The sequence below is a fragment of the Triticum dicoccoides genome, chromosome 6B (assembly GCF_002162155.2).
Source record: "Triticum dicoccoides isolate Atlit2015 ecotype Zavitan chromosome 6B, WEW_v2.0, whole genome shotgun sequence".
Classification (NCBI taxonomy): domain Eukaryota; kingdom Viridiplantae; phylum Streptophyta; class Magnoliopsida; order Poales; family Poaceae; genus Triticum; species Triticum dicoccoides.
In genome coordinates, this window is record NC_041391.1 from 383,563,023 (window position 1) to 383,635,111 (window position 72,089).

General features: G+C 46.2%; 1 protein-coding gene across 37 annotated transcripts; it reads left to right on the forward strand.

Annotated features, from left to right (window-relative positions):
• Positions 1–30,435: 30,435 nt before the first annotated feature.
• On the forward strand, positions 30,436–38,427 carry LOC119320068. 37 transcript variants are annotated; one of them, XR_005154777.1, is made up of 13 exons: positions 30,436–31,049; positions 31,200–31,234; positions 31,345–31,406; positions 32,052–32,197; positions 32,283–32,379; positions 32,485–33,288; positions 33,499–33,610; positions 33,745–33,818; positions 34,282–34,371; positions 34,522–34,618; positions 36,076–36,210; positions 36,488–36,643; positions 36,876–37,202. XR_005154777.1 is itself a non-coding variant. In XM_037594204.1 (5 exons), the coding sequence occupies exons 2-5, from the start codon at positions 36,140–36,142 to the stop codon at positions 37,209–37,211; spliced, it is 429 nt and encodes a 142-aa protein (XP_037450101.1). In that variant the 5' UTR covers positions 34,625–35,285; positions 36,076–36,139; the 3' UTR covers positions 37,212–37,236. The 37 variants fall into 37 exon arrangements, 1 of the variants encoding a protein (XP_037450101.1); XR_005154783.1 differs by having other exon boundaries at positions 32,485–32,800; XR_005154778.1 differs by having other exon boundaries at positions 32,485–32,544; positions 33,215–33,288; positions 33,479–33,818.
• Positions 38,428–72,089: the final 33,662 nt, after the last annotated feature.

A 72,089-nucleotide genomic window follows, 5' to 3' on the forward strand; every position in this document is an offset into this window, starting at 1 on the left:
AAGTTTCCCCAGCGGAATCTCTCTGACGGAGAGAAAAAGTGCTCCTGCCCAGGTTCCGCCTTGAGACGGCGGCTCTTCATCCCGAAACCTTCCTTCTGATTTTTCTAGGACAAATGGCATATTATAGGAGAATATGGGCCCATGAGGCCTACCAGGGGCGCGCCCCCAGGCTTGTGGCTGCCTGGTGGGTCCCTCTCTAGCATTTCTTTTGCCAATAATTTTATTATATTCCAAAATAATTTTCCGTCAATTTTCAGTTAATTTGGAGATGTTCAGAAAAAGTCCCTCCGATGTAGCCCTTTCTGGTCCAGAATTCCAGCTGCCGGCAATTTTCCTCTTCATGTTAAACTTGCAAAATAACAGAGAAAAGGCATACGAATTGTATCATAAAGTGGAATAACAGTCCATAATGCAATAAATATCAACATAAAAACATGATGCAAAATGGGCATATCAGTCACTTCTTATCGTACAATGAACTTTGGGGTTGCTCAAATGTCATCTGTAACACAGTGATCATAACGGCAACTTACAGGTTCATCAAAAAGTTTGACAGGGGACTAGATATCTTGAGAGTAGAATTTGCTCCCCCGACGATGGAGAGCTATTCCTAGGGACCTCTCTATGTGACGACATCCATCATCCACTGGCCAGACACAGGTAACTATGTCATAGGGATGCCGGAACATGTCAACAACAAAGAAGAACAAAGCTAGCAACAAGGAGACCAGTATAGTGAGCATATGTATGACTCAATAGGATACCGACCTATCTCACCTCGGGTTTTGTAAAGTATCACGAGGTAAAGCAAACAACACATTATAACCAAAGGTTCGCTTGAATGCCATTTGTGTAATCATAGCCCATCGAAATGGATGTCTATGATTCTGCTATCGATCATTGAACAAAGAAGTTTTGTTCATGTCTATGTTTTACCGATCCTATAGGTTCACACGCTTAAGGTAATGACGATATTTTGAGTGTTAATATGATGGAATTAATGAGGAAATATTTCTGAAATAGTTTTGTTAATATTTGAAATAGCTTCGAGAGGAACCGGAAGGGTTTTGGGGTCACCCAAAGGGTTTTGGAGTTTATCAGGCAATACGGGGTATTGCCAATGAATAATACATATATGTGGAAAATGTTTTTTGAGATGTTAAATCAATAATAAAAGGCTCTACTAATAGTTAGGAGGCTTTTATATTTAATTTATTATCAATTGGCCTTAAAAGGCCAAGTGGTGAGGCTACTTGGGCCACTTGGGCACAATAGGTGGAGGCGCCCCCTTCCTCCTTCTTGAAGGAAGCAAGAAGCTGAATTAAGGGGATTCTTCCCTCCTTGGCCGGAAAAAGGGGAGGTTTTCCTTCCCTTTGTGGCGCCCCTCTCCCCGCCCTCCAACCTGTATATACTTGAGGACTTTGGCCCTTTGTACAGACAAGTTTTGGAGCCTCCTCTAGTCCTCTCTACATCTAGTTCTAGTTCTAGTTGATCTAATTAGAGCTAGATCTAGATCCTCTAATCCTCATAATTAGAAGCCCAATGTGGTTCTAATATCCTCTAATTCTTTGGTGATGATTAGCTCCAAACGGTGAAGCGCTGCGAGATTGTGAAGACCGTACGCTTGCAACTCGTACAGAGGCCGTGCTTTCCGTCTTCCATTTGAGGGACTGTTCGTAGGCGGTTCTCGGTTTTGTTCATCTACAATTTGAGATACTTCAAGTATGATTCCAACTCATCTTATTCTACTGCAACGCGGAGTCGGTAACTATTTGATCCAAACTGTTCATCGCATCTTCATAGTGTTCCTGGGTGATTGCAGGGCGATTTTTGTTTTGTTCTCTACTACGTTTACCAACTGTGGATCTTCAGCGGATCTATGAGTACATGCGGGTTTTGATCTAGATCACATGTGGATGTGAGCGTTTGATGTTATTTCTATGCTTCCCTCGGGTGTTGCTTCAGTTTAGTTCGTTGACAACATGATGTAGCTTTGCACAAAGTTCTGACAATCGATCAGCTCTGTCTCTCCGCGAATAGTTCTTTGGGCTTCATCATAGTGAACTGTCGAAAACATGAGAGGGCAATCAAGGTGAACAATCTTCTAGGGGGTCATGTGTATTGGGTTTAGTGTGGGGCTAGATATTTTTAGCTAAGTCTCTTCCCTCACACCCCCCAAAAGTTAATCTAGCAACAAGAATTATCACCTTGGTGGACGTAGGTAGCTTGTGTTATCCAGAAACCCAAGAAGCCACATAATTAAAATTTGCCAAACTGACTAGAGGACGTCTAACTTGGTTTTGCAGGTTGCATGTGATGTGGTATAGCCTTCGTCATGATAATGAATTTATGTATGAGATTGTTATATGTTGTAACGTTAAGTGACCTACGCGTCATAGTATGGCATGATGGCTTTGTCACTTTAATGTAATAGATATAGAGACAGTCTACATGTTACAAATGGTGACAAGCTTGCATGAAGGACCCCGATGTGAAGCAGAAGTACTAGGAGCATGGAGAAGGTGCTGAAATTTTTTGTGCCATGGCAACTTTTCTGAAATTGGTGCCACGACAACGTTTTTGAAACGGTCGCCACGACAATGTTTTTCGAAATTGCTACCAAAACAACATTTTTGAAATGGCTGCCATGACAATGATTTTTCTGCAGCCACAACAATGTTTTAATTGAAGATTCAAGAAGACCATGAGGACATTGCTGGCCCGCAGGGCCATATCATGCTTTTATGAATTACCTGAGATGTTTGTCCCTTTGTTGTTTCCACCCTTTGATTGCGCAATAGTTAATTCCTATGGTGATCTCTCACAGTAAATATCAAGTTAAAAGTGCTCTTCCCAGTGTTGCAACCGTCTATAACATGTGGCCTTTCGGAGTACGTCATGTCCACATGAGTACAAACACATCATGAAGTGTAAGACGAGCGAGGTCAGACCGAGCAAGAAGATAACACTCAGTTGTCTTCAAGTTCTGGTAGAATCGTTCTGAGCTCGGTGCACAAAGCATCGAAAGATGAACAAGAGTCATATGGTGATATGATTGAAAAAAGATTGTCTACCGATCAAAATTCATGTCACTAGTGATGTCCACATCAATGACAATGAATGAGATCAGGATCTTGAATCAATCATTTCAATTATGAGATATATTGATTTGAGTGGGAGCATGATTCTGTATTAATTTAGTTAATCACTAGTGCAAATTAATTTTGAACAATATCTATGTAGTTTGCATTATAGTTGTATAATTATGGCTCACACTTCCACCTTTGGTGTTGAAATTGATTAGCTATTATTTATTTGGTTAAATCTTTACGATTGATAGGATGATCCTCTAAATTTCCAAGAAGGATTTTTGTCCTAATACATGCTTACAATACTCCCTTGCTGATGCTATGGATGATGAGACTCGCGTCTTTCGACCCAAAACTCCAGAATTCTATTACTGTTTGCTTGCTTCCGAGAAACCCGAACTTCAAAATGTTTGGGATAGTTATGTGATATTCTTGAAACTGAAAATTGTTTTCAGAAACAAACAAATGTTGAAAGATAAGTGATATCTAAAGAAGTGTCTTGTTTGCAAGTTCTAATGAAGTGTTCAACTATGTTTAAGACTAGAATGCATTAGGTCTGAAAGAACACCGGTCATATGTTAATGGTGAGAACTTAAAGAGAAAGAAAATTCCGAAGGATGTAGTAAGACTTACATGCCTAGAGAATTTTGGGGCTCACGCCACTCTTAAATCTGGATGATTAATTATTCTGTTGTGTAGGAGAAATATTGGAAGTCAAACTATGAGAAGTATAAAGGCAAAAAGAAAAGGAGACTGGAACAACTCATGTATGAATGTTATATAAGTTATAAGATGTAGGGAAAGTCGGTCACGTAAAGTGTAATTCTTGAGAGTTATGATTAAATTGTTAAACACTAATTCTTCAGGACTGGGGTTAAAAGTTGATCACAAGGATACCGACTCGATTGCATGTTGTTGCGAATTTATGCAAGAACTTCTATGACCTAATGACCAACAAATAGTGAGGTTAAAATATTTGATGGAAACTTTTATAAGTTATGATACTTTCGTCAAGATATCACCTCTATATTTATTCTCATAATTAATTTTAGAGTTTTTTACATTCTAGCCCATTGCATAGAAGTTGCAAGGAGGTTGTTCATGAGAGAACAATACTTGTTCAATATTATGAACAAAAGGCCATACTCCTATTGTGAATACGATGTAAATTTTGAATATTGATGATAAAATTCAACATTCATAACAGTGACGCTAAATGTCGCAAGACTTAAAGAATACCACATATGTGTGGCACTGCATTTAGTCACATTGGAGAAACCCGCATGGAGAAATTACATAGTGATGGATCCCGAAGTCATCTAAGACTTGCGACTTTCGTCCAAATAGTGAGGTAAACTAAAATACCATTCACAGGTCATAAAGAATGAACAACAAAATTGGTATGATGCATATTGATGTGTGTAGTCTAATAAATGTTTTTACAAGAAGTGGATTTATCTATCTTCAAGGATGACTCAAGTAGATGTTTATATTTACTTAATGAGACATAAATCTGTATTCTTTGAAATGTTTCAGAAGATTCTCACAATGAAGTATAAATTATTGTGATAAGGAAAAAAATATGTTTCTATAATTGGATTGCATAAAGGAATATTTGAGTCGGAAGTTTAGCAATTGTCTAATGACATTAAAACAATTTGTTGATATAGTTTTTAATGTGCTGGTTTAGAGACCGTGGCTTTTACACTGAAAAAGAGCGCCATCAAAACTGTTGAAATGACGCTAATAAGATATGCTATGGTAAGCAAAATCATTTTGCCTTTTCTTAACATCTAGGAATATAAGACAAATTAAAGTGTTTTACAAGTTTATGTCCCAAGTAAGATAAGTGCTGTTTTGTTGGTTATTCCAAACAATTGGGTATTCGTCTATCACTATGCCAAGGCAAAGTGTTTTGCCATAGAGTGAGGTAAATTTTGAAGAAAATGTTTTCTGCAAAATAGTGAGTGGGAGGGCAGTGCAACTTGATGAGATTATATGATATTCGCAATCAGGTCAAAGAAAAGAAATGCTAGAATTGGTTCTAGACTTTCATATTGTGACTGATGTAGAAGCCTCTACATGAGATGTAAAGGCCTCAGTCGAGCTTGCAACTGAACTATATAGGTTAAGAAAACTCGTGCAAACCATCATGATGTGCAGCCGAGATATTGTTAAGTACACAGAGAAGCGTTGATGGACCCTAACTCTGGAATTGGCTATAAACCAAAATAATCTGAGGTAGTATCCATATACATAATTCAAGGTTAGAACTTCATGAAACCTCGAGAGGATTTAGGATCTAAAGTATAGTAATGGAGCTAAAAACTGATAATGATAAAAAAAATTATATTGCTTGACTTGTTACAAATAGTTTATGACAAAATCAAGGAATTGATTTTGAGGACATTGTCTCATCATAAAATTGCTTAGAATTAGTTCGGGTTAAACTAGCAATTACTACATATTTCAACTACGAGATATAATAGTTGGATGCCAGAAGGATTTCCATCCAGGGTTGCATATATGATACAATCCAAAGGAAATCGATAGCATGCTAGTAAATGTGCAAACTTCAAGAGATGCTATAATGGATTGAAGCAAGCATAGTGGAGTTGGAATCTTCGTTCTGACGAAATGATCAAATAATTTAATTTCATCGAGGAAAGCGAAGATGCTTATATTCACAAGAAAGTAAGTGGGAGCATGACAATATTTTTGAATACCATGTGTGCACGACACATTATTGATTGGAAATTATATAAAATTCTTGTCACGAAATAGGAATTTATTGAAACTAGTTTTCAGTATACTTAGGCAATATAACCTTGGTATTGGGCATAATTATGTATGAATATAATAGTACCTAATCGGGCTTAGCCAAAGTACATATTGACAAGATACTAGAAGTAGTTCAGTATGAAAAACGTTAAGATGAGTTTCTTGTCAAAAGTCACATGGAAGGAGTTTTAAGAAAGAATCAATATCCTAAATCACTTGTCGATGTTCTGAGAATGGGGGTACCCAGACCTGCCTTCCTACGGCCCATGGCATGGCTCCTTCGATGGCCTAGTACGTCCCATCGGTAAGGCCTCCAAGACAAGACCCTCGTGAGGGCCCCTAGCCTCGCGAGGAGAACGGCTCTAAGACCTCCAAAGGGGCGGCCTCCCCAGGTGGCCTCCCGAGGAGCGGAGATTTCTATGCAGGTACCCAGCCTGACGATGCTGCGATGACGTGAGTCGTGACAACCATGGCCAGGCGGGCGCCAGCGGGCGCAGAGGAGACAGTTTCCCTTTCGGTGCTAAGGGAGCAAGGACGAGTGCTTGTTCTCGAGGAATCCCCCAAAGGTTTCCATCACATTGCAACAAGACCAAGACCACGAGCTCGGCCAGACGGATGTCATTGCCGAGCCCACCACTGCGTCACGATCGGAAGCTTTGCAAGCAAAGATCACCTTTCGTCAAGATTAGATGTACTTCTTCTCCCCTTTCAAATTGGCCAATGTAGGATCCCTTCCCGCCTAAGTTTTGAGGGAGGAGGACTAAGGCCACTATAAATATAGGTTAGCGGCCACCATAGAGTGGGATCGGATCCTTTCCACCCTCACCACCATAGCCCTTGCAAGGTTGTTCATCCACTGTACTTGTTCATCCTCAGCCCCTTGTGAGGCCAATTCACCACAAAGAAAGAGTAGGGTTTTACACCGCAAGGTGGCCCAAACCTAGGTAAACTGTTGTGTTCCTCTTCTTCCCCGCTTGAGCACGTACACGATGAGGCTAGGCTATAGGGCGACGAGTGTGAGACTTGAGAGGTTGAGATCTTCGCACACGCCCCAAAGTTCAAACCTTCTTGGGTCTGTAGAGCCTTGAATCATAAATTTTCACGCCAGGTAGGGCGTGTCGAAGTTTCGCCTCTTCATCGACCATGCCTCGTCCCCGCTCCGCTACCCCAATGGAGGGCGCCACCTTGCAGGCATGGCCGCCCGAGGCATACGGGAGCATTGCAGGTTGCCCAACATTCACCCCCGGCATGCGCCAGGTGCAGCGGCCTGTGAAGTTCAGGCCGGCGCTGCCCCCGCGGTACGATGGCACCGCAGACCCCAAAGAGTTCCTCCGGTCGTACGCACATGCCATCAAGGTGGCGGGCGGTCACAACAAGGCCATGGCGAATGGGCCCCCTGGCCCTCGTGGAGGCCCCTCGGTCTTGGCTCTGCGGCCTCCCGCGCGCCTCGATCTCCTCTTGGGAAGAGCTCTACGACCAGTTCATTGCACGATCCGTGGCTCTCGCGCCCCACGCAGTCGCGTGCATCATCGACGGGTCGTAGGCGCCTGCTTCCAGCCGCCACATCAAGCTGTTTCTTCATTGAGAAAGTGCTGCCCGACCACAACACGAGGCCGGCGGGGCCGCACCGGGCCTGAGGCCGACATCACCTTCGATTCCAAAGATCATCCCAAGACTATGGCGGGTGTGGGTGCCCTCCCCATACTATGCATGCCCACCATCAGCAACGTTGCGATAACCAAGATCCTCATCGACAGTGGCGCTGACCTGAACGTCCTCTCCGTGGAAACCTTGGCCCTGCTCTAGGTGTCGTACGACCAGCTCACTCCCACCAAGCCTTTCTCGGGGGTGGTCAAGGGATTGGCCACCCCCTGGGGGCAGATACGCATCCCTGTCACCTTCGGCATGCCCAACAACTACCACACCGAGCTGATCGACTTCGACGTGGCCCACATCGGCCTCCTGTACGATGCCATCCTGGGGTATCTGGCCCTCGCCAAGTTCATGGCGGTGACCCATCCGGGCTAAAATGTCATCAAGATGCTGGGCAGCGGTGGCATTGTCATGGTGGTTGGTGATACGAAAGACGCGGTACGGGCCCTCAAGCTTGCCTACAGGACTGCGGCAGCTTCATTTCCTTCCAGCAGCTAATGCACATCGCACTTGGGCCACAACTGGGAAGGAATGAGGAGGCATACGTCGATGACAGCATGGTCAAGTCACAGGAGGCAAGGACCCTGATCAAAGACCTGGACGAGACATTCGCCAACCTGCACAACATAAACCTAAAGCTCAACCCGGAGAAGTGTGTGTTCGGGGTTCCATTCGGCAAGCTGCTCAGTTTCCTGGTGTCGCACAGAGGGATCAATGCCAACCTCGAGAAGGTCAAGGCAATAGAGAGGATGAGCCTGCCTCAGACCCTCAAGGAGATGCAGAAGCTTGCGGGGTGCGTGACATCCTTAGGACACTTCATCTCCAAGCTTGGCGAGCGCGCCCTACCTTCAAGCTGATGAAGGGGAAGAGCCCCTTCGAGTGGATCCCGGAAGCTCAAGCGGCCTTTGAAGACCTCAAGCGATACCTCACGAGCCCACCTGTCATGGTGGCGCCTCGTTCGTGTGAGCCCCTGGTGCTTTACTTGGTGGCCACTCCCCACTTAGCCAGTGCATCACTCGTGGTTGTCCAGGAAGTGCACGTCGACACAAGTGTGAAGCAAGGTGGCCCACAAGAAGTCCCGCAACCTTCCCCACCTCAGGATGGCGCTCCTGATGATCCCATTGCTTCATCGACCTATGGGCCTCCTGAGTCACTCGCGCCTCCCGCAGAGCACGGCGTCCTCAATGCCCCGCCCCTCGTCGATCATCTGGTGTACTTCTTCAGCACGGTGTTGTAGGATGCACATGCTCTACCCTATGTAGCAGAAGCTCTTGCTCGCACTCCTCGTCACCTCAAGGAAGCTGCGCTACTATTTCCAAGGCCACCCCATCAAGCTCGTCTCGGCATAGCCCCTGGAGAAGGTGTATGCAGCCCCAATGCCGCGAGGTGGGTTGCGGAGTGGAACATTGAGGTGCAGGCCTTCCAGCTGGAGTTCAGCACGACCAGGGTCATCAAGGGAGTGAACCTGGCTGGTTTTGTGGCAGAGTGGACCGACGGTCCCGACCGGGGGCTGGATGAGGGCTAGTCCCTCACGCCTGGCGACGAAGCACCCAACAGCTGGGTCATGCACTTTGACAGTGCCATCGCAATGCAGGGCAAGGGGGCTGGAGTCATGCTCATCTCACCAACCGAGGACAAGCTCTACTATGTCATGCAATTTTACTTCCAGCGTAGCGAGAAGGTCTCCGACAACATTGCAGAGTACGAGGGCTTGATTGCTGGCCTCTGGGATGTGACCGCCCTGGGGATCAAGCGCCTCACTATCAAGGGCGACTCCCAAATCCTCGTCAACTTCTCCAACAAGGAGCACAAACCAAAGGACGAGGGCATGGAGGCTTACCTAGAAGCGGTACGTAAAATTGAAAAGCGCTTGCTGGGCTTGGAATTGCAACACGTCCCGCACAACACGAACAAGGAAGCAGATGACATTGCCAAGAGGGCGTCCCGCCGTGAGCCTCAGAATCCTGGCATCTTCGAGGAGAGGCTCTTCAAGCCGTCAGCGGCACCCTCAACCGCGGGCCTGGTGCTGCTCAGGGAGGAGCCGCCGCCGGTCCCTACCTCGGGATCCCCGGCTTGTGGTCTGACCTCGGGAGCCCGCCTACTCCTGGCATTGGTGTCGGCGTTCTGGGAACGGGGGTACCCAGACTTGCCTGCCTGCGGCCTGCGGCGTGGCTCAAGGAGTGGCCCAGTACGACCCATCTTTGTTAACACATGCTCAAGACCCTCGCGAGGGGCCAAGCCTCGCGGGGCGGACGACAGGAGGCTTCCTCAGGCACGGCCTCATCAGGCTGGCTCACGAGGAGGCGGAGAGATCAAGGCGGGGTACCTCACGAGGTGCCCGTGACACAAGCCATGACGACCAAGGCGCAGGCGGGCGCCAGGCGGGCGCCGGCCTGCGCAGAGTCCTTGTTTCCCCTTTGGTGCAAAGGGGGCAAGCGCAGGCGAGGCTATCAAGCAAAGGCAACCATTTCGGTGCAACAATACCAAGACCAGCAGGACGGCAGAACGGAGGTCATCGTGGAGCCCAAGCCAGCGTCATCGTCAGGGTCCTTTGGCAGGCGAGGACCAACTTTAGTCAGGATAAGTGTACTAGATGTTCCCCTTCAAAATGGCCAATTGTTGGCGCCCTTCCCGCTCAATATTTGGGAAGAGGCCCGAGGCCTTCGCCTATAAATAGGACTAGCCACCCACATGGAGAGGCATCGAAAGAGCAAGGATAGAAAGACACAGAGAGAGAGAGAGGCGACTGGACCCCTAGCAGTTCACCGTCTCAACCAAGAACAGACCCTCGCAAGGCTGTTCTTCCTTTGTACTGTTCCTCATCAGCACCAGAGGCAATCCACTCACCACAAACTGGAGTAGGGTATTACACCACAATGGTGGCCTGAACCAGTATAAATCTTGTGTCCCTAGTGTTGTTCTTTGTGTAGTTTAGATCCTAGCGAGGTGGTGAGACACGGGTAGGCTGAGGGTGTGATCTCCACGTGCACCCCAGTGTTCAAACCTCAAGGGTTTGCCGGAACCCGAAATCCGACATTTCGCGCGCCAGGTAGGGGTGTGCTGGAATCTGCCTTCCATCGCCTCGTGTTTTCACCGCCCGTCCCATCCATGTCAGACGCACGTCGCGCCCGTGCCGAGCGCGGGGCCGCTCTCGCCGCTCCCGTCGCCCAGACGGCCCCCGTCGGCGGGTGTCCCCGTCGTTCCCTGTCGCCTACCGTCAACGCCGCCACCGGCCCGGCGGAGAACGAGCAGCAGGCGTCATCCCTGCATCCATCGGTGCAGCGAGAAGGCCGCACCGCCACTCCGTTGCCGACTCCAGCCGGCTCCTCGTCCCACGCCCGTCGCGCTCCTGCGGACGTGCACACCGCGGTGCTCCTGACACGGGAGCTCCTGCACTACCGTCCCATCGACGACCTCTACGACGAGTGGCTCGCCCGCATCACCGAGCTCGTCAGCACCGCTGGGGGCTCCCCTACACCATCCCTCTCATTGCACCGCGCACCGCCCTACGCGGGCGACGAAGCTCAGGGGCGCCTCAGCCGCCTCCACCTCAAGAAGGCGCATTGGCTCCAAGGCGCATGGCCCCTGGGTGGAACCCACTCCGTCCGGCGCCAGCATAGCAAGAGAAGAGCCGCCAAGAGATTCCTCGTCCTCATGAAGCCGCCCGTATGCTCTCCGTACCGGCTCGACACGAGCCCGCGCCTGCGCCAGCGCATCAAGACCCCGCGCTGCACCTGGCCGCAGCGCACAGAGACCTGCAAGATCAAGCTCTCCGTTACCAAAGGGCTCCCGCGGCCACTGCACGCTGTCGTGCCTTCTCCGCCGAGCTGCGCAGCGTGGCCTGGCCGGGCAAGTTCAAGCCAGACCTGCCCCCGCGCTATGATGGCACAGCTGACCCTACTGAGTTCCTCCAGCTCTACAAGCTGGGCATCGAAGCCGCCAACGGAGACGAGAAGGTCATGGCGAACTGGTTCCCCATGGCGCTCAAGGACGGCGCTCGGACCTAACTCCTGAACCTGGCTCCTGGCACGATATCCTCCTGGGACGAGATGCGCACCCGATTCATCGCCAACTTCCAAGGCACTCGCGACCGGCCCCCGGCCATGAGCGACTTGCGCCGCATCAAGCAGCAGCCGGGGGAGACCCTGCAGAAGTTCATCCAGCGCTTCAATAGCGCTCGCCTTAAGGTCCCCAAGGTGTCTGAGGAGGCCATCATCTCAGCCTTCTCTGATGGCATGCGTGACGTCAAGATGAAGGAGGAGCTCGCGATCCATGAAGACTTGTGCACCTCCCTGGAGCTGTTCAATCTGGCGACCAAGTGCGCAAGGGCTGAGGAAGGGCGCCTGTCTCTCCTTGAACTGCCAGCCGCTGACCCAGAAGAAAAGAAGCCCAAGACCAAGGACGTGAAGCGCAAGGGGGCTGCCGTGCTTGCAGCAGAGCCAGACACCAAGCGAGGCAGGGATCAGCCCAAGTCATCCAAGGGCAGCCGGTACTACGTGTACCACGACCTCCACACCCACAACACCAACGAATGCCAAGAGCTCAAAGCCGTGCGAGACATGCGTGCCGGCCGACGCCTCGAGCGCAGCGACAGGGGCTATGGCCAAGGAGGAGGAAGAGGTGGAGGACGATGGGAAGACCGTGGCCCTCGCCAAGGGTGGTGTGACCGACCTCGCGAGGATCGCTGGCAGGACCAGCCTCGTGAGGGAGGTTGGAGGAATCCACCTCGCGAGGGGGGTTGGAGAGATCAGCCTCGCGAGGATCGCCCACAAGGCAATGCGGGCCTCCCTCCTCTGCCACCACAGCCAAGGAGGAATGAAGACCATCACCAGGACGAAGGGGCTGGAGGCTTCCAGGAGCCGCGCACAATCGCTTGCATCTTGGGCGGCGCACAAGCCCCGGCCTCTCAACGCATCTTCAAGCAGTTCGCCCACGAAGTGAATGCAGTCCTCCCCAAGCTTGAGGCCACACGCCCCCTCAGGTGGTCATCGTGCGCTATCACGTTCAGCTCAGTGGATCAGCTCAAATGCGCGGACACAGCAGGAGTCCTCCCGATGCTGTGCTCCCCGATCATCAGCAATGTACAAGTCACCAGGACCCTCATCAATGGCGGAGCAGGGCTTAATGTCCTATCCGTTGAAACGTTCAACAATCTCCAAGTGCCATACAATCAGCTGCAGCCAACCAAGCCCTTCTCGGGAGTCACCGATGGTTCCACGGTTCCGATCGGGCAGGTCCGCCTTCCTGTTACCTTCGGGAACCGCAACAACTACCGCACGGAGCTCATTGACTTCGACGTCGCTCACATCCGCCTGCCGTACAACGCCATCCTCGGGTACCCAGCCCTGGCCAAGTTCATGGCCGTGACCCATCACGGCTAAAATGTCCTCAAGATGCCAGGAAGCGGCGGAGTCATCACTGTGCCTTGTGAAGAGAGAGACGATGTGTGTTCCCTGGAACGTGCCTTCCAAGCCATATTAATTGAAGACCCAGATCACAGGAACGGGAGGCCTCCCAAGGCTGCTCCTAAGAAGAAGAAGACATCGCCTGGCCCGACCCCTCGGGAGGCTGGCCCCTCAGGGTCAGCGCCCGTTCAGGGGGCACCTCCATTTGTTGCATAGGGAGGCGCGCCCGGCGCCCTCCTCGAGCAAGGCTCAGGGGCTCTCTCCTAGAGGGCCATCGACTTTGCGAAGATTACGAGGGAGGCGCTCGGGCACCACTTGGAGGCGTGCTTCAACGCACGTTTCCCTCAGGAGGAAGCAACGCAAGCAGGGCCAAATCCTTAGGAATTCATCAGCGAGATCATTCAGGAGTTGCAGGAGTCAAGAGTCATGAGTGGCAGTCGCCGCTTGCCCGCCGTAGCTCCCCATCCAGGCGAGGATAGTGGGTTGCGCGTCTGCATTGACATACCAGGGCTCAACCGAGCCGCCTCTCAGGAGCGCCTCTGGCCCTCACGCGTGGGGCGCTGTGAAGGCCCACCTCACAGCTATGTTCGCATGCTCCACGGCCTGCCGAACGCGGTTGCGGTGCATCAGTGCCTCATGAGGAGCATCTTGGAGGCTCAGGCGGTCAGGCACTTCGCAGTCCTGGCGGAGATGGTCCGCGAGGAGCCGCCAGCGCACCCGGAGCCTCCCGAGGCCCATGGGCCTGCGGGCTCGCGAATATCGTCCCCCGCAGCGCATGTCGTCCGCTACTTCAGCATCCCTCCATCTTCAGCATCATCAGGTGACATCCTTCGAGTTTCATTTTCAGCTGGGAGCGCCCCCCCAGGGCTGCATCATTCCCAGGCCGCATGGGTCCGTCCCTGCGGCGTGTATTCCCTTTAGTTCTTGTTTTCATCTTGCTTTATCGGGGGCGCCCCTCTGGCAGCATTATCCCCAAAGTCGCTCAGGCCCGACCCAGCGGTGATCGTTTCTTTCTGCGTCTATCTAAATGGATTTGCTTCTTCATGGCTAACGTGCTTGACCTAATCGCCCGCTCGATTGACAACAACTGATGGAGCTGCTCCCTCATGGCACAACGCTTGCGCATGGGTCCGTCCCTGCAACATCGACAAACCTGGACGGTTGAGCTCTGGCCGCGGCAACCCCGCAGGGTGCCACCTCACCAAGCCTTCAGTGCCTCGTCACCCTCCTAGAGCAACCAACAGCAGGCCGGCAATTGTAACGGCAAACCCTCATTTTTCTCATGATGAACTCGCAGGATCGTTTTAAGGAGCAGCGTCCGGCGCGGCCTCCGCAACGTCTCCTTCGCCCTTGTCCACGCGAACCGCTTGCACGTTAAAGGGGGGGTACCTGAGCGTCGCGATTCATGGGCTCTTACTGGCTCTCCAGCCCTCACCCTCTGGCCTTGTCCACAGCATCGCGACCTGGCATACCAGCGACGGCTGAGCCCTGCTCGAGGGCCGGGACCTGAGGACGTAGAGCACGAAGGGGAGCAAATACAAGAGGGAAGAGGCACGTAGGGGACCTCGCGAGGAAACTCCTCGGCTACCAACGCACGGGCCCGGCGCCGCGCCAGGGAATAGTTTCCGACCCCAGAGATAAGTCTCACCCTCCGGAATCACTAGTTGTCACAGCGAGCGATGGCGTCGCACTCCTTTCTCACCGAGCGATGGCTGCTTGAGCGTTAAAGGGGACCTCCTGAGCATTGCGACTCAGGGGCTCTTACTCGACCCCGGGCCGCTCACCTCCTGGCCTTGACCACGGCATCGCGACCTGGCATACCAGCGACAACTGAAGCCTGCCTTGGGACCGGGAACTGTCAGCACAGAGCGTCAAGCCCTCGCGAGGTTCGAAAGGAGGAACTAAGCTAAGATGGGACGAGCACCCCTCACCACTTCATGATAAGGATCATATTAACAAATGGAACTACAAGCATCTTACAAACCCCCACGGGGTGTGTCCTTCGATTCCTCGGAGGGAACAAAAGGAGCAAATCCTAAAGAGTGCTAACTACGCGTGCCTCCGCAAGAGACGCCATCATCAACAGTGGGTCGTCAGCCACCGGCGCCAACCCCATACAGATTAGTGGCGACGGCGGCCCGACGAGCCCGCCCTGCTCCAGGAGCGATGCAAGCTCGAGGGCTCGTAGCTGTCGTCGCTCGTCTCCGGGGTCGAGAGGATCTCGGCGGAGTCGCTTGATCCTCCGACACCTCCGCTACCTGAGGAGCTGCTGGGGAAGAGGTTGGCGAGCCTAGTCCTTGCTGCAGCAGGATCCCGGCCGCCTTTCTTAGGGCAGCACTCCAGCCGGCGTCCTTCCGTGTCGAAGACCTTGAAGAACATCAGGGAGGCGCCATCATACTCGAGGTGGATTGCGAGGGCGCCACCCATCCTGCCGACCCGGGCGATCTCACCCCAGCCTCAAGTCAGGTAGACCCTGCCCGGAGCGACGACCTCAACCTCCACTTCGGTCACAGGGGCACTACAGCCAGCATGCTGTAGCCAAAGCTCGATAGGCCCCCTCGGCGGGATCTCGAAGGCGAAGGAAGGAGGAAGGAAAATCCAAGACCGAGGAGGCGTGGCGGTGTGGAGCACGAGCTCGCGAGCAGAGCCCATGGCATGGACCCCAGGAGGAACGACGCGCACCGCCGTGATCCGCCGGCGGCGACGGCGCCTCTGGCGATGCTGCTCGGCGCCAGCACCTTCAGGGCCCTCGATCCGGGCGTACAAGGGCAGTGGAAATCCCGGCGGCGGCCGCTCGAACCACGGCCTCGACACCTCCTGCCAAGCACCTCCTTCCCCGTGGCAAGAGACGAGCCGTTTCTTTGGAGCAAGCGGGACAGGACTCTCTTGGGGGGCCTTCCCCTTCTCTTCGGCAGAAAACCGACGGATCGGTGCCATTGGCGAAGGGAGGAGCAAGGACGAAGGGGAAGACGAAGAGTAGCGGGAAGAGATGGATTGGAAGGGCTCACACCGTTCCGTACATACAGCCGAGGGAGGCCAACCGTCGACCTCCACGATCACAGGTAATCATAACCCATTTTTCATGCAGAAACTTGGCAAATCGTGCAGATGCCGAGGCGTCGTGGGGGAGCCGGGACGCCCACATCCAATCAACCGCCACATGGCGCCCAAGGCCGCAGGCTATTAAGGCCCGTGGCGCTTCGCACTTGCCTCTTCGCTTCTCTGCTAAGCCAAGTCCAAGCGCGCCTTGGGCACGGGGGCTACTGTCGGTGTTCTGGGAACGGGGGTACCCAGACTTGCCTGTCTGCGGCCAGCGGCGTGGCTCAAGGAGTGGCCCAGTACGGCCCATATTCGTCAACACATGCTCAAGACCCTCGCGAGGGGCCAAGCCTCGTGGGGCGGACGACAGGAGGCTTCCTCAGGCACGGCCTCGTCAGGCTGGCTCACGAGGAGGCGGAGAGATCAAGGCGGGGTACCTCACAAGGTGCCCGTGATGCAAGCCATGATGACCAAGGCGCAAGCGGGCGCCAGGAGGGCGTCGGCCTGCGCAGAGTCCTTGTTTCCCCTTTGGTGCAAAGGGGGCAAGCGCAGGCGAGGGTATCAAGCAAAGGCAACCATTTCGGTGCAACAAGACAAAGACCAGCAGGACGGCAGAACGGAGGTCATCGTGGAGCCCAAGCCGGCGTCATCGTCAGGGTCCTTTGGCAGGCGAGGACCAACTTTAGTCAGGATAAGTGTACTAGATGTTCTCCTTCAAAATGGCCAATTGTTGGCGCCCTTCCCGCTCAATATTTGGGAAGAGGCCCGGGGCCTTCGCCTATAAATAGGACTAGTCACCCACATGGAGAGGCATCAAAAGAGCAAGGATAGAAAGACACACAGAGAGAGGGAGAGGCGACTAGACCCCTAGCAGTTCACCGTCTCAACCAAGAACAGACCCTCACGGGGCTGTTCTTCCTTTGTACTGTTCCTCATCAACCCCAGAGGCAATCCACACACCACAAACTGGAGTAGGGTATTACACCACAATGGTGGCCTGAACCAGTATAAATCTTGTGTCCCTAGTGTTGTTCTTCATGTAGTTTAGATCTTAGCGAGGCGGTGAGACACGGGTAGGCTGAGGGTGTGATCTCCGCGCGCACCCAAGTGTTCGAACCTCAAGGGTCTGCCGGAAACCGAAATACGACAAATGGAACCTCAGGCAGGTTGCTGGACCGAGGAGCTCAGGGCGTACCTGCTCCGCGACACCTTATACCGGAGAAGGAGGAAGATGTCGAGCATGTGGTCTGCCAAGCCACTGCTTATTGCTTGCAAGACAGGGAGCTGTACCAGTGACGCCCCAAAGATATCTCACTATGGTGCATATCCGAAGAGCAGGGGCGCAAGTTGCTGGCCGATATCCACGATGGGGATTGCGGGACCACTCCTCATCACGCACCCTTGTGGGCAAGGTGTTCCGCAGCGGGTTCTACTGGCCTGCGACGCTCAACAACGACATCGAGCTGGTGCGATCGGCAAGGCCTGCTAGTTCCACGCCAAGTAGATCCATCAGCCTGCGCAAGGTCTCTAGACCATCCCGCTCTCGTGGTTGTTCGCGGTCTGGGGGCTGGATAACTTGGTCCTATTCCCTCGAGCAGCCAGTGGATACTGCTACCTCTACATCGCCATCGACAAATTCACCAAATGGGCAGAGGTGGAGCCCGTGCGCACCATCCCCGCTGGCTTAGCCGTCAAGTTCATCAAGGGCCTGGTGAGCCATTATGGTGTCCCCAACCGTATCATTATTGACAATGGCTCCCAATTCACAAGCAACCTCTTCAGGACGTATTGCGCTAACCTTGGAACGTAGATATGCTACGTTTTGGTGGCGCACCCACAGAGAGACGGCCAGGCAGAGTGTACCAACGCGGAGGTCCTGAGGGGCCTCAAGGCAAGGAGCTTGAATAAGAAGCTCGAGGCCTGCATCATGGGTTTGCTCGGTGAGCTTTTACTCCATATTGTGGTCTATCCGCACCACCGTGACTAAGCCCACCAGTGAGACCCCATTCTTCCTCGTCTACAGAGCTGAGGCGGTCCTCCCGCAAAAGGTCAACCATTGCTCCCCGCAGGTCCTGGCATTCGAGGAGGCGCGTCAGGTCGCCTCGCGGGAAACGAATCTCATGCTCGGGGAGGAAGCCCGTCGCCAAGCCTTGCTCTGTGCAGTGAGGTACTAGTAGGGGCTGCGGCGTTACCACTGCCGCAACTTCCGCTCCAGGACCCTCGAGATGGGAGACGTCATCCTGAGGTGGGTCCTTTCCAGGGAGGGCCTTCACAAGCTCTCGCCCAGTGGGAGGGCCCGTTCGGGATCGTCCACGTCTCCAGGCCTGCACCGTATGCCTGGAGACGCAGGACGGGGTCCCCATCCAGAATGCTTGGAACATACAGCATCTTCGGAAGTTCTACCCATGACACTCTCACGTAATAATGAGTGGGGTTGTACACGCCCCGGAGTCTCTTGAGTGCCGCCCCTGGGCCTCATGGGGGCTCCCACCCACGCCCAAATGGAAGCCCCATGATTCGCGCTGGCGGACGACATGGTTAAACAATGACTAAGCCCATGCCAAGTGGAGGCCCCATGCTCCGCGCTGGTGGGAAGACTAGCATACGTGTCAGACGCAGTTGTTCTTTGCCTTCTCTTGTAAACCAAAATTTGCTATTTCTTGAAATCAAGTTTGAAGTTTCCGCACCTTTATTTGAATGGGGGTCAGGATTTTCTATTCTTGTGGCGTTTTCCCCTTTCCAACCTTGTTTTTGGAGGAAGTAACAACGGCCTGATACGTCTCCAACGTATCTATAATTTTTGATTGTTCCATGCTATTATATTACCCCTTTTTGGATGTTTATGCGCTTTATTTTACACATTTATATCATTTTCGGGACTAACCTACTAACCGGAGGCCCGACCCATATTGCTATTTTTTTGCCTATTTCAGTATTTCGAAGAGAAGGAATATGAAACGGAGTCCAAACGGAATGAAACCTTCGGGAGCGTGATTTTTGGAATGAACGTGATCCAGAGAGCTTGGAGTGCAAGTCAAGAAGCTTCGAGGGCCCCACGAGATAGGGGGCCATGCCCCCCCCCTTTAGGGTGCTCCCCCTATCTCGTGGGCCCCTCGGGCGGCCACCGACGTACTTCTTCCTCCTATATATACCTATGTACCCCGAAAACATCTAGGAGCACCATGAAACACAATTTCCACCACCGTAACCTTCTGTATCCGCGAGATCTCATCTTGGAGCCTTCGCCGGCACTCTGCCGGAGGGGGAATCAACCACGAAGGGCTTCTACATCAACATCCTTGCCCCTCCAATGAGTTGTGAGTAGTTTACCAAAGACCTACGGGTCCATAGTTATTAGCTAGATGGCTTCTTCTCTCTTTTTGGATCTCAATACAATGTTCTCCCCCTCTCTTGTGGAGATCTATTCGATGTAAACTCTTTTTGCGGTGTGTTTGTCGAGATCCGATGAATTGTGGGTTTATGATCAAGTTTATCTATGAATAATATTTGAATCTTCTCTGAATTCTTTTATGTATGATTGAGTTATCTTTGCAAGTCTCTTCGAATTATCAGTTTGGTTTGGCCGACTAGATTGGTTTTTCTTGCCATGGGAGAAGTGCTTAGCTTTGGGTTCAATCTTGCGGTGTCCTTACCCAGTGACAGAAAGGGTTGCAAGGCACGTATTGTATTGTTGCCATCGAGGATAACAAGATGGGGTTTATATCATATTGCATGAGTTTATCCCTCTACATCATTTCATCTTGCTTAATGCGTTGCTCTCTTCATATGAACTTAATACTCTAGATGCAGGCATGAGTCGGTCGATGTGTGGAGTAATAGTAGTAGATGCAGGCAGGAGTCGGTGTACTTGTTATGGACATGATGCCTATATACATGATCATGCCTAGATAATCTCATAACTATGCGCTTTTCTATCAATTGCTCGACAGTAATTTGTTCACCCAGCGTAATACTTATGCTATCTTGAGAGAACCCTCTAGTGAAACCTATGGCCGCCGGGTCTATCTCTTATCATATTTGCTTTCAATCTACCTTTATTTGCATCTTTACTTTTTGCATCTATATTATAAAATACCAAAAATATATCTATCTTATCATACTATCTTTATTAGATCTCACTTTCACAAGTGGCCGTGAAGGGATTGACAATCCCTTTATTGCGTTGGTTGCGAGTTCTCAGTTTGTTTGTGTAGGTGCGTGGGACTTTTGAGGAGCCTCCTACTGGATTGATACCTTGGTTCTCAAAACTGAGGGAAATATTTACGCTACACTTTGCTGCATCACCCTCTCCTCTTCGAGGAAAACCAACGCAAGCTCAAGACGTAGCAAGAAGGATTTCTGGAGCCGTTGCCGGGGAGGTCTTCGCTCAAGTCAAGACATATCAAGTACCCATCAAAAACCCATCTCCCTCGCATTTACATTATTTGACATTTGCCTCTCGTTTTCCTCTCGCCCACTTTACCCTTGCCGTTTTATTCGCCCTCTCTTTCCCAATCTCCTCCTCTCTTTTTCGATTGCCGTTTTTTTGTTTGCTTGTGTGTTGGATTACTTGTTGCCATGGCGCAAGATAATACCAAATTGTGTGACTTCTCGAATACCAATAATAATGATTTCCTTAGTACTCCGATTGCTCCTCTTAATGATGTTGAGTCTTGTGAAATCAATACCACTTTTCTGAATCTTGTTATGAAAGATCAATTCGCCGGCCTTCCTAGTGAAGATGCCGCTACTCATCTAAACAATTTTGTTGATTTGTGTGATATGCAAAAGAAGAAACATACGGATAACAATATTGTCAAATTGAAGTTATTTCCGTTTTCACTTAGAGATCGTGCTAAAGTTTGGTTTTCGTCTTTGCCTAAAAATAGTATTGATTCTTGGAACAAGTGCAAAGATGCTTTTATCTCTAAGTATTTTCCTCCCGCTAAGATCATCACTCTTAGGAACGATATTATGAATTTTAAACAACTTGATCATGAGCATGTTGCCCAATCTTGGGAAAGAATGAAATTGATGCTTCGCAATTGCCCTACTCATGGTTTGAATTTATGGATGATCATACAAAATTTTTATGCCTGTTTGAACTTTGCTTCTAGAAATCTCTTAGATTCGGCCGAGGGAGGCACGTTTATGGAAATTACGTTAGGAGATGCTACAAAATTACTTGATAATATTATGGCTAATTATTCTCAATGGCACACCAAAAGATCTTCTAGTAAAAAAGTGCATGCTATAGAAAAAATCAATGTTTTGAGTGGAAAGATGGATGAACTTATGAAGATGTTTGCTACTAAAAATACTCCTCTTGATCCCAATGATACGCCTTTGTCTTCCTTGATTGAGAATAATAATGAATCTATGGATGTGAATTTTGTTGGTAGGAATAGTTTTGGAAACAACGCTTAGAGAGGAAATTTAATGCTAGACCGTTCCCTAGTAATCCCTCTAATAATTATGGAAATTCCTACAATAATTCTTATGGTAATTTTAATAAGATGCCCTCTAATTTTGAGAATAGTGTGACAGAATTTATGATTTCTCAAAAGAATTTTAATGCTTTGCTTAAAGAAAAACTGCTCAAAGTTGATGATTTGGCTAGGAACGTTGATAGACTTTCGCTTGATGTTAATTCTCTTAAACTTGGATCTTCTTCTCCTAATCATGATATCAATGAGTCTCTCAAAGTAATGAGAATTTCCATTGACGAATGCAAGGAAAGAACTGCTAGATTGCGTGCTAAAAAAGAAAGCTTTATAAAAGCGTGTTCTTCTAGTTTCCGTGAAAATAATGATGAGGATCTTAAAGTTATTGATGTGTCTCCGATTAGATCTATGTTTTGCAATATGAATTTTTATGATTATGGGACTGATGATGAATCAACTTTGCCTAGAAGGCGTCCCAAAAATTCAGAGTCTTTAGATCTTAATGTTAAATTTGGTAGAAGTGAGATTGGAGAATCCTCAACCTCTAATAATATTGAACCTACTATCTCGGATTTCAAGGAATTTGATTATGATAATTGCTCTTTAAAAGGTTGTATTTCCTTGTTGCAATCCGTTGTTAATTCTCCTCATGCTTATAGTCAAAACAAAGCTTTTACCAAACATATTGTTGATGCCTTGATGCAATTTTATGATGAAAAATTTAATTTGGAAGTTTCTATACCTAGAAAACTTAATGATGAGTGGGAACCTACTATAAAGATTAGAATTAAAGATTATGAGTGTTTTGCTTTGTGTGATTTGGGTGCTAGTGTTTCCACGATTCCGAAAACTTTATGTGATATTCTAGGTTTCCATGATCTTGATGATTGCTCTTTAAACTTGCACCTTGCGGATTCCACCATTAAAAAGCCTATGGGAAGGATCAATGATGTTCTTATTGTTGCAAGTAGAAATTTGGTGCCCGTAGATTTTATCGTTCTTGATATAGATTGCAATCTTTCTTGCCCTATTATTTTTGGTAGACCTTTCCTTAAAACGATTGGTGCGATTATTGATATGAAGGAAGGGAACATTAGATTCCAATTTCCATTAAAGAAAGGCATGGAGAACTTTACAAGAAAAAAAGTCAAATTACCTTATGAATCTATCATGCGTGCTACTTATGAATTTAGTGCCAAAAAAGGCACTCGTTAGATCTATCCTTACTTTTATGCCTAGCTAGGGGCGTTAAACAATAGCGCTAGTTGGGAGGCAACCCAGTTTTCTTTATGTTTTTTGTTTTTGCTCCTATTTAGTAATAAATCTTGCATCTACCTTCTGTTTAGATGTGTTTTTATCTTTTAATTAGTGTTTGTGCCAAGTATAACCTATAGGATAACCTACGATGATAGTTGATTTGATTCTGCTGAAAAACAGAAACTTTGCGCAAACAAATATAATTTTATTAAATCACACGAATGTGCTTTTGCGTTGTTTGTTTTTGCTTCTGTTCAATAAAGAAATTGTCCAGGACTTCCTATTTTGGTAGGATTTTTAGAGTTCCAGAAGTTTGCGTTAGTTACAGATTGCTACAGACTGTTCTGTTTTTGAGAGATTCTATTTTTCGTGTGTTGTTTGCTTATTTCAATGCATCTATGGCTAGTAATTCAGTCTATAAACCATAAAGAAGTTGGAATACAGTAGGTTTAACACCAAAATAAATAAAGAATGAGTTTATTGCAGTAACTTATGTGGTGCTTTTGTTTTCTTTCACTAACGGAGCTTATAAGATTTCCTGTTGAGTTTTGTGTTGTGAAGTTTTCAAGTTTTGGGTAAAGCTTTTACGGGCTATGGAATAAGGAGTGGCAAGAGCCTAAGCTTGGGGATGCCCAAGGAACCCCAAGATATTCAAGAATAGCCAAAAGCCTAAGCTTGGGGATGCCCCGGGAAGGCATCCCCTCTTTCGTCTTCGTTCATTGGTAACTTTACTTGGAGCTATATTTTTATTCGCCACATGATATGTGTTTTGCTTGGAGCGTCGTGTATTATATTAGTCTTTGCTTCTTAGTTTACCACAATCATCCTTGCTGTACACACCTTTTGGGAGAAGCCTATTTGATTTGAATTTGCTAGAATACTCTATGTGCTTCACTTATATCTTTTGAGCTTGATAGTTTTTGCTCTAGTGCTTCACTTATATCTTTTAGAGCACGGTGGTGTCTTAATTTTGAAGAAATTGCTAGTCTCTCATGATTCACTTATATTATTTTGAGAGTCTTTTAGAACAGCATGGCATTTGCTATGATCACAAAGTTGGTCCTAGAATGGTAGGCATCCAAGTTGGGTATAACAGAAACTATCATAGGAAGTGAATTGGATGCTATGATCAATTTGATACTTGATAATTGTTTTGAGATATGGAGGTAGTGATATTAAAGTCATGCTAGTTGCGTGATTATGAATTTAAGGAATGCTTGTGTTGAAGTTAGCAAGTCCTGTAGCATGCACGTATGGCTAAAGTTGTGTAACAAATTTGAAACATGAAGTGTACTTGGCTTGTGCATCCTTATGAGTGGCGGTCGGGGACGAGCGATGGTATTTTCCTACCAATCTATCCCCCTAGGAGCATGCGCGTAGTACTTGGTTTTTGATGACTTCTAAATTTTTGCAATAAGTATATGAGTTCTTTTGACTAATGTTGAGTCCATGGATTATACACACTTTTACCTTTCCGCCTTTGCTAGCCTCTTCGGTACCGTCCATTACCCTTTCTCACCTTGAGAGTGGTGCAAATTCGCCGGTGCATCCAAACCCCGTGATAAGATACGCTCTATCACACATAAACCTCCTTATATCTTCCTCAAAACAGCCACCATACCTACCTATTATGGCATTTCCATAGCCATTCCGAGATATATTGCCATGCAACTTTCCACCGTTCCGTTCATCATCATCATGAAATACTTTACTTTTGTCATATTTCCATTGCATGATCATGTAGTTGACATCGTATTTGTGGCAAAGCCACCAAGCATTATTTTTCATAAATGTCACTCTTGGTTCATTGCACCATCCCGATACACCGTCAGAGGCATTCATATAGAGTCATATCTTGTTCTAGTTTCGAGTTGTAATTCTTATGTTGTAATCAATAGAAGTGTGATGATCATCATTATTAGAGCATTGCCCAAAGAAAAAAAGAACAAAAAGAAGAAAGGCCAAAAGAAAGAAAAAAAGAAAGGCCCAAAAAAGGAAAAAAAGAAAAAATAATAAATAAATAATTAATAAATAAAAAGGGTAATGTTACTATCTCTTTTTCCACACTTGTGCTTCAAAGTAGCACCTTGTTCTTCATGTAGTGAGTCTCATATATTGTGCTTCAAAGTAGCACCATGTTTTTCATATAGTGAGTCTCATAAGTTGTCTTTTTCATACTAGTGGGAATTTTTCATTATAGAACTTGGCTTGTATATTCCTACGGTGGGCTTCCTCAAATGCCCTAGGTCTTCGTGAGCAAGCAAGTTGGATGCACACCCACTAGTTTTCTTTTGTTGAGCATTCATTTTTAGCTCTAGTGCATCCGTTGCATGGCAATCCCTACTCCTCATATTGACATCAATTAATGGGCATCTCCATAGCCTGTTGATTATCCTCGTCAATGTGAGACTTTCTCTTTTTTGTCTTCTCCACACAATCCCCATCATCATATTCTATTCCACCCATAGTGCTATATCCATGGCTCACGCTCATGTATTGCGTGAAGGTTGAAAAAGTCTAAGATTATTTAAGTATGAAACAATTGCTTGGCTTGTCATCGGGGGTATAGAAGTTGGGAACATCTTTGTGTGACGAAAATGAAGCATAGCCTAACTATATGATTTTGTAGGGATGAACTTTCTTTTGCCATGTTATTTTGAGAAGACATGATTACTTTGATTAGTATGCTTGAAGTGTTACTATTTCTTTTATCAATATAAACTTTTATTTTGTATTCATTTGGATCTGAACATTCATGCCACAATAAAGAAAATTACATTATGAATTATGCTAGGTAGCATTCCACATCAAAAATTTCTTTTTTATCATTTACCTACTCAAGGACGAGCAGGAATTAAGCTTGGGGATGCTTGATACGTCTCCAACGTATCTATAAATTTTTATTGTTCCATGCTATTATATTACCCCTTTTTGGATGTTTATGGGCTTTATTTTACACATTTATATCATTTTTGGGACTAACCTACTAACTGGAGGCCTAGCCCATATTGCTGTTTTTTGCCTATTTCAGTATTTCGAAGAAAAGGAGTATCAAACGGAGTCCAAACGGAATGAAACCTTCGGGAGCATGATTTTTGGAATGAACGTGATCCGGAGAGCTTGGAGTGCAAGTCAAGAAGCTTCCGAGGGCCCCACGAGATAGGGGGCCGTGCCCCCCCCTGTAGGGCGCGCTCCCTTGTCTCGTGGGCCCCTCGGGCGGCCACGGACGTACTTCTTCCTACTATATATACCTACGTACCCCGAAAACATCCAGGAGCACCACGAAACACAATTTCCACCGCCATAACCTTCTGTATCCGCGAGATCTCATCTTGGAGCTTCGCCGACACTCTGCCGGAGGGGGAATCAACCACGGAGGGCTTCTACATCAACATCCTTGCCCCTCCGATGAGTTGTGAGTAGTTTACCAAAGACCTACGGGTCCATAGTTATTAGCTAGATGGCTTCTTCTCTCTTTTTGGATCTCAATACAATGTTCTCCCCCTCTCTTGTGGAGATCTATTCGATGTAAACTCTTTTTGCGGTGTGTTTGTCGAGATCCGATGAATTGTGGGTTTATGATCAAGTTTATCTATGAATAATATTTGAATCTTTTCTGAATTCGTTTATGTATGATTGAGTTATATTTGCAAGTCTCTTCGAATTATCAGTTTAGTTTGGCCGACTAGATTGGTTTTTCTTGCCATGGGAGAAGTGCTTAGCTCTGGGTTCAATCTTGCGGTGTTCTTACCCAGTGACAGAAAGGGTTGCAAGGCACGTATTGTATTGTTGCCATCGAGGATAACAAGATGGGGTTTATATCATATTGCATGAGTTTATCCCTCTAGATCATGTCATCTTGCTTAATGCGTTGCTTTGTTCTTATGAACTTAATACTCTAGATGCAGGCAGGAGTCGGTCGATGTGTGGAGTAATAGTAGTAGATGCAGGCAGGAATCAGTGTACTTGTTATGGACGTGATGCCTATATACATGATCATGCCTAGATAATCTCATAACTATGCGCTTTTCTATCAATTGATCGACAGTAATTTGTTCACCCACCGTAATACTTATGCTATCTTGAGAGAAGCCTCTAGTGAAACCTATGGCCCCCGGGTCTATCTCTTATCATATTTGCTTTCAATCTACCTTTATTTGCATCTTTACTTTTTGCATTTATATTATAAAATACAAAAAATATATCTATCTTATCATACTATCTCTATTAGATCTCACTTTCGCAAGTGGCCGTGAAGGGATTGACAACCCCTTTATTGCGTTGGTTGCGAGTTCTCAGTTTGTTTGTGTAGGTGCGTGGGACTTTTGAGGAGCCTCCTACTGGATTGATACCTTGGTTCTCACGGCCTAGTGCTCCCTCCCCCGCGTCTCGCGAGCAGGGGCTGGGCACGGTGTTGCACTCAGGGCAAACACGACAACGTTGTCACAATGGCTGCCGATCCGCCCGCACGCACACCTCGCCAAGGCCTTGGTGTCCGGATCCTCGCGTGATGCTCCTGAGCGAGCCAACAAGCAAGTGTGATTCTCGGCCCCCGGCTTTGGGAGCATCCACCTAGTGGCCTTGGCGGGCATCATGACCCATCATACCAGTGACGATCGACCCTTGCTTGGGAGCTCGGGCATGGGATGGGCGGCCGGAAAGGATGGCTGGAGAAAGAGTAGCCACGACTTGGTTGGCTCATTCCTGGAGGAACCTCATGACAATTGCTGCCTGCACCTACGGGAGGTGTGACACCTGGCGGAGGCATCTCTGGAGGCCCTGAAACCCCGTGAGTCCTCCAGGAATCTCGCGAGGTGTAGGTCTCTTGAGACCCTGGAGCGGTCCAACCCCAGAGGAAGGGGGCCTCCCCGGGACCCTAGGGGCGTACTCGGAGTTAAGGCTCCATGAGGGCCACGCTCCTGCGATGGAGGGACCCGCCAAGCTTCACAAGCACATCAAGCTAAGTTATCCTAATTGCGTCAGACAGGAACCCTTCAATTAACAGCTACGCGGATACTAGGAAAAGCGCAATAAACGATAATATAAAGACGCAAGTGCCACAGTTTATTACATGCCCCGCGGGGCCCTTCATGGTTTTGGTGTAGGAAACAAAAACAAACAAAAGGAGCAGCCTCGCGAGGGCCGATGTTCCCAAGGCCCAGCTCTGGTGATGCATGTGATCAGTCGAGTCCTCCTCCTCGTTGACAGGGGCCCGGTGGCGTGGTGCCTCACCCTCCTCCTTGGTCCGGGCATGGCGGCTCTCCATAGTAGTCATCACTTATGCTCTCCTGGGGGAGGCATCGCCGCTATTGGAGGTGTCGCGGCTGTTGCCAAGGCCAAGTTCACCGTGGAGGGCGCCACCGCTGCGATGACCGTCGTCGGAGAAATGCTAGCTTTCGTGGTCGTGGCCTTTCGGGCAGCACCCCAAGAGCCGGCCGTCTTCCCCAAAGACCTTGTCGAAAAACGTCGCCGCTCCATCGTACTTGAAATGGAGGGTACGCCTCCCCAGCAGGCCGCGGGCGCGGGTGAAGGTCTGCCACCCGCGGTTTAGGAGCATGTTGCCAGCGGGGTTGACATTGACCTCCACCCACGAGGCCTTGCTGCAAAACCCCTTGGCCTACAGCCACAAGCCATCAGGCCATCTGGCCGGAAGCTCTTCCGCGAAGAAGCATGGGAGGTGGATCTAGTGGCCCTCCGGCCTCTCCACCCACACCACAAACTCCCGGGCCATGTCGGTCGTGTGGGATCACAGGCGCGGTGGTCGGGCAGCCACCACGCGTCCTCCGCCTCGACCACGTCCACTTCGGCTTCCGCCGCCGACCCCACGGGAGGTACCCTTTCCGCGATCGCCAGAGGCCGTGCGGACCCCCATGGGTGCACGCCCGCGCTCCTAGGAAGCCGCCGCCGGTGTCACGACAGACTTGCGGGGATGGCCGCGCCCCCTTGGGCCTGCGGAGCCCTGAATCCGACAACATTGATGAGCAAAACATACTTGTGTCAATCATATTCCATGGTATGCAAACAACAAGATATAGATAAAGTTACCATATTGATCAAAGTGTTGATCGTAGGACAACATTGAAAATGTTGTTAGATGAAAAAACGATATGTTCTTCGCATGCAGGAAAAATGAAGAGATTGTTGTAAGGAGTTACATCAATACAAGATCATTACAAGTAGTACATTGATAAAATATTCATCGGTGCCCCATGCGATTTTTAAATTTCAATTAAATGATTTAAGGTGGAACAGTAAGTTGGAATTTTTCAAAAAAGTTGATGATGCAGAGCATCCTACGGTCATCCCCAAGGAACTACCTTCGTCTCCCCAAGTGCCAAGTGGACCGATGACACGAGCACGTGCAAGAGCTATCGATGTCGAGGTAACATCTCTCCTTAATGAACTTCCATGTGATCTACATGAAACATGACTACAACCTCTGTCTCGAATATTATGTGTGCTTAGGTACGAGGAAGATCACCCCAGAGATGCTCGGAATGAAGACCAAGTCATCAGGTACACCAACAAGGGAGCATCACTGAAGGAAGCACTGAAATGCTACAACGACTGGACATCCAGCTCCTGGCATGGAGATTTGATGCCTAGAGGCCACAGTTAGAGAAACAGACCAACAACTGAAGTGCTACAGGACCCAAACATCCGGCCCCCACACGGACATCTGGCCCAACCAGCCCAGACATCTAGCCCCACCCAGATATCCGTCCTGACGTATCTAGAGAGCAACATAAGTTCGGCCAAGACGACCCAGACATCCCGCTCTTCGTGAGCCGCCGGACACGACATCTGCCTGTGCGCAGAGATAGGCCAAAGGCCCATGTATCCCTCTAATCTTGCCCCACTTGTACTAGCACTATAAATTGACTACCCCCTTCTCCTTCTAGGGTTAACAAAGGTTAAAGCTTATTTGAGATAGATCCTTGTTCACCCACTTACCACTCCCATGGAGTTGAAGACCTCCGTGTGATAAGATGCCCCAAGTGGACTCAAGACCCCTTCATGGGAAGATCCTTCTAGGATTCAAGACCTCTTTCTTTCAAGGATTGGGATGAACTAGTTAGCCCATGTATCCTCTTGTGTCGACTTTGCATCCTTGTATCTCCTCTTTGTGTACGTGGATTTAGTATATGTGTGACTGGATTTTTTCTACACTACAAAAAAGACACATCCGTAATAGTATGGCCCGAACGAAAACTTTTTCTGTCATGGTTATGACACTTCTATGATGATAATTGTGACAAAAACACGTATCATCGTAGATGTGGTGGGCTCCTACTTATGTGACAAAAAATCATGACAAAAATGGGCTTTTCATCCTGGGATGGCCGGAGACACACCTGCAATGACATTCTTTGGGCCATCCATGATATAGAAAATCGTGGTAGAAACGAGGGCGAGGAAAATTTCGAGGAGTTCCTGTAGCGACCCGGCCTCAAATGGTCAAGCCCCTATTTATCTGTGCCATCCCTTGATCAGTATGCTGCCACACACACTACATCAATGTATTTTTTTTTACGGACACACTACATCAATGTATATATCAAAGTGCAATCACATATTTAAAACAATACAGAGGCTAGCCAACTCGCTCCCACGGTGATCCCTCGATGTCATGCATTCGCGACTGTCAGATCGTCCTCGTTCTTGGCCTGAGCCGTCACCTGTTGGTAAGTTTTTTTAGAGTATGACTGGTGGGCTCACTTCTGGAAACGTAGCGCAGGTGCGAAAGGATTTTGGCCAATCCTCTCCTCGCGCGCGGCGTGCTTCCAATGGGTCGTCGAACCCTAGACCCCTTTCCCCAATCCCACGACCGCCTCCATCCTCTCGTGCTCCACCCCGAGCGTGCCCGGGCTCCGCCTCCTCCTCCACCATCCCTTCTCTTCTCAATCTTCCTCCTGTCGCAGCCGCCTCCTGTTCTCCCTCTCTTCCTCCTCCTCGCCCCAGGCGACCCCTCTCGCGCTGCTCATCTCCACCTCATATGTGGCATCTTCACTGCCGCCATAGATCGAGGAGGACGGCGTGATGACGACCATGATGCATCGGACATCCCGATCGATGACACCATGGAAGCCATGAGAGCTGGCCGAGGAAAAGGGGGCAGGGCCATAGGCCATGAAGGGCACGGCGGCTGTGGGCGGAAGCAGCATGGGTTGAAGGAGCAGCGGATGTGGGCGGGGTCGGAGGTTGGGGGAGACTCGTCGGCTGGGCGACAGCGAGTGCCGGTGAGTGCTAGCATGTGTCTCCAGAAGCGTCCTCTCCTACAAGGCAGGCAAGGCTGACGTCGTCGCCCTCGCAAGTCCTCCTCCCATCCCTTTTGCTCCCCCTCCCCTGCCTCTTCACCTTGCCTTTGAGTCGGACGCAATGTAAGACAGCCCGCAAGCAAGCTCAAGCTGGAGGCGATGAAATCCCTCTCTTGTGCCAGAATCTAACTTCATATTTGTGAAGTGTTCTTTTGCTTCTATGTACTGTACCATGGTTGTGCTCTGACCAGATCGTTCCCACTTGTTTTGCAGGTTCTACGATCTATTGCATCTCCGTTCTCGTTAAGGTTAGCTGCTCTATTTCCTAGGTACACATGTATTATCGTTTATGTGGGTGCTATCATGGTGCTTGGTCTGCTGATCATTTTAATGTTCTGGATCTGGGGTGTGGCTGCAGGAGAGGGGAGGCGGCCAATGACAGGGAGAAGGATCAGGCCGTCGAGGAGTGCAAGCAGAAGAGTAAGATGTGTATTTTTTATTGCCTCAAATGATTCAGATTAAGAGTGACAACATCTACGTGTTTGGTTGGGTGGAAAAGTCCCGCTTCCGATTACAGCACTTTCATAAGACAGTAGAAGTCGTTTGGTTCAGCCCTCCTGTTTTCTGTTACGATGCTATCCAATACAGCGCTTCACTTCTATGAAAACGTCTGATCATGGCTGGATACGGAATCATGTCCGCTACGTATTCGCTCGTGTCAGAACCAAACAAAACATGTATTCGGGAAGATATATAGCAGCGCTTCCCGATACTGAAAATCAAAAACGATACCAGCGTGGAACCAAACGTATGCTATGTTTAAAGGTGAAAGGGTCAGTTTCCTGCTCTGTAGCTAGTCTTCAGTTATTCTATCACATCACATGTGTCTATTTGACATCCACTTGTTTTCTGTATATATGTCTTCCATTCCATGTATCCTTGGGTGCTTATCTAAAGTTTGTATGTAACTACTTTATGACGCTTGACAGATCACCCCGAAGAATAATTCTGCAAAACAATTATTAGTCCTAACGGCTTTTGTATTTTAAGCTGTACAGTTCATAACATATCATTTGGAACGGATGGAATACATGTCTCAGTTAACTTGATTGATTTGTTTGTCAGATAAATAGCACGGAGAACATATAAGTGCTCTATGTGTGTCTAAGGGCTCCAAGAGATGCAGTCATAGACAGTGACTGGTCCCTGAAGTTTGGGACGTTAAGGATAAAAGCAAGCAGTTTTCAGAAACTTTTAGTTGTGGCTCATGGGTAAATTTTGAAACACAAATTTCTTAACTTGTCAAATGTAGCAGAAATAATTAAGATTTAATCACCGCTACTTCCTGAAATGCAGGTTGCAGCAACTGGGAAACCATTGACAAATGTGGTCTCAGTTGGAGTTGGTGGTAGCTTCCTTGGACCTCTGTTTGTGCATGCAGCTCTCCAGATTGGTAAACATTTATTTTATCTACACTTTCTCTAGGTTTTCTAAACTAAGAATATATTTATTGCCAGATTTTGATCTGATATGCCTTTAAAATGTTACTAATTTTCAGACCAGAAAGCAGAAGAGTCCGCCAAAGGCTGGCAACTGAGATTGTAAGCGTGTACTTAGGGTATGTTTTTGTATTTCTTTCGCTGACACCTGTTACATGTTCTTCTCGCACTTCCTATGGATGATCAAAAATATTAAATGTGAGTAAGTAGAGGCTTCCTTTTTGTCTTTCTGCACCATTCATGCAACCCTAACCAGGAATTATTTCATTATTGGAGTCTTTCATTGTATATATAACTGTATATTGATGCAAGGTGGGAGAAGAAGGAGGTGGCTGGCCTTTATTGTGTTTTGGTGTGGTGCTCTCCTATTTAATGGTAGATATGATGTATAGGTTCAAGCATGTGATTTTTCTTTCAGTGCATATTTGTGCTTTACGATGTTTGATGCATACATAGTTGAACCTCTTACTCCATGTAATACTTTGCCAAAGAAGAATTTATTAATGTTGGTGTTTTTTCTCTTTTCAGATTTTAGCCTGGGTGCATAAACATACATGCCGCACATTATATTCAAATTTCAGTGCAAGATTAAACTAGGGATAAATCATTATGGAAGGGAAATGAATGAATAACAAACTGTATAGATTTATTATCATATCATTTATTTTTGATTGCATGATCTTAATTGCTCATCTCTGAAAATATTTTAGGCTCTTGCTCTTGGAATATTAGACTGACGTGGTGTTGCTTTATGAATAAATGGCGTGCTAACTTACTGGTTTGATTTAGGTGTGTAGGCAGAGGAAACAAAAGAATGATACTCCCAGGTTTAGGCATGCACATGGTCACTGATCACAAAGTAGGTAGGAACATGTGCAGTATTGTGATTTTCAGCAAGAGGAAGAGAAACATAGTTAATTGTACGGATTTTAAGCTACACTATGTGATGTTGCTCTATTATAAAGGCCTTGCTTAACTGCTTGGTTTGCAACATGTATTGCATTTCCAGGGATTATCCTTTTGCTTATTTAGTATTTCCTATGTTCTGTGAAGATTAATTTTGGCCCATACAGTTTCCGGTGACTAGAAGTCTGAAACTGAAGACAGGGCATATTGTTTTGGTTATGAGTGGTTGGAGATATTGTGGCTTGATGTCCCTAGAGTTGTCAGACGCTTCCAAGATCGGTGAGCCTGATTTCTTCTGCAATTCTTCCACCACAGTACATGAAAAGGAATATGTTCTACCTATTGGCACCATTTCTTGTGGAGGATTGGTGCTTCCCCTTTATTTTTTCACACTTTGGTGTCCTTGAGTTCAGAATAGATTCACCTTTGTTCTGATTCTGCGCACACGTCGAGCGACGGTGAGCACATTGGACGGCAACACACCCAGGTGAGATTCACCCGTTCTTTCTCTCCCCATGCCGCCTCCTCCCTTCGGCCCCGATTCATCGGCGCGTGCAGACACCTTTCCTTCTTTGACTTCTCCCCTCTTTTTCGTAAAAGCAAAAAGAAGCAGGAGCAAAACAAAAGTGAGCACCATAGAAAGGATGATTATAAATTATTGCAATCGTTGTTTCCAATATGTCACATTACGGGTTCTTGTTGATCTTTGTTGGTTAAAATATGCGTTGTTGTGACCTTGAGAACATTTTTTTATCTTATTACTGCAGTTTTGGTTTTTCACTCAAACATACAGTAGTTAGAGTTGTTAATCCATACATAGTCGTATTTGTAGGTTGATGTTATCATATCTTTCATTCAATATCTTGTGCAAAGTTACATGCGTATTTTGCTTTCTTTAGGCCGTACATCCGGTTGATTTCTGGACCCATATTTTAATGGTTCTCTTGCAGGTGATGTGAAGGCTAGCTACTATGATCAAGGAAATAACATGTATCTGTGTGGTTTGTTCCTACCGTTGATCGGCCATTGCTGCGTTTAAGGTATGTTGTGCCCGATGCTACTTAATGCTATATAAAACCTATAGTTGTACATAAAACGCCTTGATATGCAAATAACCTAGTTAAAATAAATGGTTGCGCCATCTAGGATAGTCTATATTTGTATTTCATTCAGTTATCTCATATTTCCAGTAAAAAAACTCTTCGCTTTGGGGTTTTGGAATAATCTTCAGGAAGTTGGGGACGAGTTAGTAGAACTTATGGAAATGTCGATACTGTAGCTCAAAGTGTAAGTTTTTATGTCCTTCTATGCATTTATTGATACTCTAGCCTGTTGGCTGACTGTCCCTTACTTATCCAAAAACACTGAGTTCTGCTACTTACCCAACCAGATGTTAAATATTTCAAAATGCGTCTTTATATTGTCATTGTATCGTAGTTGCTTCTCCTGATGTGTTTTTGTTTTACACCAGCATATATTTGGTCCAGAGATATTCAATTGTTTGTCTGATAAGATAATATTTTACTTCTTTATGGAGCACTCTTATGGCAAGCACATTTTTTTGAATGAACTGCTGGTTGGTTTTTTTCTCCATAAATACGATAAATTATCATATCATATGAAATGTTAAGATATACTGAAAATATGCCTTGTATGATGGTGGTCTGGCATTTTAGAATTGTTTTGGGCAATGCATGTTTGTATGCATTTTTCTTTTGGCCCTTGAAGGCTTCCATGGTACGCATCACATCTTTAATAGTTTGCAATTGCGATAAAAAATGATGTGCTCGTATCTTTAGTTTTTATTACACGTGGAGATAATGCCACAACTCTTGCTGGAATTATACTGTCAACTTATGCTAAATTTTTTCTGTCACACGTGACAATTGCTACATCTATTATGTTCTGTCACCGTTTTTACCTTCGTCAATCTCATGCAAAAAATGATAGACGAGTAAGTGTTAGTCAATGACTAACAATAGTCCAATTTTTAAATATTTGTTGAAGTGTAGCTTCTAACTTTATAACATGTGGATACTTTATTTGAGTTTATAATATCCTGTTTTTTGCCTCATAGTTTAGTTTGAATAAAAACAACAAATAGTTTCTATCTCCATGGTTTTCCAGTTTGGTGATTGTTCTCTCCATACAGAGGCATTAATAGCTAATAATACACTTTGTACTTCTCCGGTCCAATAGAAGTTGGCACTGAAGCTAGCAGCAGACTCTGTAGATGTCAAAACAACTTGTACTTTTGTGAACTGCGGGGGGTGGTTATAAACAGTAGTTATTTTCTATGAGGATAAGATGCACAGATGTACATCCTGTTGGTGTGATGTGGGGATTTTAGTTTAGAAGAGACTGAGACCTTGTTACTGAATAGCAGTTCACAGGTGGGCACACCATTCGATCAATTATGCGGGGTTGAGGGTTTATCATGAATATTTTGGTTGGTACAGCTCTCAAACACACAGCAGAGTTGATTTAGGCCCAGTTACTCTTAAATTATTGAACGTGAAAGCATTTGAAAATCACCCTATCCATGAAGTAGTACCAAGCGTGTTTACTAAAATAGGAGTGCATGTGATTTCTTGTGTTCTTATCTGCAGCAGAAGTGGTAATAGGTGTGGTTTTCCTCTATATGTCTTGACAGAATATTAGTATTCTATACTATTTTTTATGCAGTTATTCTTTATTTTTCATGGCGAATGGGCAAATGAAGTCTGAATCTAACATCTATACAGACAATCGCTACTGTTTGCATGTTCTTAGCTGGAAAAGTCGAAGAAACACCTAGGCCTTTGAAGGATGTCATCCTGGTTTCTTACGAGCTTATTCATAAAAAGGATCCTGCTGCTGGTCAGAAAATCAAGCAGAGGGTAATGTAATGGAACCAATTGGATGCTTCTTTTTCTATGGATTGTTCTTTGGTGAACCTTTTTCCCTTTACAAAAGTTGTAGCATGACCTAATTTCACCCTATTAATCTTGTTATTCTCATACAATAACAGAAAATAACTTCAGAAATATAGCCAGTAGAAGGCTAGCTATTTCTATCAGAATCCTAACCTTTTCTCATCAATATATCATTTATTTTGGAATTGTTTTGATTGCATCATCATCTGCTGAAAAGCTTACGAGACTGATAATGATATAGAATAAAACTATATTCTAACCTACGAGGAGGCTGGGCACGTCTTCTAACCCGCAGCAGACTGTATAGGCAGCGGGAGCGCCGGTCCCGTTGCCGGTCCAGACCATGGGCGCAGCTTGGTCGAGCTATAACGAGTGCATCTGATTCCAACTCATCAAGGTGAGCTCCCTCTTTTATTCTTCTCAGGCAATGAGGCGTCATTGTAGGCCCAATCTTTTTGTTTGTTGCATTGAAAAGTGTTGTCATGTTGTGGAAAGGCAACATGTGCTTGATATGTGGAGTTGGTGTTGAGCCTGGCAGTAGTAGAGAGGGAAGGCACCCATCTCACTTGATCTTGAGAGTTGATTCATATCTTTTTTTCTTGACCTGATTGAGTTCCTGTATATGCAAGGATAAAGAATAAGGGGCATTGTCGTGGTTGTTGCTGAAGGTGATGGTCAGGAGCTGATTGCCGGGACTGATGACAAGAACGGAGAGCAGGATGAGTATGTCAACATGCTGTTCCTTGACATTGGCCTTCTTTTATAAAGTTAACATGCAACTCTCCTCCATGGTTAGAAAAAACTAACTTAAACGTTTTGTTTCTTTCATGGTTACTCATTTCTCTTACAGTTGTTGTATCAAAACAATTGTATTTGTTGATGGCCACTTGGGCTCATTTTCGAGGAGAATGAGACGTGGAATAAACTACTCTGAAATGATTGGTTCCCTTCAGACAGTTTATTAGCTAACTAATTTTGGTTGCTGTTGCACGTGATACAGTTGTGCTCTGTTGTTGCCATCTTGCATTTTATGTGAGCTTAAACGGACAATCAATTAAACTTTTACTAAGTTCTTACCGTATGTATTTGCTCAAACACAGTTACTGAAAAATGCAAATATTTTTAGCAAGTGCATGGTTTTAAATGGGACTCGGTGCCATTTAGCGCAATGGGCAGTGTTATATAAATATAATTTTTTGGTGCAACTGTTATACACTTTTTTTCAAACTTGGATTTCACAATGTGATAGACATTTTCAAAAGAGTATGGTTTAATATATGGGCTCTCTACAACGAGTACTGAATATGTCCTTGCAAAATGAAACTATTTTCATCAACAACATGGCTTTAGCAGCTCTTTGCACCATTTGGCGCAATGGATAAGAAATCGCACTGGTCAGCGGCTGAGGAAACGCCTCTGTCACCTAGTTGAGTAACCGAGAAAGAAAGGAAGGGGATAGACAGTCTTCACTGGATCCGCCCCCTGCCTCTTCATATTCATCTCCTCACGGGCCACAGGCATCACGCTACGTGGGCTAGGCTAAATAACATATGGGCTATCCTAATACCTATTGATCCGGCTAAATAACATATGGGCTATCCTAATACCTATTGATCCCTATGTCTCCGTATATGCACAACAAAGACATGTTTTTTTTCTTAGGTTTTTTATCTTTTTCCCTCTTTTTTTGCAGGTATGGGCTATCCTAATACCTCCTAATCTCTATATCTCCGTATATGCACAACAAAGACATGTTTTTTTCTTAGGTTTCTTATCTTTTTTCCTTTTTTTTGCAGGAAAAAGATGCACGGCCAAGTTTCTCATCATGATAACCATGTTTTTAAACTTGCTAAAAAAATACAACCACGCCAACTGTACTCTCTCATCATAGTGGCCATATTTTCAAACTGAACATATTCGTATTATGCAAAGTTTCCCTTTTCCCAGCCTATTATTTAACAATGTAATAAACATGTTTAAAAAATAGCATGATTTAGTTGAAGGTTCTTGCAGCATGAAACTATTTTCATCAACAGCTTGTCTTCAGCAGGTCTCTGTGCCATTTGGCGCAACGGGTCAACTAGTACAAATAATGTAAAACTATATATACCTCGTAAGTTTCAGCGGAAACAATCAAACGGGTGTGGAGTCCTGATATGTCTCCAACGTATCTATAATTTTTTTATTGTTCCATGCTATTATATTATCATTCTTGGATGTTTAAAATCATTTTATAGCAATTTTATATCTTTTTTGGACTAACCTATTGACATAGTGCCCAGTGCCAGATGTTGTTTTTTGCTTGTTTTTTATTTCACAGAAAATCAATACCAAATGGAGTCTAAACGCAGCGAAACTTTTTTGAGATTTTTTCTGGGCCAGAAGACACAAGATGGGCCAAAGAAGTACCAGAGGGGTGCCCCGAGGGGGCACAACCCACCTGGGCGTGCCCTGGTGGGTTGTGCCCACCTCGGTGGCCTCCCACACCGCCTCTTTGCTTTATAAATACCCCAATATTCCAGAAACCCTAGGGGAATCGACGAAAAACAATTCCAGCGGTCGCAAGTTCCAGAAACCATAGATCCAAGCTAGACACCATCACGGAGGGGTTCATCGTCCTCATTGGTGCCTCTCCGATGATGCGTGAGTCCTTCATTGTGGACCCATGGGTCCGTAGTTAGTAGCTAGATGACTTCCTCTCTCTTTTGATTCTCAATACAATGGTCTCTCGGAGATCTATTTTATGTAACTCTTTTTGCGATGTGTTTGTTGGGATCCGATGAACTTTGAGTTTATGATCTGATCTATGTTTTTATCCATGAAATTTATTTAAGTCTTTTGATCTCTTATATGCATGATTACTTATAGCAGTATTTCTTCTTCGAATCTTTGGTTTAGTTAGGCTGACTACATCGATTTTGCTTGCCATGGGAAGATGTGCTTTGTGATGGGTTCGATCTTACGGTGCTCAATCCGAGTGACACAAGAGGAAACGACACGTGTGTATCGTTGCTATTAAGGATAACAAGATGGGGTCTATTCCTACATGAATAGATCTTGTCTATATCATGTCATTATTCTTATTGAATTACTCCATTTCTCCATGAACTTAATACACTAGATGCATGCTGGATAGCGGTCGATGTGTGGAGTAATAGTAGTAGATGCTGGCAAGAGTCGGTCTACTAATCTTGGACGTGATCCCTATATAATGATCATTGCCTGTATATCATCATAATTATTTCAAGTTCTATCAATTCCACAACAGTAATTTGTTCACCCACCGCATGCTATTTTTCTCGAGAGAAGCCACTAGTGAAATCTACGCCCCCGGGTCTATTTTCTCATCATATATTTTCAGATCTATTTTGCTATTTGTAGTTTTGTTTATTTTTAAGTTTTATTTTCAGATCTATTAATCCAAAACTCCAAAAAATACCTTGCTAAATTTTATTTGCTTTTGTTTGCATCTATCAATCTACTACAATTTTATCCCGTTAACTTGACAATTTCCAGCACCGTTACCCGAAAGGGATTGACAACCCCTTTAACACGTCGAGTTGCAAGTATTTGTTCTTTGTTAACGTTTACGTAGTGTTGGGTGGTTCTCCAACTGGTTCGATAACCTTGGTCTCATCACTGAGGCAAATACCTACCGTTGCTGTGCTGCATCATCCCTTCCTCTTTGGGGAAATACCGACGTAGTTCAAGCCGCATCAAAAGGAATTTCTAGCGCCTTTGTCGGGGAGAGATCATCAACATCTACCAGGTTCCTAATCACAAATCTCATCTCCTTGCAATATACATTATTTGCCAGTTGCCTCTCGTTTTCATCTCCCCCACTTCACAAAAATTTGCCGTTTTATTCGCCCTCTTTTCCGTTTGCCGTTTTCTCATCAGGTATGTTTTTGAGTGCAATCTTGTTGTGTAGTCATGATAACTCAAGAGAACACCAAGTTGTGTGATTTCTCCAATACCAACAACAATGATTTTATTGGCACTCCGCTTGCTCCTCCCACCACTTGTGCAGAGTCTTGTGATATTAATGTCTCTTTGGTGAATCTTGTTATGAAAGATCAATTTTCCGGTACTCCTAGTGAGGATGTCGTGTACCATCTTAACACATTCATGAAATTATGCAATATGCAAAAGAACAAAGATGTGGACAATGATATTGTGAAGTTGAAATTGTTCCTATTTTCTTTGTGAGATCGTGCAAAAATTTGGTTTTCTTCTATGCCTCGCAATAGTATAGATTCTTGGGATAAGTGCAAGGATGCTTTTATTACAAAGTATTTTCCGCCCGCGAAAATTATATCCCTTAGGACACAAAATCATGAACTTTAAGGAATTTGAGCATGAACATGTTGTGCAATCTTGGGAAAGAATAAAATTGATGCTAAGAAATTGCCCTACTCATGGTTTGAATCTTTGGATGATCATACGAAATTTTTATGCGGGATTGAATTTTGTTTCTACAAATATTTTAGATTCTGCTGCGGGTGGTACTTTTATGTAAATTACTTTTGGTGAATCTACTAGGTTGCTAGCCAATATTATGGAAAATTATTCACGATGGCTTATCGAAAAGAGCTCCAACTAGAAAAAATAATTAATTCAGTTGAAGAAATTTCTTCTTTGAGTGAAAAAGTTGATGCTCTTATGAAATTGGTTACCAATAAAATTGCTCCTATTGATGTTAGGGATGTGCCTTTGTCTACTTTGATTGAGCAAAATAGTGATGTCGTAGATGTGAATTTTATCTCGCAAAACAATTTTAATAACAATGCTTATAGAGGTATTTTTAATCCTAGGCCTTTTCCTAGTAATTCCTCTAATAATTATGGTAATTACTATGATAATACTTCTTATAATAATAATAGGAACACCTCTGATCTTGAGAATAATATTAAAGAATTTATCAATACTCAAAAAGTTTTCAATGCTACAATAGAAGAAAAGTTGAATAAGATTGTTGATATGTCTGTAAGCATTGATAGAATATCTCATGATGTAGAAAATATAAAGATGAAAATTTTTGTGCCCAAGGTTGATGAATCAACTAAAGCTTTATATGTTTCTATGGATGAAAGTAAGAAAAGAACCGCCATGCTTAGAGCTAAAAGAGAATTATTAGAAAAAGCGTTTTCTAGCGGTTGCTTTCATAAAAATAATGAAGATCTTAAAGTGATTGGTGTTTCTTCTATTTGTTCTTTGTTTAGTAAGATTAAGATTGATCATAAAGGGACTGAAGACTCTTTAGCTAGAAGGCGTCCCGATAATTTGGAGGGTGAAAATCTTGTTGAGAAAATGGATAAAAGTCGGTTTGGAGAGGTTAAAACTTTAACTACTGATGTGCCCACTCTTTTGGATTACAAAGACTTTAATTATGATAATTGCTATTTGGTTGATTGTATTTCTTTGTTGCAATCCATGATAAATTCACCCCATGCTTATGAACAAAATAAAGCTTTTACTAAACATTTTGTTGATGCTATGATGAAAGCTTTGGAAGAAAAGTTGGAATTAGAGATTTCAATTCCTAGAAAATTACATGATGAATGGGAACCTACTATCAAAGTCAAGATTAAAAATTATGAGTGTTTTGTTTTATGCGACTTGGGTGCTAGTGTTTCTACAATTCCAAAATCTTTATGTGATGTGTTTGGTCTTACCGATATTGAAGAATGTTCTTTAAATTTGCACTTAGTGGATTCTACTATTGAAAAGCCTATGAGAAGAATTAATGATGTTCTTATTCTTGCAAATAGGAATTATGTTCCCATAGATTTTATTATTCTTGATATTGATTCAATCCGTCTTGTCCAATTATACTTGGTAGACCGTTCTTACGTACTATCTGTGCCGTGATTGATATGAAAGAAGGCAATATTAAATTTCAATTTTCACTAAGGAAGGGTATGGAACACTTCCCTAGAACAAGAATTAGGCCACCATATGAATCAAGGGCATCGTATGGATCTAGGAATAAAGAAGAAAATACTTAGACTTTTGCTTTCTGCCTAGCTAGGAGCGTAAAACGATAGCACTTGTTTGGAGGCAACCCAATCTTTATCTTTTTGCTTTTAGGTTTTCTTGCTGTTTTAGAATAAATATATAAAGATGCATCTGATTAGATGTGTTTTTATGTTTTAATTAGTGTTTCTGCCAAGCAAAGCCTTTGGGATCATGTTGGGTGATAGTTGCTTTGATCTTGTTGAAAAATAGAAACTTCTGCATGCAGAAAAATAATTTTCATAAATCACATAAACGTGGTTTTTCTCTTAATTTTTTACAGAAGATTGATATACAAATTTCCCATGTTGTCCCAAGTTTTCAGAATTTTTGGAGTTACATAAGTATACGAAGTTCCCTAATTACTATAGACTGTTCTGTTTTTGACACATTCTGTTTTCTTTGCATTGTGTGCTTATTTTAATGAATCTATGGTTTGTATTGGAGGGTATAAGCCATAGTAAAGTTGGAATACAGTAGATATAATGCAAAAATAAAATATGAATGGGTTTGCAATAGTAATTAGAGTAGTGATTTGCTTTGTTATACTAACAGATCTCACGAAGGTTTGTTGAGTCTTGTGTGATTGAAGTTTTCATGTTTTGGGTGAGATCATGATGGATGAAGGAATAAGGAGTAAGAAGAGCCTAAGCTTGGGGATGCCCATGGCATCCCGAGCTATTATCTAGAAGATAAGCAAGCAACTAAGCTTGGGGATGCCCAAGTGGCATCCCCTCTTTCTTCTAACGACCATATGTATTTTTCTTGGAGCTATATTTTTATTCATCACATATCATGAGTTTTTCTTGGAGTGTCTTTTATTATATGAGTCTTTGATTGTTTTGCTTTTTATTTTGTGTCATCTATCCTTGCTGGACACACCTATTTTAGGGAGCCAAAATTTTGCTATGACTTGTTAGAATTGCTCTCTATGCTTCACTTAAATCTTTATGAGCTATGGAATTGCTCTAGTACTTCACTTATCTCTTTTGAGCATGGTGTGCTTTAGTACTTTTGAAGAAATGCTCTCATGCTTCACTTAGATTTATTTGAGAGGTAGTAAAAATTTAAATAAATTCTCTCTTGCTTCACTTAAATTATTTTGAGAGAAGAACTTTTTTATGCTCATGTTCTTCACTTAGATTTGTTTGAGCTATCAAAAGCAACATATGAAATTAGTCCCAAAGTGATAGATATTGAAGACGAATATAATAAAAACTTTCTTGAAGATCATTGGACAAAATAAACTTGATTCTTTGTAATAGTTTTGCAGTATGATGATATGATATGCGAGTCATGTTAATGAGTATTATGTTTTAGTAAGAATATTGGTGTTAAGGTTTGTGATTCCCTATGCAAGCACGAAAGTAAATAGTTATGCAATGAAATTACATCCTACTTGTGGTGCATTATTCAGTGTTAGCTATGCTTAGTGCTCGCTTATGTGATTTTTCGTTTCTTGGTTGGATGCTTCTCAATCTTTTTGCTAGCCTTCACTTGCACTAAGTATGGTCACTACTTGTGCATCCAAAATCCTTAAACCTAGTTTTGCCATATGAGTCCACTATACCTACCTATATGCGGTATTCATGTGCCATTCTAAGAAAATTTGTATGTGCCATCTCTAATTTCAAAATAAATTTCCCTTTTGTGTGCTCGTACTGCTCAAGAAACGGTAGGGGGTGGCTGATATTTTTTCATGCAAGATGTGTTATTCTCAAGATGAGTGTTTATTCACTTGTCATTGTAGGAGAGTACGTAATAGGGATGGCCAGTGCCGAAAGGAAAAATGAATTTACTTTATGTTGTCAAATAATAAATTCCTTGGAAAGTGTTGGTATGGACAACACCCGTGGATTCGGTTAGCCGTGGAATGTGAAAGTATGGTGGAAAAAGGAATAAACTTTATTTTCAATTTGGGAACCGCCTAAGATATATCTAGCATGGAAAGATTGGGAACTACTCCATCATTTTCGTTGACAGGAAAAGCATGCCACCCAAAATCATTATCTCTATCTTTTTCGCTTTGAGCTCTGGCACCTCTACAAATCCCTACTTCCCTCTGCGAAGGGCCTCTCTATTTACTTTATGCAATATTTATTTTTATTTGAGTCTCCATCTTCTCTTATAAAGGACCAACTAAGGGGCACTATGAGCGTACTTGAGCATTGGGTGTAGCCAATATGCGAGTATGTTTCATGAATGGATCAATGATTAAGCATAATGGGCTAGGGATTACTTGCTTTAGTATTGATATTTTGAAAGACATGGTTGCTTGTTGAAATACTTGAGTATTGAAATCCTCATGTCAAAACTAGACTATTGCTTTGAATCATATAAATTTCCAAATGTCCATGCTACAAAGAAAAGAATATGTGATGAACATGTTAGGCAGCATTCCACATCAAAAATTCTGTTTTCATCATTTACCTACTCGAGGACGAGCAGGAGTTAAGCTTAGGGATGCTAATACGTCTCCAATGTATCTATAATTTTTTATTGTTCCATGCTATTATATTATCATTCTTGGATGTTTTACAATCATTTTATAGCAACTTTATATCATTTTTCTAGGACTAACCTATTGACATAGTGCCTAGTGTCAGTTGCTGTTTTTTGCTTGTTTTTTATTTCGCAGAAAATCAATACCAAACGGAGTCCAAATGCAGCAAAACTTTTTGGAGATTTTTTCTGGTCCAGAAGACACAGGATGGGCCAAAGAAGTACCAGAGGGGTGCTCCGAGGTGCACAACCCACCTAGGCGCGCCTGGGGGCCTAGGCGCGCCCTGTTGGGTTGTTCCCACCTTGGTGGCCTCCGGCACCGCCTCTTTGCTCTATAAATACCCCAATATTCCGGAAACCCTTGGTGTGTTAACGAAAAACAATTCCAGCCGCCGCAAGTTCCAGAAACCACATATCCAATCTAGACATCATCACGGAGGGGTTCATCATCCTCATTGGTGCCTCTCCGAGGATGCGTGAGTAGTTCATTGTAAACCTATGGGTCCGTAGTTAGTATCTAGATGGCTTCCTCTCTCTCTTTTGATTCTCAATACAATGGCCTCTTGGAGATCTATTTGATCTAACTCTTTTTACGATGTGTTTGTTGGGATCCGATGAACTTTGAGTTTATGATCAGATCTATGTTTTTATCCATGAAAGTTATTTGAGTATTTTGATCTCTTATATGCATGATTACTTATAGCCTCGTATTTCTTGTTCAAATCTTTCACTTAGTTAGACCGACTAGATCGATTTTTCTTGCCATGGGAAGAGGTGCTTTGTGATGGGTTCGATCTTACAGTGCTCAATCCCAGTGATAGAAGGGGAAATGACACGTATGTATCATTGCTATTAAGGATAACAAGATGGGGTCTATTCCTACATGAATAGATCTTGTCTACATCATGTCATCGTTCTTATTGCATTACTCCGTTTCTCCATGAACTTAATACACTAGATGCATGCTGGATAGTGGTCGATGAGTGGAGTAATAGTAATAGATGCAGGCAGGATTCGGTCTACTAATCTTGGACGTGATGCCTAAATAATGTTCATTGCCTGGATATCACCATAATTATTTGAAGTTCTATCAATCACCCAACAGTAATTTGTTTACCCATCGTATGCTATTTTTCTCGAGAGAAGCCACTAGTGAAATCTACGGCCCCCGGGTCAATTTTCTCATCCTATATTTTTAGATCTATTTTGATATTTGCCTTTTCGTTTATTTGCAACTTTTATTTTTAGATCTATTAATCCAAAAACCCCAAAAAATACCTCGCTGAATTTTATTTGCTTTTATTTGCATCTATCAATCTACTACAATTTTATCCCGTCAACTTGACAATTTCTGGCACCGTTACCTAAAAGGGATTGACAACCCCTTTAACACGCCGGGTTGCAAGTATTTGTTCTTTCTGTGCAGGTACCGTTTACGTAATGTTGCGTGGTTCTCCTGCTGGTTCAATAACCTTGGTCTCGTCACCGAGGGAAATACCTACCGTCGCTGTGTTGCATCATCCCTTCCTCTTTGGGGAAATACCAATGTAATTCAAGCCACATCAAGTCCCATCAATGCTATCGACAGGTTGAGTGTAGACTGTAACCCTACAATAAAACTCACTCGTCGTAGGAAAATCCTGCAACATGATATGTTGCAGCCGTGTAGGTCAGTACATTGAATGTATCGACAAGATCAGAAAAGAAAAATAGATGATAGAACTATTGTATATGCAATATGGCTTTGTGGCTCTATGTCTGAGTTTTTGCATAAAAGCTGGTTTTGCTTTATTTTTCCCTACAACAAAGGATAGTCCAGGAAATCTCTACTACAGAGTTATCGACTATGACATGGTTCCACCAACCGATGTCTCACAGCCCATATCATCATAGGTTGCCCATAATTCAGTTTTCAATCCGGTGAGAGTTTAGAGATAGATCCAAGTCCAGAGGTTCAAATTATCCATAACTGGGGACACGGCTAATCAATTAGGTTTGCAAAGTGATGTGCACTTTACCCACCAGATTTGTTCCCTCTTTGAAAGTTCTCGCACTGCCGGTTGATTGAGAACGGGACGAACGAAACATGGTCTTCCTAAGAGTTCGTCTGACCACTGTCTGGTGCCCATCCAGTCCGACCATAGTTCTACATCTGCTAGCACTGTCCCATCCACAGTCACAACTAACGTCAACCAAGCGAGAGCCCATAGTGATTTGTGGCTGCACAAGTAAGCTTCCGGGCATGAAGTATTCTTCCATCTCTTTGAGTCTAGGTGAAGCTTTCCGCAAGATTTCTTCCATCCATCCCGACCATCCACTGGTTGCTCCAGGGTGCCCATCAAATACATCCTTCACCCAGTAGTGTGTATTGAAATCTTGTCTCAAGTCTTGAAGTCTACAAAATGAAGGCCTTGAAGAATGCCGGTCTTCAAGTTGCCATCATGAAGTTGTCGTCATTGACGTAGAGTCCTCCATTCTCACATCACTCCTGAACACTCTTACCAAACCCCGTCGACTACAACGTAACATTAAAACTAAATAACATCTAGGGGCTTGATAACAAGGAGATGGGTTACTACCTCATGCATTCTACTCAACTACAAGAATTCAAAATCACTATTGGAGGAATTGATGAAAAAGGTGGCACAAAATGCATGTAAAATCATAGGTATAAAACAATATGGTCAAAGTGAACTTGCCTGGTAAGTTGATGAAGGTTATAACACTGTCAGAAAGAAAGACTTGGTAGAACTGTTCGTCACTCCGATGAAATCTATATAATCAAACAATGCATTGATATAATCAATCATTCTAGCAAACAATACTAGCAATCAAAATAACACTCAACAAATAAAACAACAAAGAAATCAATAATGAAAACCATAAAATTCCAAAGAAAATTCAAAATAAAAATACAAAGAAAACTACTAAAGAAAAATACAAAGAAAACTTCAAAAGACTTGGCAGAAACTATGAAGCCTATTTACAAACAAAAATACAAAGAACACTAAGCAATAAAAGTTTTTGTCCTACTAAACTTAACAGCAAAGAAACACTAAACTAATAACTTAACAGAAAATAAAATAAAGTTGTATTAAATTAACAAAAATAATTTTAACTAGAGTTTTGTATGCAAAAAGAATCAACCTAAAAGCCTTTCTAAAACTCCTACTAAGATTAAAACAAGTGTATCTACAAAACTAAAGAAACTGAATAATAAAAATTTATTTTAACTAAAAGTAAAAGTGGCTATAGTTCCTAACAGAAACAAAGTAAAACTTGTCAAAATACAAAAGAAAACTATATGACACTAATCCTATAAAATACTAAAACATTACTGTTTTTGCAATAAACCTAATTTAAAATAAACTAAAAGTAAATCAGTATATGCTACTGGATAAACAAAATAGTAGAAAAAGAATCAATAAAAAATATTTTAGATTTCAAGATATGGCCAAAATAGTGATTTGAACAAATTTCATGAAATTCAAATTTGAAAACCATGGGCACAAATAGACACTAGACAAAATTATAAGGATAATGCAAAAAGAATCACTAATTTGGGACTTAAAATCTAAAAGATATAAAGAATATAAAAACTGAACTATTCTGAAAATTTAAACAAAAACTAAAAATAAGAAAAACTACGAGTCGGTTAGGAGTACATGTGGCTTCTCCTGATTCACTACGGGGGTTGTGCGTGTTTTTACGGGCGGACGACTAGTATCTAACAGAGTAAAGTTTGGTCGATCTAATATAAAACGAATCTAAAGGGGCCGATGGATCGGGATCTAACGACATGGGTTTTGCCGACGAGAGAGAGAGAGGGACGGGTGACCGGTCAGTACCTTGGTGGTCGATGGTGGCCATGGTGGTGGCTCGGGCGAGGTTGGGGATGGTGTTCCGGTGATCCCTGACAATGGTGGCGTTGTCCAGTCTATGCGGCAGAACGAGGCGGTCATGTAGGTGGTCTTGGAGTCGGTGGAGGCGTTTGGAAGTGACGACAGCGAGCTTGACGGTGGCGATGGCATTCGGTGGTGAGCAGGGATGGTGCTCTGGTCATCGAGGAGGTTGAGGCGCTCGTCCTGGCGATGTAGGGAAGCGAAGGGGTTCTCGGGGTCATCTTAGATGGCGGCGAGGTGGTCAGGAGCGTGGGGTAGGGCAGCAATGGCGCGGCAGCAAAGCTTTGCTCTGATGAGAAATGGCAGCAAGGGCAGGGGGTCTCGAGGGGTTTTACGAGTGAGATCAATCGGGAAGGTAGGGTACTTATAGGGGAGGGTTGCGTGGGGCAGGGGCCTGCATGGAACGACAACGATCGGCGACGGGATACGGATCCGTGGTGGATCTCCGGCGAGCTAAGGACAGAGGACGAAGAAGGCAGGCGGGGTTCCATCGCTCGAGTGGGCCCCACTGTCAGCGAGAGAGAGAAACCAGGAATAGAGCGGCGAGCGATCCGAAAAGATTCGGATGCGACCGTGATGCTCTTGGGCGGGCCTGGTATTGTGGGCCGAGGGGGTTTAGTTCCTTTTAAATGAAAACTTTCCTATTTTTAATAACACAGAGAACAAAGGAAAGAAAAAAAATGAAAATATAATATAATCTAGACATATTATATATCAAATTTTTTAGAAAAATAAATCCACCATGAACTATTTTTCAAAGTCAAATAAAATTCACACAAATTCAAAAAATGCAAATAGTGCTACTATTGCATTTAAAATTCAAATAAAATTATTTTAAAATACCCAAATGATTTCAAATTTCCTTTTGTCCAATTTTCTATTGTAGGGAATCATTTTACCCAAATTTCCATATATTTTATTTTTGAAGAAAAATAATTTGAATAAAAACCAAATAACTCCCAATTGGATTTGAATTTGAATTTCAAAACAATTTCAAATCTTTTGTGCTTTCCCTTGGCCAAAATATTTCAAATGCCTTTGAATATTTGAAGTTTCATATTACTTCTTTCTTTTTGAATATTTCCAGAGGTTTTGAAATTTGATAATTCAAAATTACTCCAAATTGAAAGTGGGCTTCAAAAGACCTTCAAAGGGACTTTCAATTTGATTCTTTCAAACTTTCAAAACCGTTCTCATTTCTTTAAATAGAAGAAGTCATATCAGCTCCACTCAAGGGTTTTGTTATGAATTGGATTTGGATTCAGTGGAGACGAAGTGTAAAGAGGAATGTTTGGGAAAGTCATTTCATTCCCTCTCATTCAACTTTCCAAAAAAAATGTTCAAATTCCACTCAATTTCTTACAATCAATCACACAACAATAAAAAAATCATATTTATTTATTTAATATAGCATTCCAAAATTTAGAATTTTGGATGTTACTGTTCCTGGTTACGGTGGGTGGTCGGGGCCGAGTGATGCAGTGTGGTTTGCGCATTTTTGTCATACGTGCGATTGTGCGAGGCGCTCGCTAACTGAGACCAAGCGAGGCGTTCGCTTACTGAACCCGAGCGATCGATCGATCCCACTACGTACTGAAGCCGATCGATCTCTTCGCTACTAACTGAACCCAATCAATTGCTTTGCTGCTAACTGAACCTAAACGGTTCTTTCAATGGTGCTGCTAACTAAACCCAAGCAATCGATCGCTCCTACTGCTTACTAAAGGCGGTTGAGCCCCCGTGCGAGACGTAGTGAGCCGGTGTGCTGGGTTGCCTCTTGATGAACAGTGCCCGTTGCAACCGCGCGCGTGATACGTAGAACGAGTCAAGACGTGTGGTGAGTCCACAAGTTGCTTGGCTCTGGATGAATAGTTCCCCATGGGGATTGGATGAACAGGACCCCGTGGTAGTAGGCGGTTGTCGCTGGATGAACAGGACCCTGAGGAGGCCACCACACACCCCAGCTAGTTGGGGGTGGATGAACCGGACCTCGTGGAGGCTGGATGAATAGTAACTGGTGGAGGCTAAATGAACAATAGCCCTTGGATGAACAGTACCGATGGAGGCTGGAGGAAGTCGAGGTGGATGGATAGTATCCCATGGAGTCCCGTTTTGCCGTAGGCCACACCCCTCCTGATGAACAAGACCCCGTTTCGACTGTATGCACTCTAAGTGAAGTCTGTTTCCTCTATTTTGTGGTGCACCAGACCCTTCCCGATCAACAGGACCCAATTTCAATCGTAGGCATTTGGAGAGAAGTATGTTTCCTCCGTTTTGTGGTATGCCACGCCCCTCCCGATGAACATGATCCTGTTTCGACCGTAGGCAGTCGAATAGCAGGCCCTTTCCTCCGTTTTGCGGTACGCCAGACCCCATTTCGCTTGTTCCGTACAAGCCAGTTGGCTCCCATTGAATAGGACGCATTATGACCCAGTTGTCTCCCGATGAACATGACGTCGTTTCCCTGTTCTAACCCAGCCGGTTGGCTGCCAATGAATAGGGCATAGTCGTTGTACGTGTTCGAGACCACGCCCGTATGTACGTACGTGGTCATCATTTTTGTAGCATGACTGTATGTATGTGTACATGATTCAGACTAGACTACCTAAACTGCTACCGCTCCTTACTATGCCATGCTTCATCATGGCAGACAGACCGATGCACCAGTATGTACATACACGTTTGCGACCAGACAGACAACGCTACATATGCTTCGACTAGGTGGGTCCCAATTGTCAGGGAGGATGAGGAGGCACTTCCTTGCGTGCGGTGATATAGATGGTAGGTCCAAGCTGTCAAGGGTAGGCACCATTTTTTGCATGTAATAAGGAGGCACTTCCTTCTGTGCAAAGATGTAGCTGGTGGGTCCAGCTATCAGCGTCACTGCTTATAGTCCTCTTCTGATGGCTATCGTTCGCTGACCACGTTGATCAATGCCGCGTGGATAGCACCTAGGTAGTGGACGACAGCGAGGCCCAAGAAGGGAATGACCTAGAGTCGGGGAAGACGCGGAGGGGAGTATGACGATTGACTAGTTCGGCTATGGTGTGAGGCTGCCATAACCGTAGAATCACAGGGGGTGTGGGTGTGTAGAGGGATGGTCTGGCCAGCGGTGGGAGTAGGAGGGTGGGTGAGGCCTACGCAGCAGCACAGTTGTCCATGAGAGGCAGGAGCACGCGGTCCCGCCGGTGCTGGTTTGGGCGGCCGGAGCATGAAAGTTAGAGGTTGAAGAAGCAGCACAACCATTGGATTAACATCCAACGGTTGCTGCTGATAGAACCGTTTCTTGACTAAGTTGACAAAGCCCTACGTATGTGTCAACTTAGTAGAGCCACAAGTCAGCCCCCAACTCTGGTGGGCGTCAGTTTTCATGGGGAGCAATCATTATTTTTCTCTTAATAAGGAGGCACTTCCTTCCATGCGAAGATATAGCTGGTGGGTCCCAGCTGTCAGGGGGAGGATTCATTTTTTCGTGTAATAAGGAGGCACTTGCTTGCGTGTGGCCATGGACCATGTGGGTCCCTACCGTTGATACGTCTCCTACGTATCAATAATTTTTGATTGTTCCATGCTATTTTATTACCCGTTTTGGATGTTATGGGCTTTACTTTACACTTTTATATCATTTTTGGGACTAACCTACTAACCAGAGGCCCAACCAGTATTGCTGGTTTTTTGTCTATTTCAGTGTTTCGAAGAAAAGGAATATCAAACGGAGTCCAAACGGAATGAAACCTTCGGGAGCATTATTTTTGGAACAGAAGCAATCCAGGGGACTTGGAGTGCAAGCTAGGGAAGCATCGAGGAGGCCACGAGATAGGGGTTCGCGCCCATCCACCCTCCTAGGCGCGCCCTCCACTCTCGTGGGCCCCTTGTGGCTCCCCCGACCGACTTCTTTCGCCTATATATTCCCATATACCCTAAAAACATCGAAGCGAACAATAGATCGGGAGTTCCGCCGCCGCAAGCCTCTGTAGCCACCAAAAACCTCTTGGGAGCCCGTTCCGGCACCCTGCCGGAGGGGAGGATCCATCGCCGGTGGCCATCTTCATCATCCCGGCGCTCTCCATGACGAGGGAGGAGTAGTTCACCCTCGGGGCTGAGGATATGTAACAGTAGCAATGTGTTTGATCTCTCTCTCTCTCGTGTTCTTGAGGTGATACGATCTTGATGTATCGCGAGCTTTGCTATTATAGTTGGATCTTATGATGTTTCTCCCCCTCTACTCTCTTGTGATGGATTGAGTTTTCCCTTTGAAGTTATCTTGTCGGATTGAGTCTTTAAGGATTTTAGAACACTTGATGTATGTCTTGCCGTGCTTATTTGTGGTGACAATGGGATATTCACGTGATCCACTTGATGTATGTTTTGGTGATCAACTTGCGGGTTCCGCCCATGAACCTATGCATAGGGGTTGGCACACGTTTTCGTCTTGACTCTCCGGTAGAAACTTTGGGGCACTCTTTGAAGTACTTTGTCTTGGTTGAATAGATGAATCTAAGATTGTTTGATGCATATCATGTAATCATGCCCACAGATACTTGAGATGACAATGGAGTATCTAGGTGACATTAGGGTTTTGGTTGATTTGTGTCTTAAGGTGTTATTCTAGTACAGACTCTATGATAGATTGAACGGAAAGAATAGCTTCGTGTTATTTTACTACGGATCTTGAATAGATCGAGCAGAAAGGATAACTTTGAGGTGGTTTCGTACCCTACCATAATCTCTTCGTTTGTTCTCCGCTATTAGTGGCTTTGGAGTGACTCTTTGTTGCATATTGAGGGATAGTTATATGATCCAATTATGTTATTATTGTTGAGAGAACTGGCACTAGTGAAAGTATGAACCTTAGGCCTTGTTTCCTACCATTGCAATACCGTTTACGCTCACTTTTATCATTAGTTACCTTGCTGTTTTTATAATTTCAGATTACAAATACCCATATCTACTATCCATATTGCACTTGTATCACCATCTCTTCGCCGAACTAGTGCACCTATACAATTTACCATTGTATTGGGTGTGTTGGGGACATAAGAGACTCTTTATTATTTGGTTGCAGGGTTGCTTGAGAGAGACCATCTTCATCGTACGCCTCCCACGGATTGATAAACCTTAGGTCATCCACTTGAGGGAAATTTACTACTGTCCTACAAACCTCTGCACTTGGAGGCCCAACAATGTCTACAAGAAGAAGGTTGTGTAGTAGACATCAAGCTCTTTTCTAGCGCCGTTGACAGGGAGGTGAGTGCTTGAAGGTATATCTTTAGATCTTGCAATCTAATCTTTTAGTTTCTTGTTTTATCACTAGTTTAGTCTATAAAAGAAAAATACAAAAAAAATGGAATTGACGGTGCCTCATATGCTTCATCTTTTTAATGTCTTCCTTGAAAATAAGGATTCCGATAATTATGCTCAATTGCTAGAGGAAGAATGCATTAAAATGTTTGGCACTAAATCTTTGAATGACGAGCATGATTGCAATGTTGTTAGTATGAACTCTTTGAATATCAATGATGCTAATGATATGCAAAGCCACAAGCTTGGGGAAGCTATGTTTGATGAAGATGATATTTTTAGCCTCCCAAGTTTTGATATGCAAAGTTGTTATGATGATAGCATGCCTCTTACCTATGATGATTACATTGATGAAAGTCGGTTTGGAAGAGTGTCAATATTAGGAAGTAATGATCCCACTATTTTGGAGGATGTTGAATCTTATTGTGATGAATATGAAAGTGGATTTGGAGAGGTCATGACTTTATTTAGGGATGATTCCACTATCTTGGAAGAGGTTTCAATCGATTATGATGGGAACAAAGTTGCTACTTATGATGATTATTGTGATGAAACTTATGCTATAAAAAGTAGTGATGATTATATTTATAAAACTTGTCATGATTATGATTACCCTTTTTCTAAACATTACTCTTTTAATGTGGAAACAATTTATAGTATTCGAGTCTCTTATGATACTCCCACTATTTCGAATAAGAAGAATTTTGCTTATGTGGAGAGTAGTAAATTTTCTATGCTTGTAGATCATGAAAAGAATGCTTTAGGTGCTGGTTATATTGTTGAATTCATTCATGATGCTACTGAAAATTATTATGAGGGAGGAACATATGCTTGTAGGAATTGCAATAATATTAAGTTTCCTCTCTATGTGTTGAAAATCTTGAAGCTATGCTTGTTTTTCCTTCCTATGCTAGTTGATTATTGTTCCCATAAGTTGTTTGCTCACAAAATCCCTATGAATAGGAAGTGGGTTAGACTTAAATGTGATAGTCATATGCTTCATGATGCTCCCGTTATGTTTCAATTCTTATCTTTTATGTGAGCATCATTGCCATCATCATGCCTAGCTAGAAAGGCATCAAAGAAAAGTGCTTGTTGGGAGACAACCCAATATTTACCCTTACTGTTTTTGTGTGTCCATGTGATTATGATACTGTAGTAATCATGTTTTATAGCTTTTGTTTCAATAAAGTGCCAAGTAAGACCTTTAGGATAGCTTATGGTGATAGTTGTGTTGATCCTGCTAAAAATCAGAAACTTTTGCACCCAGTAAATTAGTTTTTATAATTCACAGAAATGTGATTCTGATCTTATTCGTTTTTCTCTGGATTGGTACACGAATTGCTTAGGGCTTCCTAATTTAGTAGGATTTTTGGAGTTCCATAAGTATACGTTTGATACAGATTACTATAGACTGTTCTGTTTTTGACAAATTCTGTTTTCTATGTGTTGTTTGCTTATTTTGATGAATCTATGAGTAGTATCGGAGGGTATGAACCATAGATAAGTTGGAATACAGTAGATATTACACCAATATGAATTTATAATGAGTTTATTACAGTACCTAAGTGGTGGTTTTATTTTCTTATACTAACGGAGCTTACGAGTTTTCTGTTGAGTTTTATGTTGTGAAGTTTTCAAGTTTTGGGTAAAGATTTGATGGATTACGGAATAAGGACTGGCAAGATCCTAAGCTTGGGGATGCCTATGTCACCCGAAGATATTCAAGAATAGCCAAAAGCCTAAGCTTGGGGATGCCCCCGGAAGGCATCCCCTCTTTTGTCTTCGTTTATTGGTAACTTTACTTGGAGCTATATTTTTATTCGCCACATGATATGTGTTTTGCTTGCAGCGTCTTGTATGATATTAGATTTTGCTTTTAGTTTACCACAATCTTCCTTGCTGTACACACCTTTTGGGAGAAACCCACTTGATTGGAATTTATTAGAATACTCTATGTGTTTCACTTATATCTTTTGAGTTAGATAGTTTTTGCTCTAGTGATTCACTTATATCTTTTAGAGCATGGCGGTGGCTTAATTTTGTAGAAATTGTTAGTCTCTCATGCTTCACTTATATTATTTTGAGAGTCTCTTAGAACAGCATGGTATTTGCTATGTTTATAAAATTGGTCCTAGAATCATAGGCATCCAAGTTGGGTATAATAAAAACTATCATTGAAAGTGAATTGGATGCTATGATCAATTTGATACTTGATAATTGTTTTGAGATATTAGAGGTGGTAATATGAGAGTCATGCTAGTTGGGTGATTATGAACTTAAATAATACTTGTGTTGAAGCTTGTGATTCCCGAAGCATGCACGTATGGTGAACCGCTTTGTGATGAAGTTGGAGCACAGTTTTATTTATTGATTGTCTTCCTTATGAGTGGCGGTCAAGGACGAGCGATGGTCTTTTCCTACCAATCTATCTCCTAGGAGTATGTGCATAATACTTTGTTTTTGATGACTTGTAGATTTTTGCAATCAGTACATGAGTTCTTTATGACTAATGTTGAGTTCATGGATTATACGCAATCTCACCCTTCCACCATTGCTAGCCACTCTTGTGCCACGCAACTTTCGCCGATACCATACACCCACCATATATCTTCCTCAAAACAGCCACCATACCTACCTATTATGGCATTTCCATAGCCATTCCGAGATATATTGCCATGCAACTTTCCATCATTCTGTTTATATGACACGCGTCATCATTGTCATATTGCTCTTTGCATGATCATGTAGTTGACATCGTATTTGTGGCAACGCCACCTTCATAATTTTCATACGTGTAGCTCTTGATTCATTGCATATCCCGATACACCGCCGGAGGCATTCATATAGAGTCATATCTTGTTCTAAGTTTTGAGTTGTAATCTTGAGTTGTAAGTAAATAAAAGTGTGATGATCTTCATTATTAGAGCATTGTCCCAGTGAGGAAAGGATGATGGAGACTATGATTCCCCCACAAGTCGGGATGAGACTTCGGACTTTAAAAACATAAGAAAAGAGAAAGGCCAAAAGAAAAAAAAGAAAGGCCCAAAAAATAAAAAAAAAGAAAGAAAAAAAGAAAAAGAAAGAAAAAAGATAAAAGAAAAAAAATGAGAGAAAAAGAGAGAAGGGACAATGCTACTATCCTTTTTACCACACTTGTGCTTCAAAGTAGCACCATGATCTTCATGATAGAGAGTCTCCTATGTTGTCACTTTCATTTACTAGTGGGAATTTTTCATTATAGAACTTGGCTTGTATATTCCAATGATGGGCTTCCTCAAAATGGCTAGGTCTTCGTGAGCAAGCGAGTTGGATGCACGCATGGAGGGTGCGCGCATGGCGTTTTCCCGCGCGAAGGTGCACTGGGGGAAGCTTGATGCTGAGAAATTGATGACTGAAGGGCCACCGCAGGGTAAGGAGCATCGCAAGCCCGAGTTATACTATGAGGGTGTCCTGAAAGGGGCCCACCTTGTGGCGGACAAGTGTGCTAAAGACACTATATTTACCTGAAGGCCGTCGTGCCGTTGTAATGCGGGAAAATGACACTTTTATTATTTATTCCCTGTTTATGTGAACGCTTGTTCTTTCTGTGCGGCCGTTTTGTGTACATAAAACCTGAGAGTTGGCCTGTCGTCGGCTTCTGCCCCCACGTAAAAAGTACGGGGGTGTTCGGGACATATATGAACACTCTTTATCCCATTGTTGGGTCCTTTTAAGGAGGTGTTCCTCGCTACGAACCAGGCAATCAGACTATAGGGCTTTACCACTCTCACTTAGCCATAGGAGTTTGAGTATGGTCGGCGCAGCCCCTAGTGTTCGGAAGGCCGAACTGGGGGCTCTATCGGCGCCTGATCGGAAGACCGATCCTTCGCACTTTGCATTTATAATGGCATTGTGCGGAATAAATCTTTAAGGATTTTACAACCTCTCGAATAGCTGACCAACTCTCGCCGTATCATGACAGTCAGTTTTCGGCTTTCTCTACTAAGGTGCTCGTCCGGAAGAACCGGGACACAATCACAGTAGTTCTCCCAGCGCTAACTTAGCCGATAGAGCGGAACGTAAGGTACCATAACATGGGAGCCGGGCAAACCCAACTAATGAAGACATGATTCGGAGCTGATGCATATAGTGCTATAAGTTCGGGGTGCCGAACGACCGGGAGGGTGGCTGGACTTTGTCGTATTAGGAGTATTCTGAAGCCCCTGGTATAGTGGGGCCTAATATGATGTACGGGTGCCGTTGAGGGCGAAAAGTGGCTTCTAATGAAGAATGACAGCCGGTAAGTGTTATTTAAATCTACGCGCTGTAGTAGGATGATATGCCTATGCATATGAGTACGATTTATGATTATGAAAAGAGGTATTTTTGGCGGAACCTGTCATGGCCGGACTGGAGGAGGCCGTGAGTGGATCTGAAGTGAATCCGGACTGCCTTCTTTGGGGGGGGGGTCGCTTGTGTGTTCCTGCCCTTGTATGTCCGGGCTGATTCCACATCGCCAATCCTGTTCTGCGCCAAAGTTAGTTTGTAAAGGCAAATACTTGAGGGCAGCTGAATGTCCTCTTGTGGTTGGACCGAGGGTGCCTGATCGGAGGCTGGTTAACCCAGCCATTATTCCGTAAAATAGCGCGGACTCCTTAGTTGGTGTCCGGATAGTTGGCTGCCATATCAAAATTTGATAGGCAAGCACGACTCGCTACACCGGCAGCGGTATGATTTCCGCTCTAAGGGTGGGGTTCGGCCTTGCCCATAGATGTGACTATATCACACGGGGCTGGCCTAATGGTTTACCACATGGAATCTAGTCAACGTGGTTTGTCCCATTAACATATGGTAATTACTGTATGAGGGGAAAGTGCCGAAGACTTATTCTTTCGCGTGGAATTTTTGTTTGGTGATCCGAAGACAACCGTTAGAGTGGTGGGCCAATAAAACTTGGCCTTTGCACCTGGCATCTTTTAGAAGATGTTATTTGTGGTTCATACCCACGGGGGCTTTATGTGAGATGGAGCCCCCAGACTACTGGGTCTAGAGGTAGTGCAATTAAATTGATGTGGTTGATATTGTCCGGACAGTCGATGTGATCAGGGAAGATCGGCCATACTTTTATGTTATGGAGGATCTTCTTTTGACTTCACTATGTCTGATTGGTCTTTCGTTGTTGAAGACCTCCCTTTATTGTTTCCGGCATACGACCGGCCGCTTTGTTTTAAGGATCCGGCATTCTCTATTGGTATGTTTGGCCATCCTTCTAGGAGTACCATGAATTTCACATGGTTGATCGAGTACGCTGCTCGGGCCGGAAGGCATGAGCTGTTCTTTTTCCGCTGACCGGACTGGGGACCGCTGAATTCGGCACCAACTTCCCTGAATTGACGTTTATGACGATTGCACCGAGGCTTGAGGATGCCACCTCATGTTTCCTTCGTATTCTCATGGACCGTTGTGGTGTGTTGACGTCGGGGTGTGTGCCTTGGGTTCTCTTGCTTAGGTTGAGGTAGCAAATTATGTCATGTGTGCCCTTTGTTGGGGCGGTCGAGTCCGTATTCTTCGGTGGCCAGGACCTTGGTCCACCTGTCCACGAGCAAATCTTGGTCAGCTTTAAGCTGCTGTTGCTTCCTTTGCAGGCTCCTCGCCGTGGCCATGAGCCGTCGCTTGAAGCGAACTTGTTCCACTGGATCCTCAGGCACGCCGAATTCGTCATTGCCGAGGCTTACCTCGTCTTCGGAGGGGGCATATAGTTGTTTCTTTCCAAGTATCCGACCGTGGCCAGTCCGGCCTGCTTGAAGGCAGGCTGCTCGGGGTTGTATTCATCTTTGGCACCATCGGGTTTGGTTTCATCTCCTGTGCAAGTATTGTTGTGGTGGGGCTTGGGGCGGCGTTGATGACGCCCATGCTTAGCTTTCTTCCCTGAGGGGTTATCCTCCATTGCCTCGTCGCCATTCGCTTTCTTCGGAGTGTCCATCATATATATATATCATATGAGGAGGTGGCCGTCCACCGCCCCGTGAGCGGTGGTTCCTGTTCCTCTCCTGCATCGCCGTCCATACCATCGATGTCTTCGGAGTCATAGTCAAGCATGTCGGTTAAGTCATCGACGGTGGCTATGAAGTGGGTGGTGGGTGGGCAACGAATTCCTTCGTCGCCCGCTTCCCACTCGAGCGGGACATTGTTCGGCCGATAGTCTCCTGACAAAGAGAGAGACTTTAAAGAGTTTAGCACATCGCCAAAGGGCGAGTGCTGGAAGATATCCGCAGCGGTGAACTCCATTACCGTAGCCCAACCAGGCTCGGCGGGCTCGGGAGCGCACGGACTGGAACCTACAGCCGGATACGAGTCCGGGGGTCCGGCGTCACTAGCTTCTTTAGGGGTGAGGCCTGTGTTCGGCTCTACCGCCGATGAGCGTGCGGCCCGCGGGGCGGGGTCCATCCACCCGTCCTTGGGCAATGCGGTCTGCTCCGGATTTAGGTCCGGGGCTGTTGCAGGGGTGATATCCCGAGCATTGTCCGACACCAGGTCTAGGTCGTGCTCATCGTGATTGTCCGGCGCTCCTGGCGCAGGCCCAAATCTGTTGAAGATCAAGTCTCCGCGGATATCGGTCGTGTAGTTCAGGTTTCCGAATCTGACCTGGTGGCCAGGGGCGTAGCTGTCGATGTGCTCCAGTTGGCCAAGCGAATTAGCCCGCAGTGCGAAGCCGCCGAACACGAAGATCTGTCTGGGGAGAAAAATCTCACCCTGGACCGTGTTGTTGACGATGATTGAAGGGCCCATCGAGCCTTGCAGCGATGACACAGAGGAACTCTTAATGAAAGCACCAATGTCGGTGTCAAAACCGGTGGATCTCGGGTAGGGGGTCCCGATCTGTGCGTCTTAGGCTGATGGTAACAGGAGGCAAGGGACACAATGTTTACCCAGGTTTGGGCCCTCTCGATGGAGATAAGCCCTACTTCCTGCTTGATTGATATTGATGATATGAGTAGTACAAGAGTAGATCTACCACGAGATCGTAGAGGCTAAACCCTAGAAGCTAGCCTATGATGATTATGATTGTGATTGTCCCTCTAAGGACCAACCTCTCCGGTTTATATAGACACCGGAGAGGGCTAGGGTTTACATGGAGTCGGTTACAAGGAAGGAAATATAATATCCCGATCGCCAAGCTTGTCTTCCACGCAAAGGAGAGTCCCATCCGGACACGGGACGGAGTCTTGAGTCTTGTATCTTCAAGTTCCAACAGTCTGGACAAAGCATATAGTCTGGCTATCTGGATACCCCCTAATCCAGGACTCCCTCAAGGACTGCGAGTCATGGGAGCACCTCAAGTCCGAGGACGCTGACGAGGCCTACATGCAAGGGCTCCGCCGGCAGCACCCGAAGCTCGTGGAGGCGGAGCAGGAGATCTTTGCCGGTGCGGAGGGCGGTGAGGTTATCACGCTCTCCTCTGATGACGAGGTCGAAGGCGGCAAGGATGGCAGCGCGGAGGGCGGCAAGATTATCGCGCTATCCTCCGATGACGAGGTTGAAGGCGGCGAGGACCATGGTGCGGAGGGCGGCGAGGTTATCGCTCTCTCCTTCAATGACGAGGTCGAAGGCGGAGAGGATGGCGGCGCAGAGGGTGTCTAGGTGGGCGGCAAGGACGAGGACATCAACATCGACGAGTGGAGGAGTGCCTTCCCTAACGACCCCGATGACGGCACTAGCCCGAACCCGGCTCGTGGCACACCGTACCTGACGAGGAAGGATTGGCTCGACCTCTACTTCGACCGAAAGTAGTTTAGCTTAGTTTAAATTTATGTTTTATGTTCAGTTATGCAAAACTATCTATGTTTATTTTTGAATGCTTGCTACTTTCGGTTGAAACTGCTTTGAACTTGATCAAATTGAAGTTTACAACATTAAGTTTAGGGGATTGACTAGAAATGACCAAAAATTGCTGGAGTATATATATATATATATATATATATATATATATATATATATATATCCACTAATTGTTTTAGTCCTTTAACTTTTAAAGGATCGTCTAGAGATGGCCTTATGCCTTGTTTATTTCAGTTCTTCACAATGTGATGCTCTATATGTGCAACTATTTGTCGTGCAATTCAATTTCATCAATAACAGTTTCAACAATACCACTATGAATTCTGATATTTGTTTGATATTAAGGATATTGTAGTTAACATGCCTTTTCGTTTTTTAACAATAACTAGTGTACTTTAGACCTGGACAATACCAGTTTGAATGACTATTTGCTTGTTTATAAATGTTATGCCTGATGCAGTAAACACACCATTCCACTTCTTGTTTTGCTTAACTATTGTGCTTAAGCCTGCACACTGAAGCTATCATTTGTAGATTATGTTATCTACCATGGATATGTTTGGTTGATGCTTAGCCTGTTGTGCTTAACATGCCTTTATATGTACTCATATAGGACAATACTGAGAACGGTGTTGTTTTTTCCATCAAGATTAGTTTCATCGCATTGCTTATATGTACTCACTGTTCAGGATCTCTGTAGCTGGTACCATATAGCCTAGGGCGGATAAGGTTAATCGTCGAATCAATCATTTCACTGAATACATCTGTAACCCATTTATCAGTAGGTTAACTAGGGCCATATTTAATGTATCTGAGGCTACATAGCAACATGCATTGTACTAAATGTCTAAATATGCACTCCCAGGCTACATTGCAATTGTTGTTTAGCTTCTAATATTGACTTGGTGCTTTTAGGTACACATGTCATTGCCAAAGATACACACTTCGACCCTTTCTGCGTATGGGGCAATGAGATATTCATGAACTAGCATCAAGTGAGGAAACTGATAAAGATTGTTATTAAAATGGGTCAAAAGATGTCAATCGAACTATATGTTTACACTTTATGCAAGACAATAGTGAACTGCAGGATGGTAAGTACGAACCCTGTAGTCTTCTTTTTACTGCCCGTAATGAGTTGTGTTAGATGACAATGTCTGAATCTCTTTTCCTTTGCAGTGGATCCTGAAGCAGGTTACTCAAGATTACCTCTCAAACTACATGATTGGCAGCCGACCATCACAAGGAATTGGACTAGAGTCGTGCATGACTTCTGCATCCAGGAGAGCAACCAGAATGTCTGTCGCCTCTTTCTTTACCATCTGTAATAGTACAAGTATAGAACCCTAGCTCATCATTCTTTATTTGGTGCTTATGTAATTCTTAAATATATGCACCTGTGAATTGAATAATGCATTGGTTGTTTGAACCTGATGGATATGAATAAAGCTATAGCCTACTTTCAAGTTTAAATTAGGTACAATTTTAAATAACAACAATTAAATTAGGGCGAAATTACGGTGTGCATGTCATTACGGCGCACACGGTTAATAAGCACAGTGTGTGCAATATACATCATAATCCAACACGGTTCACGGAGTGGAAATGTTTGTAACAATGCACACAGTTGCTGTTTGCAAAGCGTGTGTGATGTCAGACACTATCATGTATGGTGTGGGAAAACTAAATATGTGTGAATGTCTACCTATCATACACGGTTTATAATCATGAACTGTTTGTGATGTGCCAGGCATCGTAAACGTAGAGCCAGTTTGGTACGTGCCTAGAAAACTCCCGTGCCTAGAATCTACCTGGTTTTAGGTAAAACCATCAAACTCTGACTGCATGGCAATGCGATCACAAACAAGTAGCAAGGATGAAGCATTTCGGATATGCGAGACATCAGAAACGGTTATATAGGGGCAACTGTATGCATCAAGGCTCCCTATCGCTGACAGTTTCTGGGTCGTGTGGGAAGGACCCCCTGTCGCCCACACTCACTTGGCGACGGTTCCAAGTGCCGTCACGGAAAAGGGTTAAAAACCTCTTGTATAGCACCTCGTTGTACCTATGATTAAATGGCTAGAAAATCATTTGAATGTATTAAAAGGTCAAATGACCACTGGAATTTTCCAAATTTTCAGATGATAGTTGTAATAGTACATGTTAAATGTAGAAAAAATTTGATGGCTATAAGAGGAAGCTATCGCCTGTTCATCATCAAACATGCATTGTTCCCTCTTGGAACCACGAGCCTTCAAGCGAGATGCACCGGTTTGTGAGGGGTGTGTGTCCAAACTTTTGTCAAACATGCCAAAAAATTTACCACATCATCTTGGTGGCATGACATTACATCAAGCAAGGTTTCATGTGTTTTTGATCATTTTTTATCTTATTGGAATTTCAATGCCATGGCACTCCATGCATGTGTCCAGGCCAATATGTTTTAATTTTTTTTCCAATTTACTGCACATGGAATTAACTCGCACACAAGTACACAAATATGATTTTTTTAACCGCTATGGTTAGCCATTGCATGTAGATGTAGTTCAAATTTGAATTACGATCATTAAATGGCTAGAAAATCACTTAAATGTCTTTAAAAGGTCAAATGACCCCTGGAATTTTCAAATTTTCATATGGCAGTTGTATTAGTGAACGTTAACTGTAGAAAATTTGTGAAGGCCAAAAGAGGAAGCTATCACCCGTTCGCCATCTGTCGGATTTTGGGTTCCGCAAACCCTTGATAGGTTCGAACTCTGGGGTGCGTGCAGAGATCTAAACCTACCCAGCCTGCCTACTTGCAATCCTCACAGCCTAGCACGTCAAGCTCAAAGGGACAGAGAGACACATCAGTTTATCCTGGTTCGGGCCACCTTTCGGTGTAATCTAGCTTTGTGGTGGATTGCCTCGAGGGGCTGAGGATGAACTAGCACAGTGGATGAACAGCCTTGGGAGGTGAGGTGTTCTTGAGCTCGGGTGAGCTGGTGAAGTGGTGAGGGGGGAATCGATCTCTCCCCCTTTGTCCCCCTTCTATGGTGGTGGCTAAGTCCTATTTATAGTGGCCTTGGTCCTCTTCCCAAATGTTGGCTGGAAGGGATCCCACAACGGCCAGATTTGAAGGGGGACAAGAAGTACATCCTATCTTGACTAAAGTGGTCTTCGCCTACAAAAGCCTCTGGTCGTGACGCTGTAGTGGGCTCGGCGATGACCTCCGTCCTGCCGTCCTGGTGGTCTGGGTCTCGTTGCACCAGAATGGAAACCTTTGGCTGATTCCTCGGGACTCCGCGCCAGCTGCTTGCCTCCTTCGCACCAAAGAGGAAACTGGTACTCTGCGCCCGCCTGGCGCCCGCCTGGCCTTGGTCGCCACGTCTCACGTCAGGTGAGCCTTGTGAGGTGCACCTTGCATAGAAGTGTCTGCTCCTCAGGAGCCAGCCTAAGGAGGCCAATCCCCTTGGAGGTCTTGACGTCGCCCGCCTTGTGAGGCTTGGCCCTTCGCGAGGGTCTTGAGTTTTTGATGCTGAAGCTGGGCCATACCAGGCCGTCGATGGAGCCACGCAATGGGCCACAGGCAGGTAAGTCTGGGTACCCTCATATCCAAAACACCGACAGTATCCCCCGGGCCCAAGGCATGCTCGGACTTGGCTTCTAGGCGAAGCCAAGGGGCAAGTGCGTAGCACCGTGGGCCCTAACCGCTTGCGGCCTTGAACGAGCGTGGCGATTGATGGGACATGGGTGTCTCCACTTTCCCACGCTGGCTTGAAATCCGACAAGCCTGGCGGCCGCCCGATGCCAGAGCAGTCCGCCCCTGTAGATTGTCGCGCTTGGCCCTTGCTCCTTCTCTTCCCAGGCGCGCAATCCTTCGCACATATCTGGTGCCAGCGCCGCCCCCCCTTCCTAGCTTCGGCCATGGCCCCGCAGCAGAGGAAGAAGAAGGGGAGATCGCCTTGGCTGGGCCCCCGCCGGCCTTGGAGCCGGCTCTCGAGCAGTCGGCGGTGATCAATTAGGAGGGGCTGAACAAGGTCCGCCCCGCTCCCGCAGCAGATTCCAACGAGTGGAAAGCGACGGCCGCCCGACCCGCGTCTTGGCTTATGGATGATTTGAGCGCAACTGAGGTTCCCATCCATCTTCATGCCCTCTTCCCAGGCCAGATTCCCCCTTTCTCTCCTTTGTTCAACGCCATAATCTCGCACTACCAGATCCACCTGCTGCACCTGGATCCCCGCTCCATCATCCTCCTTGTTGTCTTCGCCTTCCTTTGCGAGGCCATGGTCGGCATTGCTCCTTCCGTGGCCCTGTTTCACCATTTCTTCTTGCTCCGCTTGGTCGACGCCCGCCAGCGCTCAGGGTGCGTGTCCGTCGAAGCTGTTGCAGCAATGGCTGGCTCGGGAATCGTCTTCGAGCTATCGCCAGAGGCAAAGGGGTTCCGGAAGCAATGGTTGTTTGTTGATGCCGGTACGCGCAGTCCCCTGCTTCTGACCCCTCGAGCGCCGAACGTGCCTAGCTCCGGCTGGGGGCACGCAAAGCTCGTCGATGGTCGGCTTTCCCGTGTCTGGAAGCAGCTGGACAGGGTGCAGAAGCTGGGGGTGACAGCGCCAATGGTGGCCTTCACCGGCGTCGAGGACTCCATGAGGCTCCAAGAGCCGACGCTGCCTTCCAAGATCCTGAACAAGGTGCTTGAGCGTCTGACGGACAACTCCAGACCTGCCGATCTTCCAGGAAATGGCTGCCTCCTCTACCAATGCTCGAACAAGGTGGCCTTCGGGGGTTACTCCCGGCGGGCCTTGAGGGGCCTCGTGAGAATCCCATCCTCGTGGCTCCCCTGCTACTTGATCATGTGGCACACGCCCCAAGTGTGGTAGCAGGGAGGTGCACGCCACCAGCCGCTATCGAGGATACCTCCGGAGGTCCTGCGCCATCAAGTGCTCCGAAGGCCGAGACTGCTGGGACCCAGGAAGGGACAACCATGGGGTCAGCTCAACCCGATGCTCCGGAGGCAGAGGCTCCTGAGGCTCGAGATAATGGTTCCAAGGTGGTTGCTGATGGGGAGGCGCCTCCTGATGCCCCTAGGGCTGCCGCGCAGAGAACACTGCCGAGCGCTCCCGCTCCAGAGGCTACCGCCTAGGGCACCCTGCCGAGTGCTCCTGCTCCAGAGGCTACCACTCAGGGCGCCCCGTCGAGTGCTCCTGCTCCTGGGGACCGTCCTTCGAGGGTCGGCTCGCTTCGCCTTAATCTTGAAGTGCTCCGCAAGAGGAAGGGGTCTCCGAGCTGCAGTGGTGACGCTCGCCGACCGCTGAAGCTGAGGAAGTACATGGTTGTGGATGAGTAAGTACCTCATTTTGTGATTCCCTGTGTGCCATGCTCTTTTCTGACTAGGGCCTCGCAGGATCCCTGTGATGGTGAAGCCTTGGGAGAGGCGTCCTTCCGAGGATCCTGGCTCGATCTCGACGCACAGCCCCCCATGCCCAGGGTCCGCCCTAGGCACGGGGCCGACCCTGGCTACTGGGGCACCGCAAGGGGGCCCCGGACTCAAGACTCCTACCTCCTTCTTTTGAAACCCGGCCTAGGGGGTGACAGGTGCGCCCACGGCTCTCCCACTGATCACTTCTGGCGATCGGGTGCTTCTTGGGACGTCTTCGTCTTCGGGTTGTGGAGCTGCATCGGCCAGCCCTCGGCCGGAGGCAGGCAAGACGTCCCACGCCCCTTCGGTGGCTGCCAGGGCCGAAGAAAGGCTTGGCCGCGTGCTGGCGTTTACGCGCGAGCGCAGTGCTATCCGCTTCGAGTTCTTCGGCGAGGCGATGCGCACGATGATCCGGCTGGGTGGAGAGCTGGCCGACGTCGACACCCATCACGAGGCAGAGGGCCTTCGGTTGGCACGCGAATGGCACCAGCTGAAGGTCGGCATCAGCATTGGGCAGCTTCAACGTGATCAGGCCGACGCGCGTGCGGCGGCCTCCCTCGCAACTTCTCACAAGGCTTGCGCCCGCGCCCTAGAGGAGGACAATGCCGCTAACCACAGTCGTGAGGTAGACGAGGAGCAAGAGCGGGAGCTCCTGTCTTCAAATGCCGCCCTCGAGCAGGAGATCGAAGCACGGTGGGCCCTCCTGGCTGCGTCGCTGGGTGAAGCGCCTCTCGTTGAGGCGGAGCTTCTGAGGCGTCAAGAAGACATGGTGCTAGAGGCTGTGGAGCATAGCCTGGCGTCGGAGCGGCTGGAAGTGAGGGTGCACCAGGCGGCAGTGGCTCAGGATGCCATCACCGCCTGAGAGGCCCGGGTCCAGCTGGAGTTTGAGAAGAGGGCGGCGAAGATATGCGCGGACCTGGCTGAAGAGCACCGCCTGGAGCTGGAGCTGCTCAAGGCCGAGCTCGAGCGCAGGACCGCCACCCTGAAGGTAAAGCTGGAATCTGTGGAACGGCATGAGAAGACCGCCAAGGAGGCTCTGGCCTCCTTCGAATCCGCCTTGGCCTCTACCCGCGCCGAGTTATCCGCCCTTCAGCCGCAGGTCAAGGATACCTCGACCCTTGCATAGAGGACTGCAAATGAAGTGAACCGTTGCTGGACGCTGGAGCGCCAGCAAGGTTTGATACTCCAGGACCTCAGAATCATAGCTAACCGTGCCTTGGGCACCATCTGCAACGAGAGCGCTCCTGATCTGCACGAGAACGACTATGCCAGCCACCTCAACTTCTTCATCGAGATTATGACCCGCTTGGAGGATCAGGCCACGAGAGCTCGCGAGCTGGTTGGAGAGAGGAACTAGGGTCTTCTCGGGCGCGTGTTCTCGCATGTCTTCAGCAACCTTCTCGACCGTGATTCCCACTTTGACTTCAGGGCTATGCTAGCCCCTGTGCCTGCGGTTACTCAGGACAGACTGGCCAAGTGGGTGGATGACCATGTGGACGCGCTGGTGGAGGAATTTGCTCCGGAGGATGACACAATGGCGATTGTTGCCAGAGAAGGTGGTGCATGCTGTGATGACGAAGGGGCTGGTCAAGACGACACGATCCGCGTGAGCAAGACGGATGGAGGTGATGAAGAGGGCGCATCCAGCTAGGCCCGCATTTCTTTTGCTTTAACATGTATGAACAAATCTTGGACGCCTTCCTGTGAGAGCATTTTGAAAGGGGGCCCCTTGCAATGTATATGATTATGAAATGCTTTTGAAGTAGCACCTGTGGTGCGACCCTACAGGTCTGCAGCCCCAGGCAGGGTGGTTGTTATGACTTATCTTTGGTTTTGTGGATCTCGGGTCAGCCCTGATGCCGCAACAATGCTTGTCTTCTCGTGGCCAGCCTGCCGTAGGCTCGCGAGGGTCTGATCCTCCCGAGGAGCCTGCTGACCTATCCTAGAGAGTTGTGCGAGGGACGAACTGCCGGGCCACAGCAAGGTGCGCGCCTGGTGGCCGCATCCCTAGTCCCCAGGGGGAAGCCTTTGCATGCTCGGGGCCGGCCCAATCATGCTCAATGCGCGCGCACCACACCCAGCCCCCGCTCGCGAGGCGCTCGGGGGAGGGGCAGCAGGCATGAGCCCCACTAAAAAACATGAAACAAGAAAGCGAGAGAATGACGCAAGACAAGAAAACTTCCCCCCATTTTTCTTTTAGTAAATGCACAAGACCCAAGTTCATTCCGGAAAGCTAGCGAATTGGGTACAAAAAGAGAGGCGAAAGCAAACGGCCGCATCCGGCGCCTAGCTAGTCTTCAGGTCTTCTCTCTAGCGCGGAGCTAAGTGCTTCCACTGGGCGTGGGCGTAGTCAATGGGGGACAGTGTCGACGGCCAGCGCAGAGCATGGTGCTTCCACTTGGACGTGGGTGGAAGCCCCCGTGAGGCCCCAGGGCGGCGCTCAGGAGACTCCGGTGCGTGTACAGCCCCACTCATTATTACATGAGAGTGTCACAAGCAGATAACTTCACAGGATGGAGCCCCGCTTCATGTCGCCCGACGAGGACACCACCCTGCGCCGCCCCCGACCACCGTTGGGGCGTCCGGAAACCAGGACGAGACCAAGGGGAAAGGGGGACACTGGCGGCACCCTCGATGATCGTAGGCCCTCCACCGAGGGGAAGGGCTCGCCGGTGCCTTCCCCGGTGGGGGACCTACCTCCGAGCAGTGTCTTACTCCGCGCAACACGGGGGAGGCCCTGGCCACGGGCTCCCCCCATGCCGCTCCCAAGGCCCTTCATGCTCCTGCGGCTGGGCCGCCGCCCTGGGAGCCCTGGCAGTGGTTGCGCCCTAGTTCACCTGCGATCCATGGTTAGTGCAAGGATGCTCCTGAGGCATTAGCTATACCCAGTGGTTGTTGTTGTCGAAGGTGTTGGTGGAGCCCTGCAGCGGCTCGCGAAGAGCCTTGGCTTCATGTACCTCTAGCGCCCAGCCTGGCATGGGGGATCGGCTGGGGCCTTTTCCTGGTGCTTACCTAAGGTCCACTGCGACGGGCACGTAGGCTTCCGGGCTGGCCGCGCCTCAGTCGCTGCACAGTTGCCTCGCGCTTCCGCCCCCTGCAATCGTTGTCAGGTCCTGGTGACCAAGGGCTGGTACCCCAGCACGGCCCCAGGGTAGGTTGCTCGGGGTCGCCCCGCCCCGAGGTGGCATGGTCGAAGTAGTGCAGGCCATGCCGTGAGGTAGGCCGATGCCGAGAGGCTCTTCAGGGGCCCTGGGAGGGGGCGCGCGGGTGTGGCGAGGGTGAGCGCGCGCCCCTGCCATGGCTTGGGACGTGGGCAGGGTGCAGGATGGTGTTGTGCCCCTGCATGCTACATCCAGCAACTTAGCAACTCACTCCAGTAGGGTGTCGCAGCCGCTTTCCGCCAGCCTGCACCTCAACAGTTCTCGAGCTACGATGATCGCGGCCCACATGTTCGCCTGCTCCCGGCGAGTGTATGGTGCTGTTGCCGCGGCGTAGTTGGAAGACCGCGCGGGGCGTGGTTGCGACGTGGTGCAAGAGGAGGGGGCTGCGGCCCGCGCCTCCCGTGGCCGACGACACTAGGCGGAGCTCAGGCCGCGAGCAGCGCGGAGTGGAGGTCTTCCTCGTCGGCAGGTGCTGTCAATGGATCCCGAACAACCCAGTGCTCAACATGGGCTCTCGGGGCATCGGCCATGGTGTCGGTGGAGTAGCGGTGGACCGATCGACAGAAGAGAATACCCGACGCACCCCTACTTGGGGCGCCAAATGTCGGATTACAGGTTCTGCAAACCCTTGATAGGTTCGAACTCTAGGGTGCATGCGGAGATCTCAACCTACCCAACCTTCCTAATCGCGATCCTCACAGCCTAGCGCATCGAGCTCAAAGAGACACACCAGTTTATCCTAATTCAGGCCACCTTGCGGTGTAATACCCTACTCCAGCTTTGTGGTGGATTGACTCAAGGGGCTGAGGATGAACTAGTACAGTGGATGAACAGCCTCGGGAGGTGAGGTGTGCTTGAGCTCGGGTGAGATGGTGGAGTGGTGAGGGGGTAATCAATCTCTCCCCCTTTGTCCCCCTTCTATGGTGGTGGCTAAGTCCTATTATAGTGGCCTTGGTCCTCTTCCCAAATGTTGGCGGGAACGGATCCCACAACGGCCAGATTTGAAGGGGGACAAGAAGTACATCCTATCTTGACTAAAGAGGTCTTCGCCTGCAAAAGCTTTTGGTCGTGACGCTGTGGTGGGATCGGCGATGACCTCCGTCTTGCCGTCTTGGCGGTCTTGGTCTTGTTGCACCAGAATGGAGACCTTTGGTTGATTCCTCGGGACTCCGCGCCTGCTGCTTGCCTCCTTTGCACCAAAGAGGAAACTGGTACTCTGCGCCCGCTGGCACCCGCCCGTCCTGGGTCGCCCACAACTCACATTAGCCGAGCCTCGTGAGGTGCACCTTACATAGAAGTCTCCGCTCCACGGGAGCCAGCCTGAGGAGGCCAATCCCCTTGGAGGTCTTGGCGTCGCCCACCTCGCGAGGCTTGGCCCCTCGCGAGGGTCTTGAGTTGTTGATGCTGAAGTTGGGCCATACCAGGCCATCGATGGAGCCATGTAGTGGGCCACAGGCAGGCAAGTCTGGGTACCCCCGTATCCAGAACGTCGACTCCATCAAACATGCATTGTTCCCCCTCAGAACCATGAGCCTTCTAGTGAGTTGCTCCAGTTTGTGAGGGTGCGTGTCCAAACTTTCGTCAAACATGCCAAAAAATTTACCACATCATCTTGGTGGCATGACATTACAACAAGCAAGGTTTCATGTGTTTCTAATCTTTTTAAAAAAAAATGGAATTTAAATGCCATGGCACTCCATGCATGTGTTCAAGCCGTGAGACCAAAATGTTTGAAAATTC

Bases quoted from the DNA above. Each gene is read 5' to 3' on its own strand.
- LOC119320068 (XM_037594204.1), top strand. From the start codon at position 36,140: ATGTCATCCTGGTTTCTTACGAGCTTATTCATAAAAAGGATCCTGCTG. The intron at 36,211-36,487 runs GTAATGTAATGG...ATAATGATATAG, and splicing joins GTCAGAAAATCAAGCAGAGG to AATAAAACTATATTCTAACC. The intron at 36,644-36,882 runs GTGAGCTCCCTC...GCAAGGATAAAG, and splicing joins TCTGATTCCAACTCATCAAG to AATAAGGGGCATTGTCGTGG.